At 38.1% G+C, this 72089-nt stretch overlaps 2 protein-coding genes, 1 non-coding gene and 6 pseudogenes across 3 annotated transcripts; 7 read left to right on the top strand and 2 right to left on the bottom strand.

The window, feature by feature from the left end:
- Positions 1-4734: 4734 nt before the first annotated feature.
- On the bottom strand, positions 4735-7998 carry LOC119538113 (annotated as a pseudogene).
- Positions 7999-13052: 5054 nt separating this feature from the next.
- On the top strand, positions 13053-13159 carry LOC119538884. Its single transcript, XR_005217672.1, has one exon. It is a non-coding gene; the product is annotated as a U6 spliceosomal RNA (small nuclear RNA).
- Positions 13160-14810: 1651 nt separating this feature from the next.
- On the top strand, positions 14811-15740 carry LOC119538222 (olfactory receptor 5AK2-like). Its single transcript, XM_037841046.1, has one exon. It carries the CDS (start codon positions 14811-14813, stop codon positions 15738-15740), a length of 930 nt encoding a protein of 309 aa, XP_037696974.1.
- A 14410-nt stretch (positions 15741-30150) lies between these two features.
- LOC119538873 lies at positions 30151-30251 on the top strand (annotated as a pseudogene).
- A 1663-nt stretch (positions 30252-31914) lies between these two features.
- LOC119536664 lies at positions 31915-32847 on the top strand (annotated as a pseudogene).
- Positions 32848-42177: 9330 nt separating this feature from the next.
- LOC119536663 lies at positions 42178-43431 on the bottom strand (annotated as a pseudogene).
- A 10107-nt stretch (positions 43432-53538) lies between these two features.
- LOC119538879 lies at positions 53539-53639 on the top strand (annotated as a pseudogene).
- Positions 53640-55250: 1611 nt separating this feature from the next.
- On the top strand, positions 55251-56180 carry LOC119538184 (putative olfactory receptor 5AK3). Its single transcript, XM_037840994.1, has one exon. It carries the CDS (start codon positions 55251-55253, stop codon positions 56178-56180), a length of 930 nt encoding a protein of 309 aa, XP_037696922.1.
- Positions 56181-67427: 11247 nt separating this feature from the next.
- Positions 67428-68356, top strand: LOC119538840 (annotated as a pseudogene).
- The last annotated feature ends 3733 nt before the right edge of the window (positions 68357-72089 follow it).

The raw sequence follows: 72089 nt of genomic DNA, 5'->3' as shown, positions 1-72089 counted from the left end.
GGAAGCCAGAGGGGAGGGAAGAAAGAAGACTGAGACGATATCCCTGAAGCAGAAGCCCAAAGCTCAATACCAATAGGGAAACTTCTAAGAAATAGTAAGCACTTAAATCAGTCTCTGGTCTTTGGGGGTAAATATTTTGAAATACCCGTTTTAACTTCATTTCCACCCTTCTTCTAATTGTCAAAATTAGAATGTTCAGAACTCCATTTTCTGATGTCCTTGCACCTACCATTATGAATGGAAATCATATTTACTTGTGGGGGATTTGGAAGGTAAAAGTGAGCCAAATGCTGTCTTCTTTCTGGCCAGCAAAGCAAGAGACATGAGTGGTTAGATGTGGTTTCACGGCAGACTAGGGCATTCCAGGGTCTATTCATTGGGTCCAGATAGTGAGACTCAGATTCCTGACCTCTGAATCCCAGCATTCTTGATGTGTTCCTGAAACCTATTCTTCCATCCACTACAAATATTTTTAACTGTAAAATTCTCTTTATTAAATCTTTTTCTATTTGAAATAACTTGTATGTTTCCCTTTCCTTGAATTCAACTTCACATACACACATGCTATGTCAAATATGTGGCTAGGTTTTGCTCTGGATATACCATGAAATTTCCAGAAAATGACAATAAGGAAATAAGCAGCAGAACTCCAATGGTCTCAGCATTAATGTCCACCAGGTTTAAAAAGGCTTGAAGTAGACATGCATTTAAGTACACCCCAGGAATCAAGCTTCATAGCACCATTGCACATGTTACTGAGTTTTACCCTCAGTAGATATTTACCAAGTAATACACAAAAGAAGAAACCACATGGACATTGTCTATATTACCCAAATTTCAAACTATACTGATGTCAATGATATCACCTGGGGAAATTTTTAGGAGTAGATCTCTGATAGCTGTTCCTAGGGATTTGGTATCTGAATATCTAAAATGGGGAACTTTTAAAAGTTTCCCCAGAGATCCTGACACTGTAAAAGTTTGTGAAGCCACTGGCTCTACCATATCAGACATGAAGCTACTAAAAGGGAAACTCCATAGAATGGTTTCAGGATTAGATATTAGATATCAAATAACTTATTAGGGCTGGAATTTCCTATCACTATGAAGGACACAGTGCCTGGTAGGCAACACTGGTTTTAAAGGCAGCATTTAATACACTTGAGAATGCTGCTCCAAACATTGTGTGGCTTTAAAGTTGGGGACCAGAACAGAGGAAGACCCCAAAGAATGTCCAAGCTTTAGTATGAGAGCAGCTCCCAACTTGGCCTGAAGATTCCATGGATTCCATGGGGTGAGACAAAACGTGCCAGCAAAACACCAAGTTGAGTCTTTGGCAACCCCAAAAAGAACAATTTTACTAAAGAATTCTAGAGCTTTAAAGCAGGAGCTGCCAAAATTGTTCTATAACAGTTCAAATGGATTAGAAATATAAATGTTTGAAACAAACTTTAAACTCCAGTTTCACACATCCATGTAACTGAAGTTTTAAATCTAAGGATAAAAATCTAGATAAGTTCAAGCATACTAAATTAAGAATCTCTATTAAAATTTTTGCAACACTGATAAATAATATGGGATTTGTATGAACAATACAGCAAAAACACATACAATCAACAATATAAAGAAAAACAGAGGAGACATTAGAAAAAAGGTAAATCATATGGGTAAAAATATTTGAAGGATTGGAAACATTACTATCATCAGGGAAAGGAGAAGTAAAATGATAATAAACTACCAATTCATACCTTTTTAATTTGCAAAGATAAGAATTGTGACAATATTAAAAGTATTTGTATTAGTAAAACCCACTACATTGCTTTTATTAGTACAAAGCAAAACCACCAATTTTGTAAATAAATTGCATTGTCTATTTTTTTTCTTTTTTAGAAGTGGTAAGTGAAGGTGGACAGTCCCATGTGGCACTTCCACTCTGTCAATGTCTGTTCTCAGGATCCCCAAGCCCCTCAGGCAGTCATAAAGATATATCTCATTCACGATTAGATTTTGATCTTGGAGTTAAAATAACCTGACTCGTTTTTCTTTTTTCAAAAAAGAAAAAAACATTACAAGAATAAGAATTCTAGAAATCTCTACAAATTACAAAGTTATTACACAGTTTATAAACAGTTTTTCTACAAACAGAAGATTGAAAAATATATTTCAGTAAAAAACCTATACATATTTTTAATGTGTAAACAGAATAACTATGAGGAAATATCTTATTTTGAGGGAGTTTATTGTTACATCTTTGTAATAATAAGATGGCACAACTACATCTTACTTCTCTAACATGTCAAGGAAAAAAGACAATACTTGTGGATAACAGTGAAATTTAAAAAAAAGTGAAACCCAAGGTTTTGGAGACAAAATGGCTTCAATCAATGAATAGAAAAGTTGCACAAGACTATTGTTTCCCCTTGCAAATAGTTATCTTCTTCACCAATAACAATAAGTCACAGAACTTAGTGCTGCATGGTTCTTTAAGGACTTTCTAATTCACCAGGATCATTACAAAGGAGGAGGGAAAGCAAGCTCAGCAAAGCAAAGTGACTCTATGACCCTCCAGGATCAGCCACCGAGCTGCTCAGGGCTCCAAGGACTTCTGGTGACCCTGCCCCATTTTCTAGTCATGCTTCTGGATTCCCTTCACTCACAGGCTCTGGTTTTGAAAGGGAATCAGTAAATATACCTGACTGTCTAAAGGGAAACACGCTCAGTGACAAGGCTGATCTAACACACATGAGGAAGGGATTCAAACAGTCCCACCAGTTACACAATCATGAGTGCAGCCTTCTCCAACAGGCCACAAAGACCATCTCCAGCTGCTTGAGGAACCATTACACTTCCTCAAGACCTGACACTCAGCATGCTTGGAAGGTGGGAGAGTGATCCCGGCAGGGGAGGGTGGCAGATATGGTTCTGGCTCCTCTAGCTGCTGCAGAAGGAGTGCACCCCCAAGTGCCCCCGCAGGGGTGGTCTTCCTCCTTTCAGACAAGGCCTGTCACACTGATCAAAGGTCACATATTTCAACTTTTGAGGAGCCACAGGAAGTGACACAAAAACAACTTTTTTTCCACCCAAAATAAAAAAAGCCCAAACCCTAGCAAGCACTGGCACAAACCCCTAAGCACCAAAGAGAATTCCCTGTTGTCTCCTAGTTAAAAACACTGGAATAACAAGGATGACTCAGAAGCAGATTTTCCTTCCTCTTCTCCTGGGTCAGCTCTGCCATGTGGTAGGTTGTCTATCTGCACAGCTGAAAGTGAGCACACATGAAATGTGAAGGGAAACAGTGGCAGGGACCCAGGGGTGTTAGCAAACTGCAGTGACTCTCTGGTGCCAGTTACAGGGGGAACTTACTTGTTTCTTTAATGCCTGGAAAGGGCCAAACCAGACAGAATTCTTATTAGAATAATAGAGGGGAGGACTTTGGAATGAAATGTATTTTTAACACAGTGAAACAAACATGGCAGGTAACTGGAGAGTTAACTGAGTTTGAGATTTACAAGTTCACATCAACATTCACTGTCTCACCCCACAGAGGAGAGCTCTACCTGATGGTGGTTACCTGTAGTGTGTAAATGCAAATAGGAACAAGAGACCTGGGGAAAAACAGATTTAAAAGGGCTGGAAGCAGGAACCAGCTGTCCAAGGGCAGGGTAGCTGCAATTGGAGAAACTCCAATGTCTCCCAAGCTTGTGGACTTCCTGACAGGGCACCTGCGAGGCACTCATCAAGCAGCTGCTGCATTAGCAAGACCTTCATGAGTAATCCTGCAGGCATTCTGAAGCTCCAGAAGAGGAATATGAAGCTCCACAGTATTTCTAAAAGAAGGACACCCCAAATATGCCAACTGTAGGTGCCAGAAGATGACTGGCAATTAAGACAAAAAGCCACCTGCAAGGATACTTTGCCTAAATGTATTTGCCATGAGGGGTCTGGTGGCAGGGAGGGAAGGGGTGGGAGAGAAGTTAAAAGCACCACTGCATGCCTTCAGTGAGGAGCATTCACTGTCATTGTGCTGTTTCTATCAATTTTAATTGCATGCTATGGTTCTGGGTAATTCTACCAGGCAAGAAAGACCTTCTGTGGAGTGCAAGTTTTAAAGGAGGATGACACCAGCACAACTTTATGTCACATTCTCTAGAACTGGAGGGTAATCCACAGCCATGGTGACTTTAGCTCCATCTAATAGACTGAGACTCAGGGCTCACAGGAAATGGCACAAGTTTTAAAGGCAATGCATTTGCTTTGGGAGATGGCTTTCAGACCCTGCATATGGAGGTGGAGGCTAGGCTCGTGCTCCCTGAACTTAGCAGCATCAGCCTGCATTTGATGTCCTACAAACTACCCTTAGGCAACACTTTCTGGTTAGTTTGCTTCACCGAAGACTTACATACTGACACACACACATACAAGCCTCAATTTAAATTGTGTCAGCAAAGGAATAAAGTTCATGTAGAAAGAAGGAAAGCTGTGTTATTAGGTGTTACAAATTAATACCAAAGTATTCCCTTGGCTTTTACTAGTTTTACTGGTCTCCAGGATTCAGCAGCTCACACTGGTTTCTCTATCCTTCTGCCTAGAGCTCATCTGTCTGACTGGCTTTCCAGTAAGCCAGGAGGTCATTGGCATGGATCCCAGGAAACTAACTCAAGGACCACATAGATCATCTTCACCCTATAGCTACTGAGGCTATCAGGGATCATAAAAGTAAGGAGGCTTTCTCTTTCACTGCAATGTAATATCTTTCAGATTTTCTTGAAGGATTGTGTCATACACAGTGTGAAACATGAAGAGGATGTTTTCTGTGTTGATGACAGTTGTGAAGTGGTGGAAGGGTGGCTTACTGTGGTTTAGTCTTTTTCTGTCAAAACACTGGACTAGGTAGTGCTGTCCAAACTTCAGACTGTAAGAGTCATCCTTGAAATGTGGGAAGTGCTTCCTGATGCTGACCATCTTCACCTTCTCCACCAGGATGTCCATCGTGCTAGGAACAGAATTAAGGAGATGTTGAAGAAGAGCTTGCTGTTGACTACAACCTCAAAGATGTTGATCAACTCTTCCAGCCGGTTGGTGCACTGTCCTCCATGAGGACCTGGTCCTCTCTGTGGAGAACACCATGAACAGGATAGACATGGTTCTTTCAAAACACTGGAAACTCTTCTGGCCCTGAGACTGGTGACTGCCCACATTCACCATTTTAAAAGGGATTTTATTCATCTTGAAATCATGTTCCACAATTGCCTTGGTGGCTTTCTTAGCCAGCAGGATGTCTTGCTTACTAGGAAAGTAATTCAGTTGGCCAATGCAGTCCAAGTTTTCCAGGAGTACCTCAGTGATTCACCCACCTGGAACTCACTCCTCAGGCTGAATGCTTCCTTGATGCCAGAATCCTTCCAGGGAGCCTCAAAGCAGGTACAATAGCTGGAAGGTGGCAGGCTCCACAGGCAGGTCTGTTTTGTTCTGGAAGGCCTTTAAGAACATCCTGTGCTTTTTCATTTTCAGAATCCTGCCAAAGAATACAAAGCTTGTCTTGGCATCAACAAGGACTTGGGAGCCCTTGAGGATGTTGTGAAGATGGTGTCTGGGAACTTGAGCAGCACCTACTGGCTGAAATTGTGAGCATGGATGAGGCACATCTGTTTGAGGAACATGAACTTGCCACTCTAGCCCTCACCAAGCAGCATGATCTGGACCAGACACCACACTGGTGTGCCACTCCAGGGCCAGAAGTGCTTCAGTGTCATGGCTGTGCCTCTGCAACTCGGTCTGGGCCTCCACCCCCATCACTGTTGCTGTCCGGGCCTATAATCCATGGACCCTGTTTGCCTCCACCAGCAGCAAGGAGCACCTGAGCAGCCACATCACCCAAACATGGCCCTGTCACCACCAACGTGCCACTCAGGCCATGGCCCCAATGAACCCAGGCCTCAAGCCCTTGGGAAACCAGCAAGGGCCTTGGTAGATGCACCATCACCACCCAGCCTGGGGCAAGTGGCCCAAAAGCCCCAGGTGGTGTCCCCAGGCCTAGGCCACTAGGCCACTCTGCTGTCCACTCACAAATTGCATTATCTTTTAATGTGGAATATGTTCATACAGCTCCATCCATTCCATTCATAGGTGTATTTCTTTAATAGGCACAATAATGGCTCCCCAATGTTGTCCACATCCTCATAACCTGAATATGAAATAATGTTACCTAACATGGAAAAAGTAACTTTGCAGATATGGTAATGTTAAGGACCTTGAGGTTGGAAAATTGTCCTGGATTATCCAGGTAGGCCCCATGGAATCAGAGTATTTAAATAAAGAAGTTTTCCCAGCTGAGTTCAAAGGTGGAGGGTGATGTGGTCAGAGGACTGAGACTGTGCTGGCTTTTAAGAAGGAGGAGAGAGGCCATGAGCCAGGGAAGGTGGGCAGCCTCTAGACTCTGCAGAAGGCAGAAATATAAATAAATTAATTAATTAAATAAATAAATAAAAATAAATAAAATTTGTCCAAAATCTCTTGGTGATTAGAAACCAGGAGATTTGAACACTAGGAAAATTGTATCACTATGTTATTGCATCACTAGGTTCTCACCTTTCCTTGTTCAGGTAGCTACTTAAAGATTGACCAAAATATTACTTAAGAAATGCCCAAAAAGAAAGGATTTTAGGAATGGAGATCAGAATATAATATCAGTTGACACACACAAAAAAATGACCAAAATGGTTTGGAGCCAAGTGCTCAGGTCAACCTCACATTCTTTGTTGCAGGAAGAATTGTAATGAGCAAATAGATATTGCAGATGAAAATGACCAATATATATAGTTGTGGTGACTCAGTAACACACGATAGACTGTCAGAAAATAAGGGCTTGGAGACCAGCTACAACTACTCCCTCAAAGCTGTGGGATTGACTATGGGACATGCAGGTGCTTATGTCTCTAAGGGGCTGACCAGTGATAACAGACACCAGCTTCCCTTTCCTGGTTGTTTAATCAGCTGAGGGGCCTGTCAGAGTGGAAGCTTGCATTGCCTAGAATTTTGTATTTGCAGCAGACAGCCACGTTTTCTAAATGCCCCATTCTGCTGAGGGGTGTTCAATGGAAGTGTTTACTCCATGACTCAGCTACAAGGAGAAGTTCTTGAAAAACCAAAAGAATCAAGTCTTTAGCTCTTCAAAACCCTGGAGAACCCTGTTTTCTGCTTTTAAAAATTTGCAGCTTTAAGAAAATCCCTTGCAAACCATTATCTATTTCTTTTTATTTTTCAAATACTGTTTTTTAATAATGATCTTCTCTGCTTTATCTGAACTCTATTTTAGCCTACTCCTCATTCTATCTTATCTTCCATAGTTAACTGACCTCATCATACATAGAACATATCAGAACATGAATCTGGGAGTCAAACTTCAATGCCATATTCCACTTCTCTAATTCAATACAGAAGCAATTCCTGGAAATACTACACTTTCAGAATTGTACAATTAAATCGAGTTATCTCTCTTTTTTATATGACACCTTATTCCAAGCTTCCATTATCTCCCACTTGGATTTGAGGATGAAGCTTGTGAATGGTTTCCCAAATTCAATTTTTGTTTTTATAATCTAGATGCCAAACAGCAGGAGGAATGATCTAACACAGACCCTGCCACCTCCCATGCTCACCCTACAATTGCACTCTGTCACACATAGAACAAAATCCAAACTCCTCACCAAGACACAGAGGGCCCAAAATGATAAGACCATTCCCTGTGTCTCTGACCTAATGTGGAAGATGTTCTTCTTCAGTCCCTCCAGCCTGCTTTCCCATGCTTGGAACATACAAACAGGCTAAGTTCATTCCCATTCCCGTCTTAAAGATTTTACAGTCTCTTTTCTCTCAGTCATTTTTTTTTTTCTTTTTCCACCAATCTTCACATGGCTGGATGCTTGTCATATTTCAATCTTAGACCAAATGCCATCTCTGTAGAAACATCTTTCTTGACCCAGATGGTGCCTCTCTTGAAGCACCATCACTCTACAGTATCTTATTTTCTGTATAGCACTTACCCCTGTCATAAATTATGTTGTTCACTGATGAGTTGCCTTGTCTAAAGATATTCTGCAAAACACACTAGAATGCAAAGAACCATGAGAGTCATAACCATCTTTTCCTGGCTCTGGCATTAGCATAGAACACTATTGCAATATGGAATTTACGCTTTCCCTCAAAAAGACTAAAGATTTTTTAATTTTAGTTCTTGTCAGCCTTTTGGTCTGGTTCAGCCTCATGATCTAGATCTTAGATCTGAATTCAAATTCAATTATTCCAATCCCACCTTCATCCTTTACTGTCAATGTGGACCTAGCTAAATCACTTCACCATCTGAACCTCAGCTCTTTTATGTGTAAAATGCAGATGATAACAGTTCAGACAAACAGGGTTGTGTTGTAGAAAACAAGGTACTGCATGCCAAATCACTACACGCAGCACTTCAAAATGTCAAGGCCCACAATAAACAGCATTGCAATTATTGATGTTCCTTATGTGCACTCATTATTTATCACAAAAAAGTAGCCCATATTTCTCGTTCAAAGAACATGCTGTCTTGATTCACATTTTTTTATTTCTTGTTCCATGAAGATTTGAAAGAATACTGCTTTCAAACACCATACTAGACACATGCCTCATCAAAACAAATGAGTATGCCACCCTTCAAAAATTCACCATAAAGAGTAAACTAGTGATTCTTAATATAATAACCACATAGGGAAAAACTATAGATTATGTGCAGGTTCATGACGATGGGAAGAAAGCCCCAAGGGGTGTGGGGAGGGCCCAGGTGCATATATCCCTGAGTCAATAGTGTGAGTCAAGAGTGAGGTGGTAACTATGAATTTAAAATGAAGGACAGTGGAGGGAAGCCAGAGGCAGTGAGTTTCTGAAGACATTCCAGGAAAAGACATGCCCTTGAAGAGATGCAGTGCTGCCTTTGATAAAGCTGGTGCAGATATACTGAACAAATTGTGCAGGGCCTTGTGAGCTGAACCAAGGAGTTTGAAATTAATCCTGAAAGACATGGGAGTCATTGAAGTTTAGTCCTGGGAGACTTAACACACAATGTGCATTTTAGTAAGATGTAAGACTTGTAGGAAGGAGGACATTTAGAAGTTTGCTGTTGTAATGCTGAGCCAAAGTATCAAACTTACCATGAAGTAAGACACTGACTATGGGGATGGAGAGTATGGAACATATGAAAGAGAAATAAAATTAACTGGGCTTTAGTGAGGTGTCTGAATAAAGACCACCTGTAAAAATCTAACAAGTATGGCCAATGTCTTTAGGGAAGGAAAACCAAAGTCCTCATTAGTTTGCAACTGAGAATTTTAACTCACCTTTAGGCATGATTTGGACTTGGGGCAAGAGTAACTGTGAACACTCAATGGCAAAAATGAAAGTGCAACCACAGCAGCATGTTCTACTAGCTATATATTCAGAGAACAATTTCAAGAACAGTGAGCACTTCAATAAAAATTAAATAATAATTAAAAGGAATATGATACTAGTATTAAACACATTCTAGAGATAAAAAATTAAGGGATGAAAAGAGCTATGAGGTGTTTTGGGTTATGAGAATTGTTTAAAATGGGGAGTGATGAGGATTGAAAAATTAAGTAATGATAATCTGAGGTATGGATGGATTATCATGAATATAACCTATACTATGTGAACTTAGGAACCACCTACATTATAAGTCAAGCCCTCTATCTTGAGGCTTGCTCTTGCGTGAGACTTATGTTTCTAAAGGGGAGTATAAGGCCACCTGTAATCACACCTGGAAGTCACCTCCAGAGAACTACTTTTGTTGCTCAAATTTGGACTTTCTCTCTCTTAGATAAACTCTGCAAATAATTTCATCACCCTCACCCAATGTGGGATAGGACCCCCCTCTGGTGAGTGAGTCTTCCTGGCAAAATGGGATACAGATTCTGGGAATGAGCCTGACACTGTCACTGAGTGATTGAGAATGACTTTTTGACCAAAGGGGGAAAAGAAGTCAAAAAAATAAGGTTTCAGTAGCTAAGAGAATTCAAATGGAGTTAAGAGGCTGTCATGGAGGATACACTTATGCAGATTTCACCTAGATGTGCCAACTGACCACGGTATGATAAACTCAAATCAACAGAAGTCCCCCAAACCCTAAAGAATAACTTAATCCCTGAGACTCTATGGAAGCTTCATTTGCTAAGTTTATTCCTCAGAAATTTAAATCCTTCAGAGAACTCCTATGAGAGCTAAGTCCCAAAACTCAGAGGCAATAGCCTCTTCAAGATCATCAACCACATGCATCCATTTTTAGCATAAAGTTGACCCTTTTTCAATATGAACAAGTTAAGGTGGTCACTGCCTAGACATTACTGAAGTTCTAGAAATTGATTAAACTACAGGAAGGGATAGCAATAGACAAGATGGAAGTTAACAAAGGATAAGAAAAATAAACTTTAGTTAAATAAATGAATGATTGTTTCAATCATTAAACTCATGAAACCTAATGTTGGAAGTCTCAAACACGTTCAATAACTGGCCCATGTTCACTCATTTAATAAGTAGTGGACCAGTAATTGAAAAAAGACAGAATGATGCTGAAAGTTCATGATATGAACTCCTTTGCTACAGAGTCTCATCAACAGGTCCATTCCCTGGAAAGAAGATCAAGGAAGACAGCCATTTAATACTTCAGGGTAACCACTGGGAGATGACCAATTATTATTTGTAGAGCACATAAACTACAAATTTAAGATGAACTTCTAGTGTTCAGCTAGAATCTTTGCAGGGCATCTACACAATGGGAGAGAAGAGATTCAATCCTATGAAGTCACTTGGCAGTTGATTTCAAGCAGGATACTTAAAGAGCTCTCTGAATAGAAGATCTAGAACTACAAGGTAATGCCTGTGAACTTCCTCCTGATAATGACTACAAGAGGGTTAACAAAATGAGTAATGGATAGAACCAAGATAGAAAAAACATGAATGTCTTTCTTCACTGATGATACGGACACAGCTTCAGAAGCAGTCTTGGACTCATCAGCCTTTGACAATACTTGAAGAATGTGCCAATGACAACAGCTCATGCAGCAAAAGATTTGGAGAATCCTTACAATAGTAATCCTTCTCATGTGCAAAGCCCTTCAAGTTCATAATGTACATGCATGCACATTCCTTCCTTGCTTTTATAACATAACAAAGGCAACCATGTCTGGTGTCATTGGAACTATTTTACAGATGATGTAACTGAAATTTAGAGGGAGCAGAAGACCAGGATTCCAAGCCATGTTCTCAGAATCCCAAACCAGTGATTATCCCTAAGATCATGGATGTAAACAAGACAAAATCCCAAAGAAGAGAAACTTTAAATTAAACAAACAAACAAAAAGTCTCAATGGGGAAACCCACCTCTATGCACGTTAATCAGCCAGAAGAGTCTAAATTCTCTTGGGAATAAATCATGATACTACAACCATCAATATAAACCTCTTTATAGCAGATGAAAATATATCACCTTGGATCCACCTTCCTGCAGTAGGTGTAGAAAGGAATATTTTAAATGAATATGGCTTTAAAGAAATAACTCCCATTGCAGTTTGTTCTAAGTAGGCACACATTTCTGTAGTGTATGACTAAAATGCAAGAACAGAAGTTGGAGAAATTCACCAGAAAGTGTACACTTGATTTCGTGCAGCATTTCACCTTCAGAAAATCAGAAGTAGAAAGGGAGTATCAAACAGCAGTTGGGGTAAGTTAGATATGCTTCAGACATTCAAAACCTAAAGCAATGGCTCAAATATTGTCCATATCCAGTAAAGTTTTTAGTGAAATAATTGGTCTTATTAACCAGCAAATAAATCTGTTTTATTTTTATTGAGCTTGTTGCTTTTTGAGGCCATTTCCTTATCAAAGTCACATGCACTTTATTTCTAAATGAATGTAGCCCTTCCAAGCAGATCCTTGGGTGTGCACATTTGTTATATTGTTACTGCCATTGTATTGTAAACCATCAGAAATTTCTTCTAAAATATTTTTCACTGAGATTGGAAGACTCAATATCTACAACATATTTGGCCCATACCCTCTGTGAATCCAAGGATCATTACGCATCCCCACTTAGCTCTTTAAACCAAGGTCTAAATTTCTGTAATTGAACAAGTCCTTCTGGCAGCACAAGCCTCATGCCAGGACCTCCACACTGGTTTGCAGGTTCCTTTTCAATCTACAATTGGTAAGCATTTTCCCCACCTGGTTGTGAATTTGACACATCTTTACAATCATCTTTGCAATATTTTATTTTGCAGTTACAGTTGTTTTGTAGTCTGGGTTTTCTCACCATCTTTTCTATTACACAGCCTGGGACAGAAGGTTAAAGAAATTTTCAAAAATAATTCTGCCATTGTTATTCTCATTGGCTTTGAGTAACTCTCAAGGATTAAATGATTGCAGTACTGGTTTATATGCAAGAAGAGAGTTCAGATTTTGAAAATAGCCAAATAAGGATTCTGAAACACTGTTTGGTAAAAGCATTACTGCTTGCATTAATTATTCTGCATCCAAAGCACAACAAACAGGACAATACTCATTTAGCTGTAAATTTTGCAACAACACTTCCCAGATACACCTACATCTGAATGATGCCATATTGGCCAGTTGTACTGGTTAGGTTTAGAGACAACCTTTAAAATGCTTAATTTCATGTCTGTTAAAATTCACATTTATTAAATATTGGATAATGAACAGTGGAAAAATAAGAAAACATATTGAAATATATCAATTCCCCACCTCCCCATTTTCTTTTTGATTGTTTTAAATAAATAGTGCATTCTGAGACATAAAACAGACTCACAACAGAACTTAGTTCTTACATTAGCAGAATTACACACTGAATGTTGCAGGAGTCTGAAGGTAAAGAATATTTGAAAACATAATTGTTATGAGTTTGTTAAAATAAGACTAGCTACTCTAACAAATAAACCCCAAATATTAATGTCATCACAATAGTTGTTCCAATCACATAAAATCCAATGGAGGTGCTCACTTTGGCAGCAGATATACTAAAATTGGAATGATACCATAAAGGTTAGCATGGCTCCTGCACAAGGATGGCATGCACATTCTGGAGCAGTTCATAATTTTTAGCAGCATTATTCACAACTGCCCAAAGATGGAAGCAACTCAGGTGTCCATCAGCTGATGATTGGATACACAACTCTGGCATATGCACACAATGGAATATTATTCAGCTGTAAGACGGAATGAAGTCCTGACAACATGAATGAATCTTGAAGACTTAAATTTGAGAGAAAGAAAAACATGAACCAAAAGGACAAATAGTGTATATCACTGTCAGAAGTTAATTATATTATGCAAAACTCATTGAATTAAAATATAGAATATAGGCTGCCGGGTGATTTTATGGGGGCAGAAATTGTAGAGCTGATATAATTTGTGCAGCATTTCTATTTAGGTTGAATTTATATGTTTGGAAATAGTGGTGATGGTACCACATTATTGTGAGTAATTAACAGTGCTGAATTGTCTTTGTGAATGTGGTTAAAAAGGGAAGTTTTGGTCATGGAAGTTACTAGAAGGAATAATTGGAGATAAAACATAGGACTGTATAACAAATGAAGCTTCTTGTGGGTGATGCCTATGATTAATAATGCAAATATGAGTATTCTTTCATGAATTATAACAAATGTACTACACTAATACAAGGTGCTAATACTAGGGTGCATTATGGGGAAAAATACACCCAGTGTAAACTACAGACTGTAGTTAACAGTGATGTTTTGATATTCTGTCATCACTTTAACATAGGTACCACAATAATGCAGAGTGTCAACATTGGGCTGCTTTTAGGGAGCATGGTATTTTTAATATGACTTTCCTGAAATCTACAACTTCTCTAATTAAAAAAAAAAGAATATTAAAAAACCAATGGAGGAAGGGGTTTCTGGCAGGAGAGCCTGGTTCATGGTCACTCAGGAACCCAGCCTGCAGGAGAGGGCCACGGTAATACATGTGGGTTGCCACTTAGCAAGTATAAATGCAAGACACCTAGTTAAATTTGAATTTCAAGAAACAGTAATTGATTTGTGACTAAAAGTGTCCCAAGCAATATTTAGGCAAAATTTACAATAAAAACTAATTTGTAGTATATCAGAAATTCCAGTTTAATTGGGTGTCCTATAAATCATCTAGCAAATTTAAAATAATGCTTCAAAAGTTTCCCTAGTGAGATCATCAACCAACTTATGAAGAAGAAGTAATTGGAAATGTTTTGGAAAGTGGTTCTGGATGACTGGGCAGGGCCTGAAACTCTTGTGACTCTTAAGATATTTCAGGGAAAATTCCTCTCAAAGTCTCCCAAAGTAAAGAGATTGGATCAGGATTAAGGGTGTGAATAAGTGGGAAAAATTAAAAGTTGTTTAAGTGAAATGTAATCATATTTGCCATTAACTGATGCAAGTCTGGATATGTGTTTAACATGGTAGAGAAAATGTGTTCATTTATGTTTCTTAAAACCACTCAGATTAGAAGTCAGTCTTATTCTCAAAAAATCTCCTTAATTTTGAAAATGAATATGTGGCTAAACTGCAACTGCTTACTCAGGGATTTTAAATAATGAAAATACATAAAATATCTGAAGAGCAATAAAGGCAATTGTGAATGATTGCCATGGAAATCCAAGCAAAAAAAGTGAAGTGACACTTAAGAATATTTTAATTTTGAGATGTTACAAAGATCTCCCTTCTTTTCTTGCACAATCCTAGACATTGGCATCCATGACACATGGAAATGGAACTGAAGTGACTGAATTCTTTCTTCTGGGATTTGGTGCACAACACAGGTTTTGGCATGTCCTCTTCATTATATTTCTATTGATCTACATGACCTCCATGATGGGTAATATTGGAATGATCCTACTCATCAAAGCAGATTCCAGACTTCAAACACCCATGTACTTTTTCCTACAACATTTGGCATTTGTTGATATCTGTTATACCTCTGCAATCACTCCCAAGATGTTGCAAACTTTCATATCAGAAAATAAATCAATTTCTTTCATGGGATGTGTCATGCAAGCATGGGTTTATGGGACATTTGGTACAAATGATGCTTACCTCCTAGCTGTTATGGCAGTGGACCGTTATGTAGCCATTTGTAAACCACTTCATTATCTCACAGTCATGTCCCGTACAGTATGCATCCAATTGGTAGCTGGTTCATATATAATTGGCTCAATAAATTCCTCTGTACACACAGGTTTATTATTTTCATTGTCCTTTTGCAAGTCCCACACAATTAATCACTTTTTTTGTGATGCTCCCCCAATACTTGCCATTTCATGCTCCAACACTGAAATCAACATCATGCTGCTTGCTGTCTTTGTGGGATTTACCTTGATGTTCACATTGTCAGTTGTCATCTTCTCTTATATATACATCCTGGCTGCCATCTTAAAGATGCCTTCTACTGCAGGGAGGAAAAAAGCCTTCTCCACATGTGCCTCCCACTTGACAGCAGTCACCATTTTTTATGGAACCCTCTTTTACATGTACTTACAGCCTCATTCTAATAATTCCCAGGAGACTATGAAAGTTGCATCCATATTTTGTGGAATTGTGATTCCCATGTTGAACCCTCTTATCTATAGCTTGAGAAATAAAGAAGTGAAAGAAGCTCTAAAAGTAATAGGGAAGAAGTTCTTCTAGATTGGACCCAAATTATTAAAATTCAGCAACACTAAACAACTAATAGATATGAAGTCATACAATTTATTTTTTCTAAAATTGAGAACATGTTCTTCTCTTAGATCAGTGATACTTCTCTCAAAAGGAAAGATACAAGTATGAGGAATACAGTAAACCTCTGGGAATAATTTACCATACAGTAAGTTTGAGAACCATATCTGACACTACCTGTGGAGATGAGCTTTATCAAGACTTCCCACGTTTATAAAGCATATATAAATTTTGCAAATTTCTTAGTATTTCAAATAAATTTCAGATATACTCTTAAGGAGTACAAACATTTTTGTATTTAACAACTATTTTCAATATAAATAGTGAGTATTAAAACTTCATTGTTTTCTATTAATTACAAGTTCTTTAACCTTCTACAATGAAGCTCTTTAAATTGTCTTCAAATTTTACAAAAACATAAATGTAAAATATATTTATTACTTAAAAAACATTTCATGAGTCAGACTATTTTCTACACAATATGCATATTAACAACATTTCCTAACCCTTGAAAACACTGATTTGTCTCATTAGTTACCCTCTTTGATCTGAATCTATCTCTTTGTTGCTTAGGGATAGGGAAGTGGTGAAACAATTTTCTGTTCCCTTCTCTGAAAGAGATGCAGATTGCAGAATGTAGATGGGTCTAAAATATTAAACATTGGTAATCCATTCATGAGATACATACCTATCATTTTAGTTCACAGTATAAACTGCAGAAAGTCATTGCAAACTCCAATAGGGGCAGGAGAACTCTAAATCAGGAAGCAAAAGTGTTGACAGAATAGCTTTGACAAGTAGATTGAGGGCAGGCAATAGAAAACTCCACCTAAATATTATAGATGCCATGCTAACTGGTTGAAAGAACAAGTTTCCCATCAAAGTAACACCCAGTGGACTAATGAATAACCAATATATGTGCTTACAAATACAAATATGATCAGAATTGGACAAAAGAGAAAGACACAGTTTTTGAAAATGCTCTCTCTCATAAAATCTAAGAGAAGGGAAAATATAATCTGAATTCAATATAGATTCTCCTCCAAAAAGACTCTTTTATTATAAAAAAGTACCTTCAAGCCCAGGATGGTCCAAATATCTTCAAATCCAAGATCCTCCAGACCCTGCTGGAGGGTCATTGAAAACTAAAATGAAGATGGACTGAGACCTTGTAGGAAAAAACTTGTGTTCCACTTAAGAAAACTTTTCTTCATGTAAATATATAAATATCCAATGTCAAACATGGGAATAGAAAGTCATATAGTGCTTTGCATTCAAAAATGATGCAAAGGAAATCCAAGGAAATGGGCTTTCCAACCCATAGACAAAAGAAGCCACATGTATGAGCCTTATTTGAATGTGGGATCAGTTGTGGTAGGTTCTGGCTTGGGATTCATTATTGATTGTTAGCCTATATTAAAGAGAGAGCATTACTTTCTACCACTGTAAAATATGAATGTCTGAAGATAAATAATTACATACTATTTCATGCAACATCAATTACAATTTTAGGCTATTTGAGTCCAGAGGAAGGAAGGAAAATATAGACCAAGTATGATTAAGTCATTTATTTATTTATTTAGAACAGTTGCAAACATTTACTGATGGCCCCTGTAAGTCCACTGGAGACGTGTAATTGAAATAGACACTATGTCTGGCAAGAGACTAAAAAAATCTGAGTTCTTTTTCCAAAAAAATCCCTATTTCCCAAGAAAAGAAGGACTGTACTGTGGACTCATTCATAGACTGAAATTGCAGCCAGAAGCCTGAGACAAACAATGAAGCAGGTAGCTGGAGGGGAAGGCAGGATGAAGGCTGAGAAAATATCCCTGAAATGGAAGCCCAAAGCTCAACCATCAATAGGGAATCCTTCTAAGAAATAGGAACCGCTGAAATCATTCTCTGGTCTTTGGGGTATAAATAACTGTGAAATGTCCCCTTTAAATCCCATTCCACCCTTCAACTAATTCATGCAGTTAGAAAGTTCAGAACTCCACTTTCCAATATCCTTGCACCTATCATTATGGTTGGAAATCGGATTTACTCATGGGAGATTGGAAAGTAGAAGTGAGCCAAATACTGTCTTCTTTCTGACCAGCAAAATGGTAGAGAAAAGGGTGGTTAGATGTGCCAAAACCTAGCTGAGGATTCCAGGGTCTAGTCATTGGCTTCAGAATAGGAGAGGCAGATTCCTGACCTCTGAATCCCAGCACTCTTGATGAGTTCCTGACATCTATTCTTCCATCACCTGTATATATTTTTAACATTAAAATTCTTTTATTAAATATTTTTTCTGCTTTAAATAACTTGAATGTTTCCCTTTTCTTGAATTTAACTTTTTTAGTTCATTTTTATTGACATATACTCACATACCATGCAGTCATACAAAATAAAGCATACATTCAATTGTTTACAGTATCATTATGTAGTTGTGCATTAATCACCAAAATTAATTTTTGACATTTTCATTACCACACACACAAAAATAATAAGAATAAAAATTAAAGTGAAAAAGAACAATTAAAGTAAAAAAGAACACTGGGTGCATTTTTCTCCTTTTTTTTTTCTTCCCCCCATTTTTCTACTCATCCATTCACAAACAAGACAAAGGGAAGTATGGTCCATATGGCTTTCCGACTCACATTGCCACCCCTCATAAGCTATATTTTTATAAAATCATCTTCAAGATTCATGGGTTCTGGGTTATAGTGTGATAATTTCAGGTGTTTACTGCTAGCTATTCCAATTCATTAGAACCTATAAAGGGTTGTCTATATTGCATGTAAGAGTGCCCACCGGAGTGACCTCTCAGCTCCTTTTGGAATCTCTCTGCCATTGAAGCTTATTTCATTTCCTTTCACATCCCCCTTTTGGTCAAGAAGATGTTCTCCATCCCACAATGCGAGGTGTATATTCCTCCCCAGGGGTCATATTCCACATTGCCAGGGGGATTCACTCCCCTAGGTATCAGATCCCACAAAGCAGGGAGGGCAGTGATTTCACCTGCCAAGTTAGCTTAGCTAGAGAGAGAGGGCCACATCTGAGCAACAAAGAGGTATTGGGGAGGCAGCTCTAAGGCTCAAAAGCAGGGAGGCCTAGCCTCTCCTTTACAGCAACAGTCTTCCCAAGGACAAGTCCTGTGGTAGAGGGCTCAGCCCATCAAACCACCAGTACCCTATCAGGATACATCAAGATGGAGGAGCCCAACACCCCTGCATTCTCCACCAGCTCCTGAAGGGGGATCTGCATATTTTTTCTTTTTTTTTTAATTAACTCTTTTTTTAAAATCTTCTACATAAAATAAGTAAAAAAAAAAAAATACAATAAAAAAACGTGACAAACAAACCATAACAAAGAAGTCCAAGATGTTCCTACTCTACCCCAAGAAAGTACCCAATACAGCAACATTTCTGTGAACTTGTTCCCACCACACCCACCAGAAATTAAACCATAGTCATTCCTGGTCATTCCCAGAATGTTAAACTCACCCATGATAGCTTATCTGTTCTTAGTGAGATATCATTCCCCACTGACCAATTGCTCTCTATCACTAGTTCCCCTACATTCTACATTATAAACCATGTATTTTAGGAGTGTGTTGTTTAACCTCCAGGTATTTGTGAATTTTCTAAAAGTCTCTGATGCTTATTGACTTCTAATTGTATTCCACTGTGGCCAGAGAATGTGCTTTAAATAACTTCAATATTTTTTTAAATTTATTGAGGCTTGTTTTATGTCCTAGCATATGGTCTATTCTGGAAAAAGTTCCATGATCACTAGATAAAAATGCGTATCCTGGTGATTTGGGATGTAATGTTCTATATATGTCTGTTAAATCCAATTCATTTATCTCATTGTTTAGGTTTTCAATTTCCTTATTGGTCTTCTGTCCAGTTGATCTATCTATAGGAGAGAGTGATATGTTGAAGTCTCCCACAATTATTGTGGAATCATCCATTGCTTCCTTTAGCTTTGCCAGTGTTTGTCTCATGTATTTTGTGGAACCATGATTGGATGCATAAACATTTATGATTGTTATTTCTTCTTGTTAAATTGCCCCTTTTTTTAGTATGTAGCAGCCTTCTTTGTCTCTCCTAACATCCTTACATTTAAAGTCTATTTTACCTGAGACTAATATTGCTACTCCTGCTTTCTTTTGGCTGTAGCTTGCATGAAATATTTTTTCCATCCTTTCAGTTTCAATTTCTTTGTGTCCCTGTGTCTAAGATGAGTCTCTTGTGTGCAACATATTGATGGTTCATTTTTTTGATCCATTTTGCCAATCTGTATCTTTTAATTGGAGTTTAATACATTTACATTCAATGTTATTACTGTGAAGGCATTTCTTGAATCAGCCATCCTATCCTTTGGTTTATGTTTGTCAGACGTATTTTATCCCTCTCTCTCTTATTGCCCTTAATGAAACAATATTGAATCTCTTTAGTACTGAACCTTTCTCCAAATCTCTCCTTTCTATGTTTCTCTGATGGTAGTGTCCCCTTTAGTATCTGAAGTAGGGCAGGTCTTTTATTAGCAAAATCTCTCAGCATTTGTTTGTGAACAATTTAAGCTCCCCCTCAAATTTAAAGGAGAGCTTTGCTGGATAAAGTATTCTTCATTGGAAATTTTTCTGTCTCAGAATTTTAAGTATGTCATGGTGGCTGCTGAGTAGTCACTACTTAGTCTTATGCTGTTTCCTTTGTATGTGGTGAATTACTTTTCTCTTGCTGCTTTCAGAACTTGCTCCTTCTCCTCAGTATTTGACAGTCTGATCAGAATATGTCTTGGAGTGGGTTTATTTGGATTTACTCTATTTGGAGTTCACTGGGTATTTATGCTTTGTGTATCTATATTGTGTAGAAGGTTTGGGAAGTTTTCCCCAACAATTTCCTTGAATACTCTTTCTAAACCTTTACCCTTCTCTTCCCCTTCTGGGACACCAATGAGTCTCACATTTGGATGTTTTATTTTATCTATCATATCCCTGAGGTCCATTTACATTTTTTCAATTTTTCCCCATTCTTTCTTTTGTTCTTTCATTTTCCATTCTGTGGCCCCTGAGGTCACTGATTCATTGTTCAGCTTCCTCTAGTCTTGTACTATGAGTATCCAGAATCTTTTTAATTTCTCAAGTTTCTTTTATTTCCATAAGATCATCTATTTTTTATTTACTCTTGCAATTTCTTCTTTATGCTCTTCTAGGGTCTTCTTCATGTCCTTTATATCCTGCGCCATGCTCTTCTTCATGTTCTTTATATCCTGTGCCGTGGTTTCATTGTTTGTCTTTGTCTTTGATTAATTGCTCTGAGTACTGTGCCTCCTCTGATCTTTTGATTTGGGTGTTAGGGTTTGGGTTATCCATATAATCTGTTGTTTTCATATGCTTTAAAATTTTCTGTTGTTTTTGTCCTCATGGCATTTGTTTTACTTGACCCAAGTTTGGGTGTGTTATTGGTACTGTCTGCCCTGAATGTGGGGCATGTGTCTGAGCAGTTAGGGAGGGAAGGGAGCTTAAATAATCAAACCTCCCAGGTGCTTCTGGAGATTTAAGGCTGTTGCAAGAGTCTAAACCTTCATTTCAGTCTCAACACAGATTGTCTCTGCCACTGAACCACCATCCTCGGTATCAGCATATGGTCCCTGAGATTTCCATGTGGGTCTCTCTTCCAAGCCATGCCCTTCTTGGGCCTCTTCTGAGGGAAGGTTGTGCTATGTCACAAGTGCAAGCCATCTCTCAAGGGACATTCTGGGCTACCAGGAAGTGCAGTTCCATTCCCAGCCTGTTGTAAGGATGGCTGTATGGGGCATGTTCTTTTCCTCTTTTCACACAGCTCCACCTTCCCAGCTCTGTGACAATTAGCTGTGGGCCCATGAAAGGCTATTGTCCACACATGATATTGTGGTGTGTGTGTGTGTTGCTGGAAACACTTCCCATCACAATGGTTTTTTTGGCACAACTCTGGGCTGTGGCTCTGTCATCAGGCAAGGGGGTTCCCAGCCCACTGGGAAGATGGCTGCAAGGGTCATGGTTATTTTACCCTTTTGGCTCACCCCTGCCTGCCTCACTCTGAGACAATTACAGTGGGTGCATGAAAGGCTATCTTCCATGCCAGATACTGAGGTGTTTGCACAGCCTGTTCCTGCCATTCTTCACTGTGCATTTCTCACTGCTGTATCTGCAGCTATTTCTGGGTTTTTTAAAAACTAGTCCACCTCCAAATGCCAACCCACAGTTTCCCCACATTGAAGGATGGGTGTCAGATATTCAGCAGGCTTACTCACTCATTTCAGAATGCAGACTCCTGGTTTCACCAAGTACACAGTCCCTGTAGTTTTAGCTGACCTCGTCCAGCTGGTGCACCACTGGAACTGGTGTTCTGGGTTACATCTAGTATTTTTCATGGAGGTGTTTTTTTTGCCCTGTCTCTCCTAGCTGCCATCTTAGGTTCCTTGAATTCAACTTTGAGGATACACACACAATATCAAATATCTGACTGCTTTGTGCTCTGAAAGACCCCAAAAGTTTCAGGAAATAAGAAACAACAAGGAAATAATCAGTAGAACTCCAATGGTCTCAGCATTGGTTTTAAAGAGGCTTGATGTAGACATGCATTTAAGTAAACCTCAGGCATCAAACTTTGTAGCCCAGTTGCACCTAGTCCTGAATCTTACCCTCAGTAGATAATTAGTAAGTAATACTCCATATAAGTGACCACATGAACAGGGTCCATGTTACCCAAATATCAAACTGTACTGACTGCCACACTATCACCTTGGGATTTTTTAAAGAACAGATCCCTGATGGCAATTTCTAGGGATTTGGATGTAGCACTTCTAAAATGGGGATTTTTCAGAAACTTCTCAGGAAGTTTGGACACTCAAACAAACCATGAGTGAAGCCACTGTCTCTACCATATCAGAAATGAAACTACTAAAAGAAAACATTTCAATATTAGACATTAGATATCAAATTACATATCAGGGCTGAAAATTTGTATCACTATGAAAGACACACAACACTTGGCAGGCATCACTGGGTTTTAAAGGCAGCATATAACATATTTGTGACTGAATGGCTTGAAAGTTGGGGAACAAAACAAAAGAAGGCTCCAAAGAATGTCCAAGCTTTAGTATATGAGAGCAGCTCCCACCTTGACCTTTAGTTTCCACAGATCCCATAGGTGAGACTATCTGTGCTAGAAGCACAATGTTGATTTTTTGGCAAGCCCAAAGGGAAGACTTTTCCTGAAGAACTCTAGATCTTTTGAACAGGAGCTGCCAAACTTATTCTAGAATAAGCCAAATGGATGAGAAATTTAAATGTTTGAAGTCAACTTTTAAACTCTAATTTCACACCCCTATATAAGAAAGTTTTAAATCTGATTTAAAAAACTAGATAAACTCTAGCATATTAATTAAGGATTTCTATTTATTAACATGTTCACAACACTGATAACTAATTTAGGATATGTATCAATATAGCAAAAGCTCACACAATCAACAATATAAAGAGAAACAGAGCAGACATTACTAAAAAAAAGGTAAATCAAATGGCTAAAAATAACTGAAGGATTCTCAACAATACTGTCAGGAGGGAAATGAAAATTAAAATGACAATATAATACAAATTTATATATTTTTGATTGGCAAAAATAAGAATTGTGACAATACTAAAAGCATTTTTATTAGCAAGACACACTATAATTTGCTTTTGTTACTATATAGCAATAACAAATATTTAGTAATTAAACTGCATTATCCTTTAATATGGAATACTTTCACACAGCCTCATCCACTCCACTCGTAGGTATGTTTCTGTATTAGGCACAATAATGGCTCCCCAATGATGCCCACATCATCATGCCCTGAATCTGGGACAATGTAACCTAACATGGAAAACTTTCCTTTGCAGATGTGATAAAATTAAAGACCTTGAGATGGAGATTATCCTGGATTATCCAGGTAGTACCTGCCTAATCTCAGAGTATTCCTATAAAGAAGTTTCCCCATGTGAGTTGAGAGGGGGAGAGCCACATGATTACAGAGAAATGGTCAGAGGACTGTGACATTGCTGGCTTTGAAGGAGGTGGAAAGGGGCCATGAACCAAGGAAGGTGGGCAGATTTTAGACTCTGTAAAATGCAAACAGATAATTTGTCCAAAACTTCTTTGTGATTAGAAACCAGGAGACATGAATACCAGGAAAATTATACCAATATGTATCTCCTCACCTTTCCTTGCTCATGGTACTGCTGAAGCCTTCAAGGAAATATTATTTAAGAAATGCCCCCAAAAGAAAATGCTCTATGAATTGAGGCCCAAAGGTAATACCAGTTGACACAGAAAGAGTGACCAAAGTGATTTGGAGGCAAACACTCAGGTAAGCCTCACATTTTTTGTTGCAGGAAGAATGGCTATGAACAAATAGATATTTCAGAAGAATATGACCAATAAACATAGTTACAGTGCCTCAATAACAGACTATAGGCTGTCAGAAGGGAAGGGCTTGGAGACCAGCTACATCTGCTCACTCACAGTTTGCAGTACTGACTTTTGGGCACCTGCTCATGTCTTCAAGGGTTTGACCAGGTTCAGCCAACCTGATCTTGTCAGGCACCACCTACCTTTCTACCCAATCCCACAGCTTTTCAAACAGCTGAGGAGCAGTGCCCTGGTAGCTCTCATTGTTTTCCTTTCCAACAGACCCCTTGGACCCCACCCATCCCATGCTGCTGAGGTGTGTTCCACAGAACTGTTCACTCTATGACTCAGCCACAAAGAGACATTCTTAAAAGAACTAAAGGATTCCAGGCTTTGTCACTTAAAAGGACTAAGGGAATCCTAGGACAACCCTAGGAAACCCTATTTCTCAGCCTTATTGTACCCTCCTGCTCACTCCATCTTCTCCATCACAGTAAAATTGCACCATCATTCATTCATACAAAAGATCAGAATATGAATCAAGCAGTCAAATTTCACTCTTTCTTTCATGTCTCATATTCAGTACACAAGTAAACCCTGTATTCTGCCATCTCAAAATTGTGCATATAAAGTTACATATCTTTTCCTTTTACTACTGTAATACAAACTGCTATTCTCTCCCTCCTAGATTTGAAGAGGAGGCTTGTGAACAGATTCCCAAATTTCATTTTTTGTCTTATAATCTGAACTCCAAACAGCAGCATGGGTGGCTTAATGCCACCACCCCTACAATGAATCCTTATCACATTTAGAACAAAATCCATACTTTTCACCAAGATGTCAAAGGCTCCAAATGATAAGACCCTTCCCTGGGTCTCTGACCTAATATGGAATGTTTTCCTCCAGTCACTCCAGCCTGCTTTTTCATCCTTAGAATGCACAAAAAAACCAAGCTTATTCCAGTTCCCACTTTAAAGATTTTGCACCCTCTTTTCTCTCAATCTTTTTGCTTTTTCTACTGATCTTGGCATTTGTGCATGCCTCTCATCATTCATATCTCAGTTCAAATGCCATCTCTGTAGTTCAAATTCCATCTTCCTGACCCAGATGTGGCATCTCCTGAGGCACCATTGCACCACAGTATTCTATTTTCTGTAGATAACTTATCACTGTCATAAATTATCTTGCTCATTGATGGGTTGCCTTGTCTATATGCTTTCCTGAAAATCACACTAGAATGCCAAAAACCATAGAGGCATAACCATCGTTCCTGTTTTTTATGTGTTCCCAGTGTATAGGACAGTACCTGGCACTCAGAAGGTGCTTAATAACAATCTTGCATTAGTATAGTTGTGAAACTGAATGGCTTTGCTCAAGAAGACTAAAGTTTTCTCCATTTAGGTTCTTATCAGTCTTTTGGTCTGGCTCAGCCGTGACCCAAACCTGTTATCTACACTGAAGCTCACTTATTTCTATCCATCTTCATCCTGTACTGTCAATGTGGTCATAGCAAGTTACTTCATCTCTCAGAATCTCAGATACTTTATGTGAAAAATTCAAACATAACAGTACTGACACATAGGGTGGTGGTGCAGATACAGCAAGGCACTGTGGGTGCATATATTACACCCAGTGCCTCAAAATGACAAGGCCCCCAATAAATAGTAACAATTATTAGTATTGGATTTGTGCACTCTTTAGTTATCACCAAAGTTAGAACAGCTAGATTTCCCCATCAGAGTGCATTTCCCCTTCACTCATATTTTTTCATTTATTTGTTTCTTGAAGAATTGAATGTATACTGATATCAAACACCCTACTATGCACACACAACTGTAAAACACATAAGTATGCTTGCCTTCAAAGTGCTAAACATCTTCATATAAACTAGTGATTCCCAGTTAAATTAGCACATAGAAGAGAAGTAGCCCAGCTCCATGGGTGATGGGAAATAAGGAAGAAAGAGTGGAGTCACAGGGTGTGTGGGAAAAAACCAGGTGCACATTTCCCTAAGTCAAGAATGAAAGGATAAGTATGAATTAACCAAGAGAAATGTGAATGGAGGGAAGTGGGGGGAAGCAGGAGACAGAGGGTTCTGAAGGCATCCAGGGAACAGCATGCCTTTACAGAGTGTCAGTGTTGCCTGCGGTAAAGCTGGAGCTGGCAGCAGTGGGCATATTGTGCAGGGCCTTTTGTGCTGAGCCAGGATTCCTGAACTTTATCCTGAAAGACATGGGGAGTCTGAAAAATTTAGTTCAGAAAGACGCAAAACTGGATGTGCATTTTAGTAAGATGGTGAGACTGTGAGGAGGTCACTAGGAGGTTACCATTGTAATCCTGAGTAAAGTAACAAACTTACTATGAAGTAAGACACTGACTATGAGGATGGAAAGCAGGGAACATGTGAAAGAGAAATAGATTTAATTGGGCTTTAGTGAGGTATCTGTATAAGGATCACAGGTGAAAGATTGGCAAGTGTAGCCAAGTTTCTTTGTGAATAAAAATGAATAAACTCATTAGTTTTCAAACTGAGAATTTCAATTTCCCTTAGGTCTGCTTAGATCTTGGGGTAAGAGTGACTGTGAACACTCATTTTTTCCAAACATGTTGGGTTGTTTGATGGGATGATACATGATAAGCAACTCTGATTCCCACCATCAGATTCACCCTAGATTGCTTTGTAATATAGTCCACACTTTGTCAACCAAAGTGCAACTAGAACTGTGCCTGGTACTTGGTAGGAAGACATAGAACAAATTCAAATGTAGTGAGCACTTCAACAAACATTAAAGAAATAAGAGAATGATTGATTCAGTCCTTAAACCCATGAAACCTAAAGTCTGAAGTCTCAAAGAGCTTCAACAACTGGCCAATATTTCATTCATTTAATAAGCAGGGGAGACAGGATTTGAACCCAGGCAGAAAAACTCTGGGAGTTCATGATTTAAACACCTTTGGAACAGAGTTACATTGACAAGTTCATCTCCCTAGAAAGAAGTTCAGGAAGCATAGTTATTTCTTATTTCATGTAACCACTGGGAGATCACCAATTATAATCAAAGATAAAATAAACTATAAATTTAAGAAGTGCTTTTAGTATTCGTAGAGACCTTGCCAGAAGAGGTCTCTTCTGGGAGAGGAGGGATTCAAACCCATGAATCACTTGGCAGTTGAGATCAAGCAGGATACATAAAGAGCTCTCTGAACAGATGGTCTAGAACCACATGACTATTCCTGTCAAAATATTTCTGCTAATGACTACAAGGCAGGTAACAAAGTGGGGCAATGATGAACAAATTTAGAAAAGCACATGAATGTCTTTCTTCACTGATGCTGGGGATGTAGCTTCAGTTGCAGTCTTAGATGCCTCAGGCTGTGGAAATTCTTTGGAGTATGTGACAAAGCCAACTGCTAAGGCAGCAAAAGCAGGACACCAGATTTGGTGACTCCTAACAGTGATAATGGTTTGCACGTGCAAAGCTCTTCAAGTTCAAAATGTACACGCATGCACATTCCTTCCTTCTTATTATAATATCACTAAGGCAACCATGTCAGATATCATTGTACCCATTTTAAAGATGAGGAAATAGAAGTTTAGTAGAAGTAGAACTTCCAGATTCCAAGCCACATTTTCAGTGTCTGAGACCACCAGTACTCCCTTAGCTAATGGATACAAACAAGACAAAATTCCAAAGGAGAGAAACTTGTAATTAAAAAAAAAATTCTCCACTGGGAATCTCACTTCTTGGCACTCAAATCAACCTCAATAGTCTTAAATCCTTTTGGAAATAAATCCTAAAGCCACAATTCTCAAAATAAAACCCCATTTATAGCAAATGCAAAAATATCACCTTGGGTGCCAGCACCCTGCAGCAGGTGTATAAAGGAGTATTCTGAAATAAATACATCAGAAAGAAGTAGTTCCTTTTGCATTTCTCTCTAAGTAGACAAATATTTCAGTAATGTCTGGAAGGAAAATATAGAACAGAATTTGGAGAAATTCACCAGGAAGTTTATCTTTGGTTCTGTGCAGTGTCTCACCTTCAGAAAATCAGAAATGGAAATGGAGAAGCAAACTTCAAATGGGGTGAGTTAGGAACACTGCATATACTCAGCATGTAAAGCCTTGGCTCAAATATTGTCAATGCCCAGTAAACATTTTAGAGAAATAATTAGTCTATAACCAGCTAACTGTAGTAAAGAGACACCAAGTCTAGACTCAATGTTGGCTTTAGTTAAGAATATCTCTAAATGGAGTTATAAGTGGTTTATGCAGAAACTACTGATAATTAGAGCATTCCCACCCTAACTCAGTAAAATTGTGGGCCCATTTTGCCTCCCCCCACCCCTTAGCTTGTGGGGCAAAATCACCATATTTTCCTCAAGTTACTTCTTCAACTTGGAGTTTCCCTCCCTGGCAGTTATAGTCTCAAACTAGTACAATCAAGGCTATGTGTCTAGAGTCAAATCAAAATACACTTATTTTAAACATAGTTTCTAGATCCCCAAGCCAACTGAGATATTCCCTTAAATTAAATCAAAGAGTGTTTGTTTGCATCTCTCTTTGGACACTATTAACTATGATGTTTATCAAAGAAAATCAACCTAAAAACTGACTATAATATCATGAAGCATCTTAATGTCACTTACCACAATAACAGATTTTGCATTCTCTGAACATTTTTTTCAACATATCATATGCTTAATTTTGGGGGACCAAACTGACACATTTAAAACATGAAAATGGTAAAAACCATTGTTTCTCTAACATCCTGTAAAGGAGTTGTGGCTTCAGTTAAATAAATCTGTTTCATTTTGTTGAGCTTGTTGCATTCTGGGACCATTTTCCTTATCAAAATCAACTGCACTCTTATCTAAATGAACGTAGCCCTTCAAAGTGAATCCTAGGGTACTGCACATTTGTTATATCGTTACTGCCATTGTATTGTCATTGGCATCCATCAGAAATTTCTTCTAAAATATTCTTCACTGAGATAGTAAACCTGAAGGATCTACACCATATTGGCATCCGTACAGTCTGTACATATGAGGATCATTCCATTTTCCCACTTAGCTCTTTAAACCAAGTCTAAATTTCAGTGATGGAAAAAGTCCTTCTGGCAGCCCTAGCCTCATGCCAGGACCTCCACACTGGTTTGCAGGTTCCTTTTCAAAGTGCAGGTGATAAGCATTTTCTTACCTGGTTGTGAATTTGGTACAACTTTACAATCATCTTTCCTATATTTAATCTTACATTTCCAGATGCTTTGTTGTCCAAGTTTTCTCATGATCTTTTACATTACTCAGCATGGGACAGAAGATTGAAGAAATTTTCAAAATTTTAATGCTGCAATTTTTATTCTCATTTGCTTTGAATACCTCTCAAGGATTAAACAATTGCACTAATGACATATTCTAGAAGAGAGTTCAGATTTTGAAAACAACAACTAAATAAGAATTCTCAAACACTATTTGTTAAAGTGTTACTGCTGGCAATAAATATTCTTTATCCACAGCACTTTGAACAGGATAATACTCATTTAGCTGCAGAATTTGCAACCAAACCTTCAGATAGCAACCTCTGATTGATGCCTTATTGCTAGTTGTACTGGATAAGTATGGAGACATCATTAATTTCGTATCTGCCCAATTTCACAAATATTGCAATATTACACAATGAAGAGGGGAAAAATAAGAAAACACATTGAAATATATCAATTATGTCCTCCTTCTGTTTGTTTTACTAAATGGTGCATTCTGAGACATAAAACAGACTCACAACTCACGGGCATTATTCTTGCCTTAGCAGTATTATAAATTATATATCACAGGAGGCTCAAGTTAATAATTTTAATGAGAATTGCTTAAAATAAGACTAGCTACTGTAACAAATAAACCCCACATCTCAATGACTTATCACAATACTTGTTTCCAATTACATCAAATCCAATGGAGGGTTCTTGTTTCTGCAGCAGATATACTAAATTGAAATGATACCAAGAAGGTTAGCATGGCCCCTGCACAAGGATGGCACACATATTTTGAAGCATTCCATAATTTTTAGCAGCATTATTCAGAACTGTCCAAAATGGAAGCAAGTCAAGTGTCCATCAACTGATGATTGGATACACAAACTCTGGTATATATATGCATGATGGAATATTATTCCATTATAAGGAGGAATGAAGTACTGATGCATGCAACAACACAGGTGAATGATGAGGACATGTTGACTGAAATAAGCATGACACACAAGGACAAATATTGTGTGATCTCACTGACACCAGCTAAATATATTAAGCCAATTCATAGAATTAGAATATAGAATTTAAGTTCCTGGGGGTTGAATGGGGAAAGAAAATAGGGAACTGATATAATTTGTGCAAAATTTATTTTTAGGTTGAAATTAAATGTTTGGAAATGGATAGTGGTTATGGTAGCACATTATGGTAAGTATAATAGTGCTGAATTGTGTTTGTGAATGTGGTTAAAAGGGGGAAGTTTTAGTCATATAAGCTACTAGAAGGAAATTTTTAAGAGAAAACATGGGGCCATATAACAAATGAACCTTTCTGTGAACCATGCCTTGGTTAATACTGCAAATATGAGTGCTCTTTCATGAACTATACCAAATGTACAACACTAGCACAAGGTGTTAATACTTGGGTGCTATGTGAGAAAAATACACCTAATGTGAACTACAGACTGTAGTTAACAGTAATAATTTAGTATTCTTTCATCACTTTAACACAGGCACCAAATAATGCAAAGTGTCAACATTAGGAGGCTATATGGGTGCACTGCATTTTTCACATACTTTGCTGTAAACAAACAACTAATTTAAAAAATAGTATGTTGTAAAACCATTGGTGGAAGGGCTTGCTGAAAGGAGAGACTGATCCATGGACTTTCAGGAACCCAGAAAGCAAGAGAGAGTCACAGTAATATATGTAGTGTTTCCACTTAGCAAGTATAAATGCAAGGTGACTAGTTAATTGTGAATTTCAAGAAACAATAAGTCATTTTTGACTGTAAGTATCTGATGCAGAAGTTAGGCCACACTTACAGACACAAAAAACATTATTTGTAGTGTATCTGAAATACAAGTTTAACTGGGAGTCCTATATATCATCTAGATAATCTAAAATATAGCTTCCAAAGATTCTGTAGTACAATATTCACCCAAGAGATGAGCAAAAAAGGAACTGAAAACTTTTTGCTAATTGGTTCTCATTGGCTGGGGAGGACCTTGAAACACATGTGACCCTTGAAGATATGTCAGGGAAAATTCCTCTTTAAGGCTACTACTGTAAAGAACTTGGACCAGGATTAAGGTAACAAATAGCTGAGGAAAAATATAAGTTGCTTAAATGGTATGTAATCATATTTGCATATTAATTGATGCAAGTTTGGATATATGTTTAACATGGTAGGGAGATTGGTTCATCTATGTTTCTTAAAACCACATGTATTAGAAGTCAGCCTTAATCTCTGAAAATCTCCCTAATTTTGAAAATTAATCAATTACTAAACTGTAAATGCTTACTCAGCAATTTCAAATCAAAGAAAGAGCAAAAGATGTCTGGAAAGCAATAATCCAATGATGAATGTTTGCCATAAAAATCCAATTCAAAAAAAGTGATGTAAAACTTAAGAGTATTTTAATTTTGAGATGTTACAAAGATCTCCCTTCTTTTCTTAGACAATCTTAGACATTGGCAGCAATGATGCATGGAAATGACACTGAAGTGACTAAATTCTTTCTTCTGGGATTTGCTGCCCAATACAGGTTTCAGCATATTCTCTTCATTGTATTTCTACTGATCTACATGACCTCCATGGTGGGTAATATTGGAATGATCCTCCTCATCAAAATTGATTCCAGACTTCAAACACCCATGTACTTTTTCCTACATTTGGCATTTGTTGATATTTGTTATAGCACTGCAATCATTCCCAAGACATTGCAAAACCATGTATCAGAAAATAAATCAATTTCATTCACGGGATGTGTAATGCAATTATGGGTTATGGGACATTTAGTGCAACTGTTACCTACTGGCTGTTATGGCAGTGGAACATTATGTAGCTATCTGTAAACCACTTTGCTACTCCACAATCATGTTCCATTAAGTATGGATCCAACTGGTAGCTGGTTCATATATAAATGGCTCAATAAATTCTTCTGTACATGCAGGTTTAATGTTTGCACTGTCCTTTTGCAAGTCCCACACCATAAGCCACTTATTTTGTGATGTTCCCCCAATTCTTGTGATCTCCTTCTCCAGCATTAGCATCAACCTGATGCTACTTGTTGTCTTTGTGGGATTTAACTTGACATTCACTATTTCAGTTGTCATCTTTTCTTATATATACACCCTGGCTTCAATTCTAGAAGTGTATTCTACTGCAGGAAGGAAAAAAGCCTTCTCTACATGTGCCTCTCACCTGACAGCAGTCACCATTTTTTATGGAACACTCACTTACATGTACTTACACCCTCATTCTAAAAATTCACAGAAGAATATGAAATTTGCCTCAGTATTTTATGGAATTGTGATTCCCATGTTGAACCGCTGATCTATAGCTTGAGAAGTAAGGAAATAAAATGAGCTCTAAAAGGAATGGGGAAGAAGTTCTTCTATACTGCACCCTAATTATTAAAATTCAGCAACTCAAAACATCCAATAAACATGTATTCATACAATTTGATTATTCTGAAATTGAGAACAACTTCTCCAATTAGGTCATTGATTCTTCTCTAAAAAGAAAAGGTATCAGAATGGGGAAACACAGTAATTATGTCCTGGAGCTAATTTACCCTAGAATAAGTTGAGGAATTATATGACACTACCTGGGGAGAAGAGCTTTATCAAGGCTACCTAAATTTATAAAGAATATATAAATTTTGGAAAGTATTTAATACATCAAATAAATTTCAAACATATTGTTAAGGAATATAAGCATGTTTATTTGTATACAAAAATATTAAATATGAAATAGTGAGTATTAAAACTTCATTATTTTCCATTTACTACATGTTCCTTTAATCATCTACCATGGTGCTCTTTAAAAGCTCTTTAAATTTTACACAAATATAAATGTAAAATAAATTTTTTACTGTAACAATCATTTCAAGACTCAGACTACTTTCTACACAATATGCCCATGTTAATGACTATTCCTAATACTTGAAAACCCTGATATATCTCATTAGTTATCCTCTTTGATCTGAATCTATCTCTTTCTTGCTTAGGGAAAAGGGAAGTGGTGAAACAGCTTTTTCTTTCTCCAAAAGAGATAGGGACTCTAGACTGTAAATGGATCTAAAATACAAAAAAAGTGGTCATTCATTTATGAGCTATATACCATTCATTTTACATCAGACAGTTTAAACTGCAGAAAATCACTGAGAACTCCAACATAGGCTACAAGCCCTCTAAATCAGGAGAAAAAAAAAGTCGACAGAAAAACTTTGGCAAGTGGATTGAGGGAACGAATAGAAAACCCCATCAAAATATTACAGATGCCATGATAACTGATTGAAAGAACAAGTTTCCCATAAAAATAACACCAGGTGGACTAATGAACTACCAAAAAATGTGCTTATAAGTAAAAAATATAAGGATAATTGAGCAAGAGTAAAAGATAAGTTTTTCAATATGATATCCTTCATAAATTCTAACAGAAGAGACAAAAATAACCTGAAGTCAATGTAGACTCTCCTCCAAAAACACTCTTTATTTTAAAAGAATAAGACCTTCACCCTCAGGGTGGTTCCAATTATCTTCAAAGCCAAGAAGCTCCAGACAGTGCTGGAGGGTCATCAGAAAAGTAGAATGAAGATGGACTCAGGCCCTTTAGGAGAAAAGCTGCGTTCCACTTAAGAATAACTTTTCATGTAAAAGTGTAAACATCCAATGTCAAATACAGGAATAGGAGTCATAGCTCTTGCATTCAATAATGACAAAAAGGAAACCCTAAGGAAAGGGGCTTTCCAACAAGTAGACAAACTAGCCACATCTATGGGGCTTATTTGAAGGTGGAAGCAGTTGTGGTAGGTTCTGGCTTAAGGTTCATTAGCACTTTTTCACCTATATTAAAGAGTGTTCCTTTCTACCACTGTAAAATAGGGAGGTCTGAAGTTTAACAATTACACCCTATTTCATGAATCATCAATCACAGTTTTAGGCTATTTGGGTCCAGAAGGAGGAAGGAAAATATAGACCAAGTGTGACTGAATCATTTTTTCATTCATTCACTTATTTAGTGCAGATTTTAACATTTACTGATACCCCCCCATAAGTCCATTGGTGACCTGTAATTGAAATGTTCCTTTTAGCTTCCTTTCCACCCTATTTCTAATTGATGAAGTTAGAAAATTCAGACAAACATTTACAGATGTCCTTGCACCTATCATTATGGATGGAAATCAGATTTAATCATGGAAGATTTGGAACATAGAAGTCAGCCAAATATTGTCATCTTTCTGGCCAGAGAAGCAATAGAGACATGACTGGTTAGATGTGGTTTCATCACCAAACTGGGGATTCCAGGGTGTATTCATTGGGTTCAGAAATTGAGAGGCAGATTCCTGAACTCTGAATCCCAGCACTCTTGATGTGTCCCTGACACCTATTCTTCCATCAACTGCAAATATTTTTAACTTTAAAATTCTCTCCATAAAATCTTTTCCTGCTTGAACTAACTTGTATGTTTCCCTTTTCTTGAATTCAACTTGACAGATACACACATCATGTCAAATATGTGCCTACATTCTGCTGTGAATGGCCCAGAAATTTCAAGAAAATGACAAGCAATAAGAAAATAAGCAGCAGAACTCAAATGGTATCAGCATTAATTGTCACAGGTTTTAAGAGGCCTGAAGTAGACATGCATTTAAGTACACTCCAGGAATCAAGCTTCATAGCACCATTGCACCTAGTACTGAGATTTACCCTCAGTAGATATTTAGCAAGTAATATACAAAAGAAGTGATCACATAGTGTCCATATTACCCAAATATCAAACTGTACTCACTGCAACAATATAACCTGGGCACCTTTTTAGGAACAGATCTCTGATAGCTGCTCCTAGGGATTTAGTATTTGAACATCTAAAATGGGGAACTGTTAAAAGTTTCCCCACAGATCCTGACACTGTAACAGTTTATGAAGCCACTGGCTCTAACATATCAGACATTAAACTACTAAAAGGGAAACTCCCTAGTTTGGTTTCAGTATTAAATATTTGATATGAAATTACATATTAGGGCTGGAAATTTGTATCACTATGAAAGACACACAGTGCTTGATAGGCACCACTGGCTTTTAAAGGCAGCATACAACACATTTGAGAATGCTGCTCCAACCTTTTTCTTGGGGGGCTTGAAAGTTGGGAATCAGAACAAAAGGAGGCTCCAAAGAATGTCCAAGCTTTATTATGAGAGCAGCTCCCAATTTGGCCTGAAGATTTGACAGATTCCATGGGGTGAGACTAAGAGTGCTAGAAAAACACCAAGTTGAATCTTTGGCAATACCAAAGAGAAGACTTTTCCTGTAGACCTGTAGAGCTTTAAAGCAGGAGCTGCGAAACACTTTTTATAACAGGCCAAATGGATTAGACATGTAATCCTGAAACAAACTTGTAAACTCTAGTTTCATATCCTCCTTGTAAGTGAAGTTTTATATCTAACGATAAAAATCTAGATAAACTCAAGCATACTAAATTAACAATCTGTATTCATTAAAATGATTGTAACACTGAAAACTAATATAGAATTTGTATCAATATAGCAAAAACATATACAATCAACAATATGAAGAGAAACAGACCAGACATTCCTAAAAATGGCAAATCATATGGCTAAAAACTTTCAAGGATTCTCAACATTACTTATCATCAGTGGAATGAAAATTAAAATGATAGCAAAATACCAATTTGTACCTCTGTAATTTGCAAAGATAAGAATTGTGACAATATTAAAAGTAGTTGTATTAGTAAGACCCACTTTACATTGCTTTTTTAGTATAAAGCAAAGCCACCAATTTAAGAAATAAATTGCATTATCTGTTTTTTGTTGTTCTTTTTGTTGTTATTCTTATTTTTTTTTTTTTTGGTAGAAACTGTTGAAAATGATTTTTATTGAGGAGGAATAAGTTTCCAAAGGTCAGGATTAACTATAAGAGCAGTTCTCAGCTTTGTCCCCAGTCACACAGGATCCAAATCACATTTGGGCCTGATTTCTGAGCTGCACCCCATTCCCTACCCCTTGCTACACACAAAAAGCCCTGCCTAGGAATATTTACCTTCCCATGACACTCGAGAACACACTTATATATGGTAATATCCTGCTCCTTCCTGCTGAAACCTGGGAAATTCAAATGTTGAAAAGAGTGGATCTCTCTCAGTCCTCTAGGTTGGTTCAGCTGGGTGTGGGCTAGGTAACACCCATGAAGCACAGTTCTGGGTGCCTGTGAAAACCTCAGAGCCAGTGCAGGGGCCCTGGGGGAGCCCGTGACATGTCCCACATGAGGGAGAGGCCCTGCAGCACTTTCGACAGGCAGGAGGCCCACACTGAAGTTCTGCAGCTGGAAGACAACCCAACACTGTGGCTTAGAAATCACACACTCCTATTTTAACAGGCTAACCCAAACAGCAAAACACAGCCAAGTTCCAGAGAATTCTGAAGGGAACCACAGCAGTGAAACAGTGAAGACTCCTGAGAGCAGGTGTCTACTGTCCTGGAGTATTCTCTCTGTGGAATGACCAAAGGGACCACTGTGTGGTGGCACATTGAGGCAGGGGAGTCTGTTCTAGTTTGCTAATGCTGCAGAATGCAAAACATCAGAGATGGATAGGCTTTTATAAAACGGGGGTTTATTTCGCTACACAGTTACAGTCTTAAGGCCAAAAAACGTCCAAGGTAACACCTCAGCAATCAGGTACCTTCACCGGAGGATGGCCAATGGCATCCGGAAAACCTCTGCTAGCTAGGAAGGCAGCTGGCATCTGCTCCAAAGCTCCGGCCTCAAAACAGCTTTCTCCCAGGACGTTCCTCTCTAGCAAGCTTGCTCCTCTTCAAAACATCACTCCCAGCTGCACTCCCTGAGTTCTCTCTCTCTGAGTCAGCTTATTTATATGGCTTCACTGATCAAGGCCCACCCTGAATGGGTGGGGCCATGCCTCCATGGGAACATCTCATCAGAATCATCTCCCACAGCTGGGTGGGGCACATTCCAAGCAAATCTAACCACCACCAAAAAGTCTTCCCCACAAGATCACAAAGATAATGGCATTTGGGGGACACAATACATTCAAACTGGCACAGAGTCCATGGGCAGGCTCTGTCCAAGTGTCCAAACCTCAGCCTCTTCCTCTGAACTCAAGCTGGAAGGTCATCTGCCTTTAAAGTCCTGTTAACAGAGAGGGTTCTGCTTCTGAGCCATTTAATGGGATCTAACCATCTCCTTTCCTCTGTGAACAGGGAACCTGTATCTTCAAAGTCCAACAGTGTGCCTCAGAAAAGGAGCTAGAGATGAAAACCAAAGTTCAGAAATATCCCCTTTCAGGTGGTATTGTGCAAATTCTTTTCTCTGGTGCCACCTTCACATAAGCACTCAACCCTCCCAGCACAGACCCAGCCACCAACTTACATCCCAGGGCCAGTTCCCCTAAATGCTAGGTCTTGAAACACAAGCGGCACACATTTAAGGACAGCAGCAGCACCAGAGCTGGTCCCTTCATCTCATCTACCTGGGGCAGCTGGCAGGAGTTAAGGAGGCCCTTTGCCAAAATGGTTTGCCTTTTTCTTCCAAGCAAAGCCACGTAAATTCTAAGGAATCATGTAAGAATGAGAATGCTAAGCACATCTAGTGTACCTGAGAGAGATGAGGGCACCAAAAGTTCTGAAAGCACTGCCCATCACAGTGAAAGGATTAGCAGAGCTTCCTCTCTTCAAATATTTCCATCTGAGGAAAGCCCATGACCCCTGCATATTAGGGCAGCTCAGGTCATGGTGTGGGCAGACTCTGTGGTCCATGCTGAACCCAGGAACCAACACACCTGAAGGACTGTGAAGATCATCTACTTCAGTGGCTCTCCACCCTGCCTGGACATTAAAATCAACTAGGGTTAAAAAAAAAATTTTGCACATGTGCATGTCTGTATAAAATGCATTGTATTTGATGGATCCAGGCTGGCTCAGGCACAGGCCCCTTCTAGAAATTCCTCAGGTGATCCCACTGGGTAGCCCAGGCTGAGAACTCTGAGCATGGCCAACTTAACAGATGAAGATAGTGAAGGAGATGAAGAGACTCAAGGAGATTATCTCACAGCCACATGTATAGCTGAGAGCCTGGTGGGACAAGGCTGGTTCTTTTCTAGAGTCTGCTCTGCCTTGCCCACCAGTGGACAGCTCAAGCCCTACATGTGGTCAGGGACCAGTGACTGTCACATGGGAAGGGGAGCCATGTTCAACACTGTGGAGTCCTTGCAGGGCCCTGGGTGGGAGGGAGCTAGACCCTGAGCGGGAACAATGCCCAAGAATTGGTGCTTTGTGTGCCTGTCTCCTTCACCTTGTGGCTGGGATAAGACAATATACAGAAATCCCACCTGCCATTCTTCAGCTTCCTGCATGTCTTTGGAATCTGGGTGCCAACCCCACCAGGTACATTTCTTGGGGGTTCTTTGGGTCCTGGGACAGTGAGCTCCCTTGGCTGGGTTGTGTGCTGCTGGAGTTCTGAGTTAGTGTTCCAGAGGCTTCCATCCAAAACCAGAAAAACACTTACGGTGCATTTCCCATGGGTCAGGCATTGCTTAGTGCTTGGAAACAAAAGCTGTCACTCACAAGGGACCATCAAGTAAAATTAAGATGACAGATGTTTGCTTTGAATTCTACTTAAAAACTGATTTGAGGTTGGTTTTGAATGCTGAGTGAACTTTTACATTAAGCAAAGAAAAACTAGGGTTCATCTTAATAAACATCTTGAGACTCAGATGGTCACCTCTTGAAACCTACCAGCCACTGCTAATGCCATGGGTGAAGTGAAGGGTGCACAGTCCCATCTTACACTTCTACTCCACCAATGTCTGTTCCCAGGATCCCCAAGCGCATCAAGCAGTCATAAAATATCTCAGTTCGAGATTAGTTTTTGATCCTGGAGTTAAAATAACTGGACTCATATTTCTTTTCTCAAACTAAGAAATTGCAAGAATAAGAATTCTAGAGATCTCTATAAATTACAAAGCTATTACACAAGATCTTTGAAACAGTTACTCTACAAACAGAAGAGTTAAAAATACATTTCAGTAAAAAACATACATATATTTTTATTGTGTAAACGGTATAACTATGAGTAAATATTTTTATTTTGAGGTAGCTTATTGTTACATCTTTGCAAAAATAAATGAGGCACAACTATCTACTGCTTCTCTAATATCTCAAGGAAAAAAAAGACAATATTCACAGACAACAGTGAAATTAAAAAAACTAAAAACCCAATGCCCAAGTCTTTGGAGACAAAATAGCTACAATCTATGAATAGAAAAGTTGCACATGATTTTAGTTTCACTTGCAAATCATTGTCCTCTTCACCAATAACAATAAGTCACAGAATTTAGAGCTGAAGGGTTCTTTAAGGACCTTCTAATTCACTGGAGTCATTATACAAGAGGAGGCAGAACAAGCTCGGCAACACGAAGCAGCTCTGTCTGTGGCCATCTGGGATCACCCACTGAGCTGCCTGGGACACCCAGGACTTCTGCCAACCCCACCCCATCTTCTACTCATGATTATGGATTCCCTTTACTCACCAGCTCTGGTTTTCAAAGGGAATCTGTAAATATTTCCAACTCTCTAAAAGGAAACACACTCAGTGACAAAGCTGATCTAACACCGTTGAGGAAGGGATTCAAAGTGTCCCACCAGTTACAGAATTATGTGTGCCACCTTCCCTAACAGGCCACAAAAACCATCTCCACACTGCTTCAGGAGCAGTTTTCACTTCCTCCAGGTTGACCCTTAGCAAATCTGGAATATACGATAGTGGATCCGGGTAGTGCAGCTGGTTTCCCTGGCTGCTGCAGAAGGCGTGTGCCAGCTAAGAGCCCTGGCAGGGCACACTTCCTCCTTTTAGACTCAGCCCTTGGCACTGATCTGGATCACAGATTTTCAACTCCAAAGGAACCAGAAAAATCAGTACAAAAACTTTTTTCCAGCCAAAATAAAGAAAGAGCCCAAACCCTAGCATGCACTGGCACAAACCCCTGAGCACCAAAGAGGAGGAGAACTCCCTGTTGTCTCCTACTAGAAAACACTGGGATTACAAGGATGACTCAGGAACAGCTATTTCCTTCTCTTCTCCTGGGTCAGCATGTGCCACATGGTGGGTGTTTACCTGGCCAGTCAAAAGTGAGACCAGATGAGACATGAAGGGACACAGTGGCAGGGGCACAGGGCATGTTAGTCAGCTGCAGTGATGTTCTGGTTGCAGTTACTGGGGGAACTTACTTTTTTAATGCTAGAACAAGTGCCAAACCAGACAGACTTTTCTGTAGAGTAATAAAAATTGGTGACAATTTGGAATGCAATGTATTTTTAAACACAGTGAAAGATACCTGGCAGTAACCGAACAGTTAACAGAGCTTGAGATTCACCAGTTCACATCAACATTCTCTACCTCTCCCCCAAGAGGAGAGCTCTACCTGGTGGTGATTACCCATAGTGCGTAAATGCTAATAGAAACAGGAGTCCTGGGGAAAAACAGATTTAAAGGGGCTGAAAGCAGGAACCAGCTGTCCAAGGATGAGATAGCTGCAATTGGAGAAACTTCAATGTCTCCCAAGCTTGGGGACTTCCTGAGAGGGCACATGTGAGGCACTCATCAAGCAGCTGCTGCATTAGCAAGAGCTTTGCCAGTAATCCTGCAGGCATTCCGAAGCTCTAGAAGAGGAATAAGAAGATTCAGAAGAGGAATATGAAGCTCCACACTATTTCCAAAAGAAAGACACCCCAAATGTGCCAACAGTTGGTGCCAGAAGATGATTGGAAATTACGACAGAAGAGTCATCTGCAAGGCTACTTGGTGTAAATTTCTTTGCCATGAGGTGGGTAGCTGGTGGCAGAGAGGGAAGTTGTGGGAGAGAAGTTACAAGCACCACTGCATACCTTCAGAGGAGAACATTCACTATCGGCATGCCATGTCCACACATTTAATTACATGCTGTGTATCTGGGTAATTTTAGCAGGCAAGAAAGACCTCATGTGGGGCACCACTGTTAAAGCAGGTCCATGCCAGCATAACTTTATGTCACATTCTCTAGAACTCGAAGGGAATCCTACGGCATGGCAACTTGGCTCCAACTAGTAGACTGACACTCTTGACTCTTAGGAAGTGGCACAAGTTTTAAAGGCAATGCATTTGCTTTGGGAGATGGCATTCAGACCCTATGTATGGGGGTGGATGCCAGGTGCATGCCCCCTGAGTTTAGCAGCATCAGCACACATTTGATATCCTCCAAACTACTTTAGGCAACACTTACAAGTTAGATTGCTTCACTGAAGACTTGCATGTTAGAGAAGCCATCTGCAAGGTAGTTTGGTTCTGTGCTCTTATTATAGTGTGCATGTATGCACACACACACACACACACACACACTCACACACACACATACCAACCTCAAATTTAATTATGTCAGCAAAGGAATAAAGTTTATGTAAAAAGAAGGAAACCTGTATTATTAGCTGTTACAAATTAATACCAAAGTGATCCCTTTGCTCTCAGTAGATTTACCAGTCCCCAGGATTCAGCAGCTCACATCAGTTTCTCCATCCTTCTGCCTAGAGCTCATCTGTCTGACTGGCTTTCCAGTAAGGCATGCGACCACTGGCAAGGATCCTAGGAAACCAACTCAAGGACCACATAGATTATCTGCAACCATATCCTATGAGGCTGTCAGGGATGGTAAAAGTAAGGAGGCTTTCTCTTTCACTGCAACATAATATCATTCAGATTTTCTTGCAGGATTGTGTCCTTTGCAGTATGAAACATGAAGCAGATGGCAGTGGTGAAGTGGTGGAAGAGTGGCTTACTGTGGTTTATTCTGTATCTGTCAAAACACTGGAATAGGTAGCACTGCACATATTCTAGACTATAGGTGTCACTTTTGAAATCTGGGAAATGCTTCTTGATGCTGACCATTTTCACCTTCTCCACCAGAAAGTCCATCTTGTTGAGGAACAGAATTATGGAGACTTTGAAGAAGAGCTTGTTGTGGACTAGGCTCTCAAAGATTTTCTTCAACTCCACCAGCTGGTTGGTGCACCTGTCCTCCATGAGGCGCTAGTCGACTCACTAGAGGACACCATGAGCAGGATGGATGTGATCCTCTCAAAACACTGGAACCACTTCTGGCCCTGAGACTGCTGGCCACCCACATCCACCATCTTAAAAGGGATTTTTTTGATATGAAATCATGTTCTACAATTCCCTTGGTGGCTTTCCTAAACATCAGGATATCTTGCTTATAAGGAAAGTAATTCAGCTGGCCAATCTGGTCCAAGTTAACCAGAAGTATTTCAGTAATTCATCCAGCCAGAACTCACTTCTCAGGCTGAACACTTCCTGGATGCCAATTACCTCCAGAGAGCACTCAAAGCAGGTACAACACCTGGAAGGTGGCAGCTCCACAGGCAGCCCTGCTTTGATCTCAAAGGCCCTTAAGAACATACCATGCTTTTCATTTTCAGAATCCTGCCAAGGAATACCAAGCTTGTCTTGGCATCAAGAAGGTCTCTGAAGCCCTTGAGGATGTTGCGGACGATTCTGTATCGGAACTTGAGCAGCGCCTTCTGGTCACACTCAGGGCTCTGTCTGCTTGAGGAAGGTGGACTTTCCGCTCTCTCCTGCGCGCGCAGCAGCAGGATCTTGACAAGGTGCTGCAGGGCGGGTCGCTCCAGCCACTGCCCTCGCCTGGGCCCTGAGCTCCTGGACCACGCCTGCTAAAGTTTGCAGCATGCAGCAGCTGAGCGTCAACAGCACCCGGGACAAGGCCCCGCCACTGCCTCCTTGCCCCTAAGTCCACGGCCTCGCCCCACCCAGTCCCCGGGGACATAGGACCTAGGCACACGTCCCGCGGCCGCCTCCTACAGCGCGTGGCCTGTGGCAAGCAGCCCGGCCAACCTCAGCAGCATCCCCAGCTCTGGCCACCAGGCGTCGCTGCTTCCTGCTCCCAATTTGCATTATCTTCTAAGGTGGAATGTTTTCATACAGCCACCAAGGACTACTTTCATAGGTGTATTACTACATTAGGCACAATAATGGCTCCCCAAGATTTATGCCCTGAATCTGAGGCAATGTTACCTAACATGGAAAAAGTAATTTTGCAGATGTGGTAATGTTAAGGACCTTGAGGTGGGGAGATTGTTCTGGACTATCCAGGTAGGCCCCAGGAATCAGAGAATTCCTATAAAGAAGTTTTCCCAGCTGAGATCAGAGATGGAGGGCCCCGTGATCACAGAATAATGGTCAGAGTAGTGTGAATCTGCTTGTCTCAAAGGAGGAGGAAAGGGGCCATGAACCAAGGAAGGTGGGCAGCCTCTAGAGTTGGTAAATGGCAAAGAAACAGATAATTTGTCCAAAATCTCTTGGTGATAAGAAACCAGGAGACATGAATACCCGGAAAATTGTACCACTATGTATTTAACCTTTCCTTGTTAAGGGAACTACTGAACATTCATGGAAATATTATTTAAGAAAAGCCCCACCAAAAAAGTTTTCTAGAAATTGAGGCCAAAATACAATATCAGTTGACACAATAAGAGTGACCAAAATGATTTGTAGCCAGGTGTTCAGATAAGCCTTACATACTTTGTTTCAGGAAAAATGGATATGAACAAATAGATATTGCAGAAGAATATAACTTTATACTTAGTTATGGTCATTCAATAACAGACTATAGACTTTCAGAAAGGAAGGGCTTGGAGACCAGCCACACCTGCTCCCTCAAAGTTGCAGGACTGACTATGGGGCACCTTGGTGTTCATGTCTCCAAGGGGCTGACCAGGGCTGACATACACCACCTCCCTCCCACACCATCCCCTGGTTGTTTAATCAGATTTGGGTCCAGTCAGAGAGGGAGCTTGCATTGCTTAGTGTGTGTTTGTCTTTGTAGCAGACTGTCACGTCTTCCAAATGTCCCATGCTGCAGCAGGTTGTTCCACAGATGCCTTTACTCCATGACATAGCTACAAAGAGAAGTTTTTAAAAATAAAAAAGGAATCCATTCTTTGTCTCCTTGAAACCCTGGAGAACCCTGTTTTCTACTTTTAGCAATTTGCAGCTTTGAGAAACTCCCTTAAAAAACATTTTCTGTTCCTTTTTATTTTTCACATATTGAGGGGGGTTTTATTGTAGTGTTCTTTTCTGTTTTACCTGAACTCTACTTTAGCCTACTCCTCATTCTATATTGTCCATCACAGTTAAGTAGCCTCATCATACAAAGAACATATCGGAACATGAATCTAGGAGTCAAACTTCCATGCCATCTTCCACTTCTCTAATTCAAGACAGAAGGGATTCCTGTAAATTCTACTGTCTCAAAATTCTACAATTAAATACAGTTATCTCCCTTTTCCATATGCCACCCTAATACAAGCTGCAATTATCTCCCACTTGGATTTGAGGATGAGACTTGTGAATGGTCTCCCTATTCAATTGTTGCTTTTATAATCTACACTCAAAGCAACAAGAGGAGTGACCTAAAACATACCCTGCCACCTTCAACACTCAACCTACAATGGCAATCTATCACACTGAGAACAAAATCCAAACTCCTCTCCAAGACACTAAAGGCTCCAAATGATAAAATGCTTGCTGGGTCTCTGACATAATGTAGAAGATGTTCTCCTTCAGTCCCTCCAGACTGCATTCTCATCCTTGGAACACACAAACAAGCCAAGCCCATTCAAGGTCCCACATGGATTTTACACCATCTTTTCCCTCATTCATTTTGCATTTTACACAGGTCTTCACATTGCTGGATGCTTCTCATCTTTCCTATCTCAGACCAAATGCTATCTCCATAGAGATATCTCTCTGGACCTAGATGTTGTGTCTCCTCATGCCTTATTACTCCACATTATCTTATTTTCTGTATAACACTTATTCCTGTCAATATAAATTATGTTGATCACTGATGGGATGCCTTGTCTATTACTATTCTGTAAAACACACTAGAATGCATAGAACCATCAGAGTCATAACCATATTTTCCTGTATCTTCTATGTACCCAGTGTATAGAACAGTGACTGGAATACAGAAGGTACTGACTGTCTCCTGCATTAGCATAGAGTACAGTTGCAATATTTAATTTATGATTTTCCTCAAGAAGACTGAAGATTTCTCCATTTGGGTTCATATCAGTCTTTTGTCTGGCTCAGCCTTATGACCTAGATCTTAGTTCTGAATTCAAATTCAATTATTTCAGTCAGACCTTCAGCCTTTACTATCAGTGTGGCCATAGCCAACTCACCACACACCTACAAACCTCAGCTCCTTTAACTGTAAAATGCAGATATTCTCAGTCTGACCCACAGAGTTCAGGTGTGGAAAACAAGGAACTGCATGTGATAGTATTTCACCCAGAACCTCAAAATATTAAGGCCCCACAAGAGACAGCAATACAATTACTGGTGTTGGATATGTGTACTCATTAATTATCACCAAATCTAGAAGGCCAGATTTCCCATTCAAAGAACATGCTGCCTTGATCCATTTTTTTTTCATTTTTTTGTTCCATGGTGATTTGAATGCATACTGATTTCAAACACCATACTTGGCACATGCCTCATCAAAACAAATGAGTATGCCTCCCTTCAAAGGACTCACCATGTAGAGTAAATTAGTGGTTCATGATATAATTACCACATAGAGAAAATTATGCCCAAGTACATGACAACTGGGAGACAGGAGAAGATCTAAGTCCCAAGAGGTATGGGTGAGACCAGGTGCATATATCCCTGAGTCAAGAGTGAAAGGATAAGTATGAATTAACTAGGAGAAAGGTGAATGGATTGAAGTGGAAGGATGCCAGAGGACATGAGTTTCTGAAGACATTCCAGGAAAAAAAAAATGCACTTGAAGAGTGGCAATGCTGCTTTTGCTAATTCTGGAGCTGACAGCAGTGAACATATTGTGCAGGGCCTTATGAGCTGAAACAAAGTGATTGAACTTTATCCTGAAAGACATGGTAGTCATGGAAGGAATTTAGTCCAGGAAAACACAACACCTAATATATGTTTTAGTAAGATGGCAAGACTTGAGAGAAGGAGACATTTAAAAGGTTACTGTTGGTGTGCTAAGATGGTGAGATAGAGAGGAGTGGAAGTTAGTCCCCTGAAACAACTAGTAAACAACTGGTAACAACTAGTAAATAATCTGGAATGACTGCTGGGGGACAATGGTGACTGTCCACACATTGTACACCAACCTGGATTTGAAGGAATGCCTGAGATTGCAGCATAAATTGTGTAGTAAAAGCTGTGGAACCACACCTAGAGCCCTCTCCCCCACAGCAGGCCAAACAGCAAAACCTTGCTGTTGTAGAAAGCAACACTCTCTGAACAACTGAGTATACCTCAGTCCAGCTCCAACTGTGGTTTTAATTAACAAGTGTGGACTGCTCAATACAAGCTACAAATCCCCAATAAGTAGACAGAGGCTTTTAGTGATCACTGACTTTACAGAGCCAGAAGACTCCTCTGTACCAGGAGGGGATCCCAGAATACCATGTGCTATCTCTGGCCAATGGGTCAGAATGGGGGTCCATAGACTGGCCCTGAAAGGGGGCTTTCTGTCGCTTTTTCTTTCTCTCAACCTGAGCAGCTCAGTGGAGAAAGTCTCATCTATTTCAGTGTGCAGTGCTCTGACCCAGACAAAGGTGGAGACAGCAGAGTCAGAGAGACAAGGAGCCTATTTAAATGAAGATGATAACTCTGTAGGAGGTTTATCTTCCCTAAGAGGAAGGAGGTGGTGCCCAGCTCTACTACTGGATTTCCATTCAGAACCAGACCCAAAACCTGGGGGAAAACAGCCAAAACAGAAACTAAAGGGGCCACACCTCTTTACACCAGTCAGGAGTGACAGGCTGAGAGGCACCACCTACTGGGAAGGTTAGGAAAAGCACAGTGTCTAGAGGCCTCACAGGGTATGTCAATCTTCTAAGACACACCCTCAGGGAAACCTGATACTGAATATTTTATCCCTTCTAAAACCTGAGCCTGTCTGGTCTGGGAAAATCTGATTAGGGCAACTAAGGAGACCAGATGCATAAACAACAGAAAGCTACAACTACATTGAGAAAAATGAAGATATGGCCCAGTCAAAGGAACAAGCTTACACTTTAACTGAGATACAGGAATTGAAACAAGTTATAGTAAATCAATTTAAAAAGTTTGGGGGAGATATGACAAAGAGATGAAGGGTATAATGAAAACACTGGGCAAACATAAGGTAGAAATCAAAAGTTTGAAAGAACAACTGGCAAAATATATGGAAATGAAAGACACACACAAAAAAAGATGAAAGATACGATGGAGACATACAACAGCAGATCTCAAGAGGCAGAAGAAAACACCCAGGAACTGGAGAACAAGATACCTGAAATCCTACACACAAAAGAACAGATAGGGAAAAGAATGGAAAAATGTGAGCAACATCTCAGGGAAATGAATGACAACATAAAATGCATGAATGTATGTGTCACAGGTGTCTCAGAAGGAGAAGAGAAGGGAAAAGAGGCAGAAGCAATAATGGAGAAAAAAGTCAATGAAATTTTCCCATCTTTTATGAAAGGCATAAAATTGCAGATCCGAGAAGCACAGCATACCCTAAAAGAATAGACCTGAACAGGCCTATGCCAAGACACTTAATAATCAGATTACCAAATGTCAAAGACAAACAGAGAATGCTGAAAGCAGCAAGAGAAAAGTGATCCATTACATACAAAGGAAGCTTGATAAGACAATGTGTGGATTTCTCAGTAGAAACCATGGAGGCAAGAAGGAAGTGGTGTGATATATTTAAGATACTGAAAGAGAAAAACCACCAATGAAGAATCCTATATTGGCCAAAACTCTCCTTCAAATATGAGGAGAGTTTAAAATATTCTCTGACAAACAGACAATAAGAGAGGTTGTGAACAAGATATCTGCACTACAAGAAATACTAAAGGGAGCACTACAGACTGATAAGAAAAAAACAGGAGTGAGAGTTCTGGAACACAATTTTGGGTGATGGTGGCACAGCAATGTAAGTACACTGAACAAAGATGACTGCGAATATGGTTGAAAGAGAAAGGTTAGGAGCATGTGGGACACCAGAAGGAAAGAGAAAAGATAAAGACTGGGACTGTATAACTCAGTGAAACCTAGAGTGTGCAACAATTGTGATAAAATGTACAAATATGTTTTACATGATGAAAACAAATGAATGTCAAGCTTGCAAGGAGTTAAAAATAGGGTGGTATTGGGGGAAAAATACAATCAATGAAAACTAGAAACTAGTTAACAGAAACATTGTATTATTCTTCCTTTAATGTAAAAAAGTCAATATGCCAAAGCTAGAGGCATATAAGAAGGGGGACATAAGGGACGGGCATGGGATTCTTGACATTGGTGATCTCTGATTCTTTATTCTACTTCAGTTTAATTCTATCTTTCCTTTGGTTTCCTAGCTGCCATTTTTTTCCTTCTCTTTCTTTTTCTTTTTCCTTTCTCTCCCTACCTTCTTTGAATCTCCCTCCTTCTTTGTGGAATAAATGGAGATGTCCTTATATAGATGGTGGTGATGGTGACCACTATACATGACTATACAGGGAACCATCGATTGTTTAGTTAGGGCAGAATGTGTGGTGTGTGAACAAAAAAGTCTTAAAAAAATGGGTTGGTGAAGAAAACTTGAGGGCTCTTTCTTGAGTGAAATAAGTCAGACACATAAGTACAAATATTGCAGGGTCTCACTGATATGAACTAATTATAATATGTAAACTCATAGGCATGAAATATAAGCCAGCAGGATATAGAACAAAGCTAATGAACAAGGAGCAGTTGCTTATTATGAGCAGAATGTTCAACTAGGTTGAATTTAAGTGTTTCAAAATGGACAGAGGTGATGGTAGCACCTTGTGAGAATAACTAACAGTGCTGAATGGTGTGTGAATGTGGTGGAAAGAGTCATGCATGTCACCAGAAGGAAAGTTGGAGGTTGAAAGATGAGAATGTTTAAAACAGTGAATTTTGTGGTGGGCAATGTCCATGATTAACTCTAAAATATTAGAAATCTCTTTCATGAACTAGAACAAATGTATGACTACAACTAGAAGTTAAATCTACCTATTGCAAACTATATTCTACAGTTAGTAATATTTTAACATTCTTTCATCAACAGAACAAATGTACTATAATAATACTATAAGCCAATAATGGAGTGGGGATGGTTAGGGGTATGGGAGTATTTGAATATCTTTTTTTTTTTTTGTCTTTATTTCTTGTCTGGAGTAATGAAAGTGTTCTAAAAATTGAAAAAAAAAAATAATTGTGATGATGGATGCACAGTTGAATGATGGTTCCATGGCAATTGATTGTAAACTTTGGATCTTTGGAAAATTCTATGGTATGTGAACAATCTTAATAAAATTAAAATAAAAATCAGTTTCTGTTATAATCCTGAGCCAAAGTATCAAACTTACTATGAAGTGAAACAGTGAATATGGGGATGGAGAGTAAGGAGTATATGAAAGAGAAACTTAACTGGGCTTTAATGAGTGATTTGAATAAAGACCACAAGTAGAACTGTGGAAGTATGGATAAAGTCCTTGGGGAAGAAAAACCAATGCCTCACTACTTTGAAACCTGAGAATTTTAATTCCCTTTCAGGCATGCCTAGGACTTGGGGCAAGAATAACTGTGAAAAGTAAGTGGTCAAACATGATGGGATGTTTGTTCGGATAATATGATACCTTGTAAGCAACTCTGATCATAAACATCTGGTTCATCCTGGATTTCCTTCTAAAATAATCAGCTTTTGGTCAATCAAAGTGCAGCAAGAACATGCCTGCTACTTGCTAGATTTCATGAAATAAATTAAAAAATAGTGAGCACTTTAATAAATATTATTAAATAAATGAATGATTGTTTTAATTATTAAACTCATGAAACCTAATGCTGAAGTCTCAAAGAGGTTCAATAACTGTCCCATTGTCACACATTTAATAAGCACTGGAGTAACACTGGAAAACAGACATAATGGTGCTGAAAGTTTGTGATTTAAACTCTTCTGCCATAGAATCTCATGAACAGGTTCATACCCCCAGAGAGAAGATCAAGGAAGACAGACATTTCATAATATTTGATAATCACTGAGAGATCACAGATTATACTACTAGAGAAAATAAAATTTGAATTTAAGAAGAGCTTTTAGTGTTCAGCCAGACTCCTTTCAGGGCATCTACACCATAGGAGAGAAGGGATTCAATCCTATGCAGTCACTTGGCAGTTGATTTCAAGTAGGATACTTAAAGAGCTCTCTGAATAAATTCTAGAACTACAAGGCAATGCCTGTGAACTCCCTTCTGCTAATGACTACCAGAGGGTTAACAAAATTAGGCCTGAATAGACCAAGATAGAAAAACATGAATGTCTTTCTTCACTGATGATGGGGACACAGCTTCCACTGCAATCTTGGACATGTCAGGCTTTGGTAATACTTGAAGAATGTGGCAATGGCAACAGCTCATGCAGCAAAAGATTTGGAGAATCCTAACAATGACAATCCTGTTCAAATGTAAAGCAATTCAAGATCAAAATGTACATGTATGCACCATTGCTTCCTTGCTTTTATAACATCTCTAAGGCAACCACATATGGTATCACTGGACTATTTTACAGATGATGAAATTGAAATTTAAAGGGAACAGAAGATCCAGGATTCCAAACTATGCTTTCAGAATCCCAAACCACTGATTTTCCCTAAGATCATGGATGAAACAAGACAAAATCCCAAAGGAGAGAAACTTGAAATTAAAAAAAAAAAAAAAAAGGTGTCAACTGAGAATCTCACCTCTATGCACTCAAATCAGCCAGAAGAGTATACTATTAAGACTATTGGGAATAAGTCCTAATACTAAAACCCTCAAAATAAACCCCCATTGGTTGCAGATACAAAAATATCACCTTGGGATTCACCTTCCTACAGCAGGTATAGAATGTAATATTCTCAATGAATATGGCTTTAAAGAAGTAACTCCTATTGCAGTTTTTTCTAAGTAGACATGCATTTCTGTAGTGTATGAAGGAAAATGAAAGAACAAAAGGAGAAATTAACCAAGAAGTTTACCTTTGGTTTTGTGCAGCATTTCACCTTCAGAAAATCAGAAGTGGAATTGGAGTAGCAAACTGCAGATGGGGTGAGTTAGGAACACTTCAGACATTCGGCACCTAAAGCAATGGATCAAATATTGTTGATGCCCAGTAAAATTTTTAGTGAAATAATTGTTCTTAATAACCAGCTAACAGTCTGTAGTAAATAGAAACCAAGTCTAGACTCAATGTTTGCTTTAGTTAAGAATATCTCAGAAAGGAGTACAAAAAAACTCATGTGTGGTTTAAGGTAGAAATTGCTGATAATTAGAGCATCCCCACCCTAACTGTATTAAATTGTGGGTCCATTTTGCTTCTCTCCCTTAGCTTGTGGGACAGCTTCACTATCCTTTTGTTGAAGTTGCTTCTTCAAACAGGAGATGTCTCCCCTGGCAGTTAGGCTCTCCACCTGGTACAATCACAAATATATATAGAGAGAGGGAAATTAAAAGCCCCACAGGTTAAGTAAGTTTTCTAGATCCTGAAACCACTTGAGATATTTCCTTAAATTAAACCATTCAGTATTTGCTTTGCATTTCTCTTTTGAAAAAATTAACCCTGACTTTTATCACAGAAGATAAACCTAAAAACTGACTAATATTTTGAAGACACTGAAAGCAACTTATTCACCATTGTAACAGAGATTCCAGTCTGTGCAGATTGCTTAATTTTCTTTGGACAAAACTGACAGTTTTTATTCCTGAAAATAGTTAGAACCCATTTACCTCTAGCATCCTGTAAAGGAGATGTGGCTTCATTTAAATAAATGTTTTATTTTGTTCAGCTTGTTGCATTCTGGGACCGTTTTCCTTATCAAAGTCAACTGTACTCATATCTAAATGAATGTAGCCCTTCAATTGGATCCTAGGGTAGTGCATGTTTGTTATATTGTTACTGCCATTGTATTGTCATCCATCAGAAATTTCTTCTAAAATATTCTTCACCGAGATAGTAGCCCTCAAGGATCTACACCATATTGGTGTCCATACACTTCGGGTATATGAGGTTCATTCTGTATCCCCACTTAGCTTTGTAAACCAAGGTCTGAATTTCAGTGATGGAAAAAGTCCTCCTGGCAGCACAAGCCTCATGCCAGGACCTCCACACTGGTTAGCAGGTTCCTTTTCAAAGTGCAGTTGATAAGTATTTTCCCTACGAGGTTGTGAACTTGGTACTACTTTACAGTCACCTTTGCTATGTATTACCTTACATTTCCAGGAGTTTTGCAGTCCAGGTTTTCTCACTATCTTTTACATTACTCAGCATGGGGCAGAAGGTTGAAGGAACTTTCAAAAGTAATTCCACCATTTTTATTCTCATTTGCTTTGAATACATCTCAAGGTTTAAACAATGGCACTAATGATTTATGTTCAAGAGTAGACTTCATAGTTTAATAACAACAAGCAAATAACAACTCTCAAACACTGTTGGTAAAAGCATCACTGCTGGCATTAAATATTCTGTATCCAATGCACATCAAACAGGACAAAACTCATTTAGCTGCAAAATTTGCAACTACACCTCTCAGATACACCTATTTCTAGATGATGCCAGTTTTGCCAGTTGAACTGGTTAGGTTTAGGAATCCTTTAAATGCTTAATTTCATATCTGCCCAAATTCACAAACATTATAATACTCCACAATTAAAAGTGGAATAAAAAACACATTGATATATATCAATTTTCCCCCTTTTGATTTTTTTTTATAAATAGTGCATTCTGAGACATAAAACATACAACTGACAGGACTTAGTTCCTACCTTAGCAGTATTAGAAATTACGTGTCAGGATGCTCAAGTTAACTTATAGATATTTGAAAACATAATTGTTATGAATTTGTTAAAATAAGACTGGCTACTGTAAAAATAAACACCAAATCTCAATGACATCACAATACTTGATCCCAATTACATAAAATCCAATGGAGGGTGCTTGCTTTGGCAGCAGATATACTGAAATTGGAATGATACAGAGAATGTTAACATGGCCCCTGCACAAGGATGCCTACACATTCTGAAGCAGTCCATAATTTTTAGCAGTATTATCCACAACTGCCCAAAGTATGAAGCAACTCATGTGTCCATCAACCAATAATTGGATACACAAATATCATATATGCACACACAGGAATATTATTCAGCTGTAAGAAGGAAAGAAGCCCTGACATCTCTGACAACACAGATGAACCTTGCAGACATTAAGCTGAGTGAATAAGCATGACACAAAAGAACAAATACTATGCTCTTACTGTTATGAGCAATTATATAAAGCAAAACTCATATAATTAGAATCTAGAATATAGGTTGCTGGAGGGTTGAATGGGGTAAAGAATGGGTTGCTGAGGTGATTTATGCAGAATTTCTGTTTAGGTTGATTACAAATATTTGGAAATGGTGGTAGCACACTATTGTGAATGTAATTAGCAGTTCTGAATTGTCTTTGTGAATGCAGCTAAAAGGGGAAGTTTTGGTCCTGGAAGGTACAAGGAAAATTTGAAGACAATACATAGGACTGTGTAACAAGTGAACCATGTTGTGGACAATGGCTATGGTTAATAGAGCAAATATGAGTGTTATTTCATGAATTATAACAAATTTACAACACTAGTACAAGGGGTTAATACTAGGATGCTATACGGGGAAATATACCTAATGTAAACTACACGCTGTAGTTATCAGTAATGATTTTTTATACTAATACCACCTGTAACATAGGCAAAACTTTAATGCAAAGTGTCAACATTAGAGGACTATATGGGGACACTGTATTTTTACATGATTTTTCTGTAAACTTACAACTTCTCTAATTAAAAAAAGTGTATTAAAAAAATACCAAAATAGGAAGGGGTAGAGAACAGTAGCATTCTAGCCCATAGTCATTCAGGAACCCAGCCTGAAGGAGAGAGCCATGGAAACACATGTAAGGTTGCCACTTAACAAGTATAAAATCAAGACACCTGGATAAATTTGAATTTCAAGAAATGATGAGTAATTTTTCACTAAAAGTACCCCATGCAATATTTAGGCAACACACTAAAAAATTATTTGTAGTGTATCTGAAATTCAAATTTAACTGGGTGTTGTATAAATCATCTGGCAAATCTAAAATAAGGCTTCCAAAGTTTCCCTAGTACAAGAAGAAAGGGAATTGAAAATCTTTTGGGAATTGGTTCTGGTTGGCTAGGGAGAACCTTGAACCTCCAATGACACTTAAAGATACCTCAGGGAAAATTCCTCTGTAACTAAGGGTACTAATGTCAAGAGCTTGGATGAGGTTAAAGATAGTAAATAGCTGACAAAAATTATAAGTTTTTTAAACAGTACGTAATCATATTTGCATATTAATTGATGCAAGCTTGGACATGTGTTTAACATAGTCAGGAATGTGTGTTCATATGTTTCTCAATCCCACACATAATTAGCAGTCAGACTTATTCTGTGAAAATATTCTTAATTTTGAAAATGAATCCATGGCTAAACTGTAATTGCTTACTCAGTGATTTCAATCAAAAGAATTGAAAAATTGTGGATGTTTGACTGAAAATCCAAGTCAAAGAAAGTGAATTGAAACTTGAGAATATTTTGACTTTGAGACATTACAAAGATCTCCCATCTTTTTTTGGACAATCCTAGACATTGACAGCCATGACAGAAGGAAATGACACTGAAGTGACAGAATTCTTTCTTCTGGGATTTGCTACCCAGCACAGGTTTCAGCATGTCCTCTTCATGGTATTTCTACTGATCTACATGACCTCCATGGTGGGTAATATTGGAATGATCCTACTCATCAAAACTGACTCCAGACTTCAAACACCCATGTACTTTTTACTACAACATTTGGCATTTGTTGATATCTGCTATACTTCTGCTATCACTCCCAAGATGTTGCATAATATCATATCAGAGAATAAGTCAATTTCATTTGTGGGATGTGTAATGCAATCATGGTTTTATGCAACATTTGCTACAAATGACTGTTACCTCCTGGCTGCTATGGCAGTGGACCGTTATGTAGCCATCTGTAAACCACTTCGCTATTCCACAGTCATGTCCCATACAGTATGCATCCTACTGGTAGCTGGTTCATATGTCATTGGCTCAATAAACTCCTCTGTGCACACAGGTTTTACATATTCACTGTCCTTTTGCAAGTCCCACACAATTAATCACTTTTTCTGTGATGCTCCCCCAATTCTTGCCATTTCATGCTCCAACATTGGCATCAACATCATGCTACTTGCTGTCTTTGTGGGATTCAACTTGACATTCACTATGTCAGTTGTCATCTTCTCTTATATATACATCCTATCTGCCATCTTAAAGATGCCTTCTACTGCAGGGAGGAAAAAAGCCTTCTCGACATGTGCCTCCCACCTTACAGCAGTTACCATTTTCTATGGAACTCTCACTTACATGTACCTACAGCCTCATTCTAATATTTCCCAGGAGAATATGAAAGTTGCCTCCATATTTTATGGAATTGTGATTCCCATGTTGAACCCCATGATCTACAGCTTGAGAAATAAGGAAGTAAAAGGAGCTCTAAAAGTAATAGGGAAGACATTGTTCTAGACTGGAATCAAATTATTAAAGCTCAGTATCTCAAAGCATCCAGAAGACATGAATTCATATAATTTAATGTTTCTGAAACTGAGAGCATGTTCTTCTCTAGATCAGTGATACTTTTCCCAAAAGGAAACATATCAGAATGGGAGAAGCACAGTAAACATCTCCTGGAATTATTTAAGTCTAGAATAATGTTGAGAAACAAATCTGACATAACTTTTGGAAAAGAACTTTATTAAGGCTATCTAAATTTTAAAGACTATAAAACTTTTGCAAATTATTAGTACTTCAAATAAATTACAAATATACCCTTCAGGAGTAAACTCTTGGTTGTATATAATAAATATTTAAAAGATTAAATAAAGAGTATTAAAACATCATTATTTTCCATTAATTACAAGTTCCTTTAACTATCTAAAATGAAGCTCTTTTAAATTGTCTTCAAGTTTTTCACAAACCTGAAAGTAAAATATGTTTATTACTTAAAAAGCATTTCATGACTCAGACTATCTTCTATACATCATGCCCATGTTAATGACATTTCCAAACACTTGAAAACCCTGATTTCTCTCATTAGTTACCCCCTTTGATTTGAATCTATCTCTTTCTTGCTTAGGGAAGGGGAAGTGGTGAAACAGTTTTCTTTTTTTTTTCTCTCCAATGGAGACAGAGAGTCTAGAATGTATATGGCTCTATAATACTAGACAGATATCATCCATTTATGAGTTACATACTAATGATTTTATTAAGAAAATTTAAACTACAGAAAGTCAACGGGAACTCCAATGAGGTCCCTGAGCTCTCTAAATCAGGAAGAAGAAGTGTTGACAGAAAAGCTTTGGTGAGTATAATGAGGGCAGGGAATAGAAAACCCCACTTGACTACTATAGATGCCATGCTAACTGGTTGAAAGAACAAGTTTCCCATCAAAGTAACACCAGGTAGGCTATTGAACTATCAGAAAGCCTACTTATGAGTAAAAATATGAGGAGAATTGTGTGAGAGAAAAATATAAATTTTTCAATATAATATCCCTCATAAAATAGAAGGGGAAAAAATAACCTGAATTCCATATAGACTCTCCTCCCAAAAGACTTTTTTATTGTAAAAGAAAGGAACTTCAAGCCCAGGATGGGCCCAAATATCTACAATGCCCAGAACCTCCAGACACTGCTGAAGGGTCATTAGAAAGGTAGAATAAAGATGAACTCATGCCCTGTAGGAGAAAAGCTGAGTTCCATTAAAAAAAAAAAAAACTTTTCTTCATGTAAGAGTGTAAACATCCAATGGCAACCATGGGAATAGAGTGTCATACAGTGCTTTGCATACAATGATGACATTACAGAAATCCCAAAACATGGGATCTCCAACAAAGAGCCAAAAGTAGCCCACATCTATGAGGCTTATTTTAAGGTGGAATCATTTGTGGTAGGTTCTGGCTTGAGGTTCATTAGCAATTGTTAGCCTACATTAAAGAGAGAGCATTCCTTTCTACCACTGTAAAATAGGAAGGTCTGAATTTGAATAATTACACATTATCATGAATCATTACACTTTTAGGCTATTTGGGTACAGGGGAAGGAAGAAAATTATAGCCTAAGTGAGAATGGGTCATTTCTTCATTCATTCATTTACTGCAGTTTCAAACATTTACTGATGGCACACAGTGAGTCCACTGTAATTGAAATAGACAGTATGTCTAGGGAGAGCCCAAAGAAACACCTAGTTATTGCTCCAAAATTTAAAAAAAAACTCTATTTCCCAAGAAAAGAAGTATTATTTTGTTTGTAGGACTCATTCCTAGACCTGAAGAGAAGCCAGAAGACTGAGATAATGAATTAGAAAGGTAGCAGGAGGGGAAGGCAAGATGAAGACTGAGAAAATATGCCTGAATCAGAAGCCCAAAGCTAAACCATCAGTAAGGAACCCTCCTAAGTAATAATCAGTGAAATCTTTATCTCATGTTGGGGGGTGAAATCTTTATCTCATGTTGTAAAAAGTTCTTTCCACTTCCATTCCACCCTAATTCTAATTGATGAAGTTAGAAAGTTCAGAACTAAATTTCCTGATGAACCAAATGCTATCTTCTTTCTGGCCAGCAAAGCAGTAATGACATGAGTGGTTAGATGTGGTTCAATTGCCAGACTAGGGATTCCAGGGTCTATTCCTTGACTTCAGAATATGAGATGCAGATTCCTGACCCTTCAGTCCCAGCACTCTTGATGTGTTCCTGATGCCTATTCTTCCATCAACTGCAAATATTTTTAAGTATAAAGTTTCCTTTATTAAATCTTTTTCTGTTTGAAATAACTTGCATGTTTCCCTTTTCTTGAATTCAACTTTCATAGATATACACACCATGTCAAATATCTGGGTACTTTTGGTTCTGAATGACCCTGAAAAGTTCCAGAATATAATAAACCATAAGGAAATAAGCAGCAGAATGCCAATGGCCTCATCATTAAGTTCATGGGTTTAAGAGGTTTGAAATAGATGTGTATTGAAGTACACACCAGGCATCAAATTTTATAGACCCTTTGCACATAGTACTTAATTTCACCCTTAGTAGATATTTAGCAACCAATACACAGTAGAAGAAATCACATGGACAGTGTCCATTTTACCCAAATATCAATCTGTACTTACTGCAACAATCACATGGGGAATTTTTAAAAGAACAGATCTCTGATAACAGTTCCTGGGGATTTGGAAACTGTACATTTAATAAGGGGAAATTTTAAAACTTTCCAAGTAGTCTCTAATACTGTAACAGTTTGTGAAGCCACTGACTGGTTCTGCCATTTAAGACATGAAACTACTAAAAGAGGAACTCCCTAATGATAGTTCAATAATAGATATTAGATAACAAATTATGTATTAGGGCTGGAAATTCCTACCACTATGAAAGACACAGAGTGCTTGGCAGGCATCACTGGGTTTTTAAGGCAGCATATAACATATTTGAGAATTTTGCTCCAAAATATTTATTGTGTAGCTTGAAAGTTGGGAATGAGAATAAAAGAGGGCTCCAAAGAATATCCAAGCTTTAGTATGAGAGGAGCTTACATCTTGGTCTTAAGATTCCACAGATCCCATTGGGTGAGAGTAATTTTGCCAGAAAACACCATGTTGAGTCATTTGCAAGCTCAAAGAGAGGAGCTTTCTTGAAGACTTCTAAAGCTCTAGAACAGGAGCTGCCAAACTTTTTCTATAACAGGCCAAATGTGTTAGAAATTTAAATGCTTGAAACAAACTTTTACACTCTGGTTTCACACCTCCATGTAAGAGAAGTTTTAAGTCAAAGGATAAAAACTGGATAAACTCCAGCATTCCAAATTGAGAATTTGTATTTACTAAAGAATTTTTGCAACACTTATAACTAATGTAGGATTTGTATCAACAACATAGCAAAACCACATAGAATCAACAATATAAAGAGAAACAGAGCAGACATTGCAAAAAGGTAAATCATTTGGATAAAAATATTTGAAGGATTCTCAACATTACTATCATCAGGGAAATGAAAATTCAAATGATAGTAAAATACCATTTCATATATTTTTGATTGGCAAAAGATAAGAATTCTGACAATAATAAAAATATTTGTCTTAGTAATGCCCACTAGACAATGATTTTATTAGTATAAAGCATTAACACTAATTTAGTAAATAAATTGCATTATCTTTTAATGTGGAATATTTCATAAAGATCCAACCACTCCACTCATAGGTGTATTTCTGTATTTGTCACCATAATGGTTCTCCAATGAGGTCCAAATTCTCATACCCTGAATCTGGGGCAATGTTACTTAATATGGGAAAAGTAACTTTGCAGAAGTGATAAAGTTAAGGAACTTGGGGTGGGAAGATTATCCTGGATTATCCAGGTAGATCCTGCCTAAACAGAATATTCCTATAAAGAAGTTTTCCCAGCTGAGATCAGAGGTGGAGGGCCAGGTGACTACACGAGAATAGTCGGAGAAGTGCAACTGTCCTGGCTTTGAATGAGGAGGAAAGGAGTCATGAACCAAGGAATGTGGGCAGCCTCTAGACTCTGCAAAAGGCAATGAAACAGATCTATGGTCAACTGATTTTTGGTAAGGTTCCAAAATCCACTGAACTGGGACATAACATCTTCTTCAACAAATGGGTCTGGGAGAGCTAGATACCTATATCCAAAAGAATGAAACAGAACCCCTACATTACACCCTACATGAAAATTAACTCAACATGGATCAAACATCTCAATATGAGAGACAGAAGTATGAAACTCCTAGAAGATTATCTAAGGAAGCATCTTCAAGGCCTAGTGCTAGACCTTACATCCAAAGCACAAGCAATGAAAGAAAAAAATAGATACATGTGAACTCCTCATAATTAAAAGCTTCTGACCTCAAAAGAATTTGTCAAAAAGGTAAAGGGGCAGCCAATTCAATCAGAGAAAATGTTTAGAATCCATTTATCTGGTAAGTTGTTGATATCTTGTATATATAAAGAAATCTTACAACTCAATTACAATAGTACAAAAATCCAATTATAAAATGTACAAGGATATGAAAAGGCATTTCTCTGAAGAGGAAATACAAATGGCTAAAAAACAAAAGAAAAAATGTTCATCTTTGCTAGCTATTAGAGAACTGCAAATCAAGACCACAATGACATATCATCTCACACCAATAAGAATGGCTGCTATTAAGCAAACAGGAAACTACAAATGATGGAGAGAATGTGGAGAAATTGGAACTCTTATTCATTGCTGTTGGGACTGTATAATGGTTCAGCCACTATGGAAGACAGTTTGGTGATTCCACAGAAAACTAGATATTTGAGTTACCTTATGAGCCAGCAATTTCACTTCTTGGTATTTACCCACAGGACATGAAAGCAACTGACATGAACAGATATTTCATAGTGGCATAGTGCTAAGAGATAGAAACAACCTAAATGTCCTTCATCACTTGAGTAGATAAACAAAATGTGGCATATACATACTATGGAATACTATGCAGCAGTAAGAAGGAAAGAGGTCGTGAAACATATGAAAACATGGATGAATACTGAGGACATTATGCTGAGTGAAATAAGCCAGACACAAAAGGACTGTATGTTACCACTTATGTGAACTCTGTGAAACTGTAAAATAAGTATCCTATATTGTAGAATATAAGGGACATAGAGATAAACAGCAGCTAGGGAAGGGGGAACAATAATCTAATAAGAACAGACAAGATATTGAGGCTGATCTCAATGATATGGGAATGCTCAGTTTTGACTATGGTTCATTAATTTTCTTTCAGTATGGTAGGAGTATATTGGAAGGAATGAAGTTATTTTAGGATATTTGTTTTTCCCATTTCTTTGATGTGTTTTGTTTGGAAATGTTTTGTTTTATTTTTTTTAATTTGACAAATAAAGTAAATTTCAAATTTGAAAAAAAAAAGGCAAAGAAACAGATAATTTGTCCCTAGTCTCTTGGTGATTAGAAATCAGGAGACATGAATACCAGGAAAATTGTATCACTATGCATCTCACTTTCCTTGTTCAGGGAAGTACTGAAACATTCGTGGAAATATTATTTAAGAAATGCTCCAAAAAAGAAAATATTCTAGGAATTGAGGCCAAAGTATACTATCAGATGACAAAGAGTGACTAAATGGTTTGGAGGAAGTGCTCAGGCAAGCCTCAGATTTTTTGTTGCAGGAAGAATGGCAGTGAACAAATAGTTATTTCAGAAGAAAACAACCAATATACCCAGTTATGGTACCTCAATAACAAACTATAGACTGTCAGAAAGGGAGGGCTTGGAGACCAGCTACAACTGCTCCCTCAAAGTTGCAGGAATGACAATTAGGCACTTTGGTTCTCATGTTTTCAAGGGACTGACCAGGGCTGAAAGGACACCAGCTTCCCTTCCACAGAATCCCCTGGTAGTTTAATCAGCTGAGGGGAGAAATGGAGTGGGAGGATGAGTTGCTTGGAATGTCTTTGTCTTTGCATCAGACTGTGAGTTTTGCCAAATGCCCCATGCTGCTGAGCTTTAATCCATGGATGTGTTTACTTCATGACTCAGCTACAAAGAGAAGTTTTTGAAAACCAAAGGAATCCTCTCTTCAACTCCTCAAAACCCTGGAGAACCCTGTTTTAAGCTTTTAGCAATTTGCAGCTTTGAGAAAATGCCTTACAAAGCCGTTTCTATTTCTTTTATTTTTCAAGTATTTAGGTTTTTTTTCCTTTTGGCCATGTTCTTTCCTGCTTTATCTGAACTCTGCTTTAGCCTACTCAACATTCTATCCTGTCCATCACACTTAAATGGCCCCACCATACACAGAACACATCAGAACATGAATCTAGGAGTCAAACTTCAATGCCATCTTCCACTTCTCTAATTCAATACAGAAGCAATTCCTATAAATACTACACTTTCAAAATTGTATAATTAAGTAGAGTTATCTCCCTTTTCCATATGACATCCTAATCCAAGCTGCCATTATTTCCCACTTGAATTTGAGGATAGGGCTTGTGAATGGTCTCTTAAATTCAACTTTGGCTTTTATAATCTAGACTCCAAAGAGCAGGATGAGTGACCTAACACAGACCCTCCTACCTCCCATGCTCACACTACAATGGCCCCCTATCAAACCTAGAATATAGTCTCAACTCCTCACCAAGACACCAAAGGCCCCAAATGATAAGACCCTTGCCTGGTATTTCATGTGTTGTTCCATGAAAATTTGAATGCACGTGGATTTCAAACACCATACTTGGCACATGCCTCATCACAAATGAGTATACTTGCCTTCAAAGAAGTCACCAGAGTAAACTAGTGATTCACAAAGTAATTATCACATAGGAAAAACAGTAGCTATACAGCCAGGTCCATGGTGATGTGATGAAAGAGAGAAGATATAAGTCACAAAAGGAGAGAGGAGGAACCAGGTGCATATATCCATGAATCAAGAATGAAAGGATAAGTTTGTATTAACCAGGAGGAATGTGAATGGAGGAAAGTGCAGGTAAGCAGGAGGCAGTGAGTTTCTGTATTATTAGAAAAGACATGCCCCTGAGGAGTGGCAGTGCTGCCAGTGGTAAGGCTGGAGCTGACCACAGTCAGCCCACTATGAAGGGCCTTGTAAGCTTAGCTAAGTACTTTGAAATGTATCCTGAGAGACATGGAAAGTCATTGCAGAAATTTATTCCAGGAAAACAAAACACATAATGTGTATTTAGTAAGATGGCCAGACTTATGAGAAAGAGATCATTTAGAAGGTTGCTGTTGTAATCCTGAATCGACATACCAAACTTAAAATGAAACAAGACAGTGATTATGGGGATGGAAAGCAGGGAGCATATGAAAGGGAAATAGAATTAACTGGAATTAGGTGAAGCTTTTGAAGAAAGACCACATGTAGAACAGTAGGAAGTATGGCCAATGTCCTTGGGGAAGAAAAACCAGAGCCTCATTACATTGAAAACTAATTTTAATTCTCCTTTAGGCATGCTTCAGACTAGTGGCAAGAGTAACAGTGAAGACTCAGTGGTCAAAATATGATGGGATGTTTGATTGGATGATATCTTGTAAGCAACTCTGATTACCATCATCAGGTTCAGCCCAGATTTCCTTTTAGAATAGTTAGCTTTTGGTAAAACAAATTCAAGTAGAACATACCTGTTACTTGGTATATATTCAGAAAACAAATTAAAAAATTGTGAGCACTACAATAAACATTAATGAACTAAAGGAATGAATGTTTCAATCATTAGACTCATGAATCCTAATGTCTGATGTCTCAAAGAGGTTAAAAACTGGCCAATTTTCACTCATTTAATAAGCAGTGGAGCAGGGTTTGAAGACAGAAAGAATGATTCTGAGTTCATGATTTAAACTCCTTTTCCACAGTCTTATCAACAGGTTCATCCCCAAGGAAAGAGGAACAAGGAAGAAAGCCCTTTCATACTTCCTGACAACCACTGGGAGATCACCAATTACACTTGTAGAGAAACTAAAATTTAAATTTAAGAAGAGATTTTAGTGTTCAGCCAGACACCTAGAGGGCATCTACACCATGGGAGAGAAGGGATCAGTCCTATGAAATAACTTAGCGGTTGATTTCAAGCAGGATACATAAAAAGCTCTCTGAATAGATGGTCTAGAACTCCATGGTAATGCCTGTGAACTTCCATCTGCTAATGACTACCAGGGGTAAATAAAGTGAGGCATGGATAGAACCAAGATAGAAAGACACATGAATGTCTTTTTTCACTAATGATGGGGACACTACTTCAGTTGCATTCTTGGAATTGTCAGGCTTTGACAATATTTGAAGTATGTGCCAATAACAACAGCTGATGCACCAAAAGCTTTGGAGAATCCTAACAATGATAATCCCTCTCATGTGCAATGCCCCTCAAGTTCAAAATGTACATGCATGCACATTCCTTCCTTGCTTTTATAATGTCATTAAGGAAGACTTACATAGGATCATTGGATCTATTTTACAGATGATGAAGATGAAATTTAGTGGAAGCCAAAAATACAGGATTCCAAACCATTTTTTCAGAATCTTAAACCACTGATGGTCGCTAAGATCATGGATGCAAACAAGACAAAATCCCAAAGGAGAGAGACTGGATTACAAAAAAAAAAAAAAAAAAAAAAAAAAAGTCTCAATGGGACTCTCATCTCTATGCACTGAAATCAGCTAGATGAGTCTAAATTCTCTTGGGAATAAGTGCTGATACTACAACTCACGTAATAAAACCCCTGTATGTAGCAGATACAAAAATATCACCTAGGGATCCATCTTCCTACAGCAGCTGTAGAAAGGAATATTGTCAATAAACATGGCTTCAAAGAAGAAACTCCTATTGAAGTTTTTTCTAAGTAGACACACATGTCTGTAGTACCTGAAGGAAAATGCAAGAACAGAAGTTGGAGAAATTCACCAGTAAGTTTAACTTTGGTTTTGTGCAGCATTTCACCTTCAGAAAATCAGAAGTGGAAACAGAGTAGCAGCCTGCAGATGGGGTGAGTTAGAAACATTTCAGACATTCAACATCTAAAGCAATGGCTCAAATACTGTCAATGCCCTGTCAAGTTTTTAGTGAAATAACTTGTCTTAATAAACAGCCACCAGTTTGTATAAAGAGAAACCAAGTCTAGACTCAATGTTTCCTTTAGCTAAGAGTATCTCAGAAAGGAGTATGGAGAAAGCAATCTGAGGTTTAATGTAGAAACTGCTGATAATTAGAGCATTCCCACCCTAATTGTATATAATTGTGGGTCCATTTTGATTCTCCTTCTTAGCTTCTGGGGCAACATCACCATGCTTTTGTTCAGGTGACTTCTCCAACTTGGAGATGCCTTCCCCTGCAGTTAGAGTCTCCACCTGGTACAATCACAAACATATATTTAGAGCAAAATTAAAAGCCTCACACTTTCAGAAAGGTCCTAGATTGTCAACAATATGAAATAGTTCATTAATTTAAAACAAATTTTATTGGTTTGCATCTTTCTCTTGATGCTATTAACTCTGACTTTTATCACAGAAGATCACCCTAAAAACTGACAATAATGTCTTGAAGACTCTGAATGAAACTAACTCACCAGGATAACAGACTTTCCTGTCTGTTTCAATTCCTTAATTTTCTTTAAACCAAATGGACACTTTTTAATTCTGAAAATGATTTAAAAAAAAAAAAAAACTTCTTCCTCTAACATTCTGTAAAGGAGATGTGGCATTATTTAAATAAACCTTTTTTATTTTTGTTAAGCTGCTGGTATTTGGGTCCATTTCCTTATTAAAGTCAGCTGCACTCATATCTAAATTAATGTAGCCCTTCATTCAAAACTCATAGAGTCAGAATCTAGAATATAGCTTTCTGGGTGACTGAATGGGGGTAGAGAATAGGGAGCTGAGGTATTTTGTGCAGAATTTCTACTTAGGTTGAATATAAATGTTTGGAAATGGGTAGTGGTGACGGTAGCACATTATTTTGAGTGTAATTAACAGTGCTGAATTGTGTTTGTGGATGTGGTTAAAATGGGAACTTTTGGTCATGGAAGTTACTAGAAGGAAAATTTGAAGTTAAAACATAGGACTGTATAATTGAACATTTCTGTGAATGATGCCTGTGGTTAATAGTTCAAATATGAGTGTTCTTTCATGAAGTATAACAAATGTACGATACTAGGGTGCTATATGGGGAAAAACACATCTAATGTAAACTAGACTAGAGTGAACAGTAATATTTTAATATTCTTTCATCACTTTAACATGGGCACCAAATAATGCAAAGTGCCAATGTTTGGGGGCTATATCAGAGCACTGTGTTTTTTATATGACTTTTTTGTAAATCTACAACTTCTGCAATTAAAAAAAAAAAAGGATATTAAACAACCAATGGCTTGCTGGCAGGAGACTCAGGTCCATGGTCATTCAAAACCCAGCCTTGAGGATGAGCCCCAGCAATATATGTGGAGTTGCCACTTAGCAAGTATAAATGCAATAGATCTTTTTAAATTTGAATTTCAAGAAACAGTAAGTAATTTTTGACTATAAGTATCCCATAAAAAATTTAGGACACACTTACACTAAAAATTATTTGTAGTATACCTGAAATTCAAATTTAACATGGTGTCTTATAAATAATCCAGATATTCTAAAATAAGGCTCCCCAAGTTTCCATAGTGCAATATTCACACAGAGATGAGATAAAAAAAAAAAAAAAAAAGAATTGAAAATCTTTTGGGAATTGGGTCTCATTGGCTGGGGAGGGCAAGAAACTCATGTGACCCTTAAAGATATCTCAGAGGAAATTCCTCTTTTGCTAAGGCTACTAATATAAAGAACTTGGTCCAGGATTAAGGTTGTAAAGAGCTGAGAAAAATTATAAGTTGCTTAATTGGTACATAATAATATTTGCATATTAATTGATGCAAGTATGGGTATTATTTAACATGGTAGGGAGATTGTGATCGCCTATGTTTCTTAAAACCACACATATTAGAAGTCAGTCTTCTTCTCTGAAAAGCTTCCTAATTTTGAAAATGAATCTGTTACTAAACTGCAACTGCTAATTCAGGGATTTCAAATCAAAGAAAGAGCAAAATAATCTGGAAAGCAATAACCCAACTGTGAATGTTTGCCATAAAAATCCAAATCAAAAAAGTTAAGTGAAACTTAAAAATATTTTGATTTTGAGATGTCACAAAGATCGCTCTTCTTTTCTTAGACAATCCTAGACAATGGCAGCCATGACACATGGAAATGGCACTGAAGTGACTGAATTCTTTCTAATGGGATTTAGTGCCCAACACAGGCTTCGGCATATCCTCTTCATTGTATTTCTACTTATGTACGTGACCTCCATGGTGGGCAATATTGGAATGATCCTACTCATCAAAGCAGATCCCAGACTTCAAACACCCATGTACTTTTTCCTACAGAATTTGGCATTTGTTGATAACTGTTATACCACTGCAATCACTCCCAAGACATTGCAAAATCTCATATTAGAAAATAAATCAATTTCATTCGTGGGATGTGTAATGTAAGGATGGGTTTATGGAACATTTGGTACAAATGACTGTTATCTCCTGGCTGCTATGGCAGTGGACTGTTATGTAGCCATCTGTAAACCACTTCACTATTCCACAGTCATGTCCCACACCGTATGCATCCAACTCGTAGCTGGTTCATATGTAATTGGCTCAATAAATTCTTCAGTACACACGGGTTTTACATTTTCACTGTCCGTCTGCAAGTCCCACACCATTAATCACTTTTTTTGTGATGCTCTCCTGATTATTGCCATTTCATGCTCTGACATTGGCATGAACATCATACTACTTGGTGTCTTTGTGGGATTCAACGTGACATTCACTACGTCAGTTGTCCTCTTCTCTTACATATACATCCTGGCTTCCATCCAAAAGGTGCATTCAACTGCAGGGAGGAAAAAGGCCTTCTCCACATGTGCCTCCCACCTGACAGCAGTCACCATTTTCTATGGAACCCTCTCTTACATGTACTTACAGCCTCATTCTAATAATTGTCAGGAAAATATGAAAGTTGCCCCTGTATTTTATGGAATTGTGATTCCCATGTTGAACCCCTGATCTATAGCTTGAAAAATAATGAAGTAAAAGAAGCTCTAAAAGTAATAGGGAAAATGTTCTTATAGATTGGACCCAAATTACTAAATTTATCAACTCAAAGCATCCAATAGATGAAAATTCACACAATTCAATGCTTCTGAAATTTAGAACATGTTCTCCTCTTAAATCAGTGATACTTCTTCCAAGAGAAAAGATATCAGAATAGGAGAAATGCAGTAAACATCTCCTGGAATTAATTTACCTTAGAATGAGGTTGACAAACATATCTGATGCTATCTGTGAAGAGCTTTATCAAGCCTGTCTAAACTTAGAAAGCATATATAAATTTTGCAGAGCTTGATATTTCAAATAAATTTGAAATATATTCCTAAAGAGTATAAACACTTTTTGTGTAAAAGAAATATTAAAACTATTAAATGGTGATTTTATATCTTCATTATTTTCCATTAATTGCAAGTTCCTTTAATAATATACAAAAAAAACTTTTAAATTGTCTTCAAATTTTACACAAACCTAAATGAGAATTAAATTTATTACTTTAAGAGCATTTTATGACTCAATATTTTCTACACAATATACACATGTTAATGACATTTCCTAACACTTGAAAACACTGATTCCTCTCATTAATCACCCTATGTAATCTGAATTTATCTCCTTCTTGCTTAGGGAAAGGGAAATTGTGAAACACTTTTCTTTCTCTTTCTCCAATAAAAACAGCCTTGAATGTAGATGGATCTAAAATAATAAATGGTGGTCATCCATTTATGAGATACAAAGCAATAACTTTATTTCAGATAGTTTTAACTGCAGAAAGTCATTGGAAACTCAAAAGCAGGCCACAAGCCCTCTAAATCAGGGAGGAAAAGTGTTGACAAAAAGCTTTGACAAGTAGATTGAAGGGAGGCAATAGAAAACCCCACCTAAATATTATAGATGCCATGCAAACTGATTGAAAGGACAAGTTTCCCATCAAAGTAACACCAGGTGGGCTAATGAACTACCAAAAATGTACTTATAATAACAATATGAGGAGAACTGGGTAAGAGAAAAAGATAAATTTTTAATATGATATCCCTCATAAATTCTAAGAGAAGAGGAAAAAATAATCTGAAGTCACTATAAAACATCCTCCAATATTACTCTTTACTTTAAATTAAAGGACCTTCAACCCCAGGGTGGGTCCAAGTAACTTCAAAGCCCAGAACCTCCAGTCACTGCTGGAAGGTCATTTGAAAGGTAGAATGAAGATGGACTGGGGACATGTAGGAGAAAATTTATGTTCCACTTAAGAAAACTTTTTTCCATGTAAGAGTGTAAATATCCAATGTCAAACATAGAAATAGACAGTCATATAGTGCTTTTCATTCCATAATGACACAGTGGAAATCCCAAGGAAATGGGCTCTCCAACAAATACACAAATTAGCTACATCTGTGATTCATATTTGAAGGTGGAATCAGTTGTGGTAGTTACTGGCTTGAGATCCATTAGTGATTATTAGCATATAGAAAAGATAGAGAATTCCTTTCTACCACTGCATAAAAGGAATGTCTGAAGTTGAAAAAGTACACATTATTTCATGAATCATCAATTACACATTTAGGCTATTTGGATCCAGAGCAATGAAGGATAATATACATCATGCTTCACTGAATCATTTGTTTATTCATTCATTTATTTGATTTCAGTTACAAACATTTACTAAGGATGCTTTTAATTACCCTGGAGACCAGTTACTGAAATAGACAATATGCCTAGCAAGAGACTAAAGAACCATCTGAGTTCTTGTCCCAAAGAAATCCCATAATTCCCAATAAAAGAGGGACTATGATGTAGGAATCATTCCTGGACCTCAATAGCATCCAGAAGCCTGAAACAACCAATGAGAAAGGTAGCTGGAAGGGACGGCAGGGTCAAGACTGAGAAAATATCTGTGAAGCACACCCATAGCTCAGCCATCAATAGATAATCCTTCTAAGAAATAGTAACCACTTAAATTCTTCTCTGGTCTTTGGGGGTAAATGTGAAATGTGCCTTTCAACTTCCTTTCTAGTCTTCTAATTGATGAAATTAGAAAGTTTACAACTAAATTTCCCGATGTCCTTGCACCTATTATTAGGGATGCAAATCAGATTTGCTAGTGGGGGACTTGGAAAGTAGAAGTGAGCCAAATAATTTCCTCTTTCTGGCCAGAAAACCAGTAGAGATATGAGTGGTTAGATGTGGTTCCATTGCCAGCCTGGGTATTCCAGAGTCTATTCATTGACTTCAGAAAATGAGAGGAAGATTCCTCACCTCTGAATCCTAGCACTCTTGATATGTTCCTGACACCTACTCTTTCATCACCTGTAAATATTTTTTACTATAAAATTCTCTATTAAATATTTTTCTGCTGGAAATAACTTGTACATTTCCCTTTCTTTGAATTCAGCTTTGAGTGATACAGAGACCATGTGAAATATCTGGCTACTTTCTGTTCTGAATGATCCAGAAAAGTTCCAGAAAATAACAAACAATAAGGAAATAAGCCTCAGAACTCCAGTGGTCTCAGCATTAATTGTCACAGGTTTAAAGAGGCTTGAAGCTGACATGCATTTAAGCACACCCAACATCAAACTTTGTAGGCTTCTTGCACCATAAGTCTTACACCTAGTAGATATTTAGCAAGCAATACAAAAGAGAAGTAATCTATGGAAATTGTCCATTTTACCCAAATATCAAACTGTAGTGACTGCAAATATCATCTGGGGACTTTTTATAAGAGCAGATCTCTGATAACAGTTCCTGGGTATTTGGAAACTGTACATGTAAATGGGGAACTTTTAAAAGTTTTCAAGGATACCCTTATACTATAACAGTTTTTGAAGCCACTGGCTCTAATATTTCTGACATGAAACTACTGAAAGAGAAACTCCCTAAGGATAGTTTGACAGTAGATATTAGATAACAAATTGCATATTAGGGCTGGAAATTCCTATCACTATGAAAGACACACAATGCTTGGCAGGCATCACTGGGTTTTAAAGACAGCATACAACACAATTTAGGATGCTGCTCCAACCCAGTTATTGGATAGCTTGAAAGTTGGGGACCAGAGAAAAGAGGGCTCCAAAGAATGTCCAAGACTTTGTATGAGAGCAGCTCCCACAATGGACTTAATGTTCCACAGATCCCAGAGGGCTGGAGTAAGTGTGCAAGTGTGCTAAAATAAATGAAAATTTGAGTCTTTGGCAAGCCCAAAGGGAAAACTTTTCCTGGCAAACTCTAGAGCTCTAGAGCAGGAACTTCCAAACTTTTTCTATAGTGGGACAAGTGGATAAGAAATTTAATTGCTTGAAGCAAACTTTTAAATTCTACTTTCTTATCTCCATTTAAGAGAACTTTTATGCCTAAAGATAAAATGGGATAAACTCAAGCATATTTAATTGAGAATTTCTGTTTATTAAAGAATATTTGCAGCACTGAAAACTAATATAGGCTTTATATATAGGATTTATATAGGATTTATATAAATCCTAGATGTATAGGATTTATATATCACAATCAATAATATGAAGAGAAACAGAGCATACATTGCCAAAAAAAGGTAAATCATATGGCTAAAAATATTTGAAGTACTTTCAACATTACCATCATCAGGGAAATGAAAAGTAAAATGATAGAAAAATACAAATTCATATGTTTTAGATTGGCAAAAGATAACAATTCTGACAATATTAAAATTATTTGTTTTAGTAAGACCCATTATACATTGTATAATGCTGGGGAAGATGTGGAGAAATTGGGACTCTTATT

The sequence above is a fragment of the Choloepus didactylus genome, chromosome 6 (assembly GCF_015220235.1).
Source record: "Choloepus didactylus isolate mChoDid1 chromosome 6, mChoDid1.pri, whole genome shotgun sequence".
NCBI lineage: Eukaryota > Metazoa > Chordata > Mammalia > Pilosa > Megalonychidae > Choloepus > Choloepus didactylus.
Note: the sequence above shows the minus strand (reverse complement) of the source record. Positions and strands in the feature narration are given on the sequence as shown.

Excerpts from the sequence above, each read along its gene's own strand:
- LOC119538184 (XM_037840994.1), top strand. The coding sequence starts at position 55,251 with ATGACAGAAGGAAATGACACTGAAGTGACAGAATTCTTTCTTCTGGGA.
- LOC119538222 (XM_037841046.1), top strand. The coding sequence starts at position 14,811 with ATGACACATGGAAATGGAACTGAAGTGACTGAATTCTTTCTTCTGGGA.